Genomic DNA, 72,089 nt, shown 5'->3' on the forward strand with positions numbered 1-72,089 from the left:
TGAGTGTGTCATCACTGTTAATGAAGGAACATGCATTCCTCTGTATTTCCAATGAGATGGTTATATGATTGTTCTCATGGTGTAAGGGACTTGTAGATACTTGTAGATGCTGATGTGTTTCATCAATTACAAAGCTATTTGAATGTTTTTTTTTTTAATGGTGGTATAATGAACCAAATTAAGCTATTAAGGTGTGAAATTCCATGGTTTGGGTGTTAGAATTGTCAAGGAGTCTATGTGTTAAGAATCAAGGAATTTCCATTGTTAAAGTGTTGTACATGGGAAGCCAAAAATCAACATGGATATTTGTGGTGCATGGATGATAGGTTTCCTTATTTATTGAAGGTATAAAAATGATTTAATTCATGATACATCAAGGAATCTAATGGAAATTTTCATCTGCATTCTTTGGAAGGATTTGTCATTGTTGTAAGTCAAATTTTAGAGTGTTGTTAGACATGGATTGGTTTGTTTCAATGCCAGATTGGTAGGGATGTTTATACCCTTATGATTGTGTTTTATATATGTTTAACACTTGGTTTAGTTGTGTTAGATATAAGAATGCATTCTTGTGAATGTAGATGTTTTGGGAAAAGCCATGCTGCGAGAATTTTTCTATGTTTGAAAATGCTAGAAATTGCCCTTCATCTGAGCTCTGGAAAATAGTCACGAGACACGTATTCAAGGTGGATGTATCACATATAATATGGATATCTAAGAGTTATCATAGTGTAGCCTTGTGGAGGAGCCATATTTTTTAAAGTTACAGATATATCCGTTGGTCAAGTTGAAGTGGAGGCCATCTAGGGTGGGACCTAGTTTGGGCTAAATCCGAAATGGCCTAGAATAAAATGGCGTATTCAATAGATATTCGGGGTGATCGGGGTGATCTAGATGAATCTAGGATCCGAGAATATGAAATATTGTAAAAACTTGGGAAACATGGATTTTCCAACAAGCCGGATATAACAAAAACATCATATTTATAAGCTAAGGGCCAGACTCATGGGGCCCATGAGATAGGTGATGTGGTAGGTGCCATGTGGACTTAGACATGACCAAGTTGGTATCGGGAATGACATGGAACCACCAAGATGAGGTGGAGTTTCCACATGGATGTCACGTGGTATGTCTTTGCTTATGTAGTATGGATTAAATGACTAAAATTTAAATGGGCATTACTTTTTATCTGGGCATTCATTTTGAGATAAAAATTATATCACTAGAAATCTCTTGATGAATTCAAGGATGTATTGATGTTATCCAAGTTTAATTCTGCTAACTTTGAGAAATAAGGAATCTTTAAAATGAGACCATGGAGGTGACGTTCGTTGAACGTAAGACCTCCAATTTAGCCCATAAGACTCCAAGGGGGTGAGAGGGAGAATTACAATCACTTTGACAAATTCTATGTTTGATAGTCCAAAATATATGACTTTTTTTTTCTTTGCAATATTTGAATAAAACACTTTTCCATCTACATCATTTGGAGTGTTTCTGGAAGCTGGTAACCATTTTCAAAAGCCATGCAGACATCATAACCTAGAGACATAATATAGGTACTCATTCTTACTTTCTAAAAGACATAATTTGATCCATAAAACAATGGAGCTTTGCTTGAGGAAGATCCCTTTTGGCTAGCCATGATCCCTTGTGATCTACCTTCTAGTGGTTAATTGCTTCTTGAAGGAACTTTCTTTGATGCCGATTGTTGGAAATATGATTATATTGAGAGCGGGGTGAATCAGTATAATGGCCAATTTTAACCAATCAAAACACTTCAATGCATATACAGTATCAATGATGTCAACAACACAAGAACACACTAGATATGCATGAAAACTTGTTTTATTATAAAATTATCTTGTAGGAACCAACGTATTGTTACAATGATTTATTGGCACCAACCAGAAGGATGCACAAACTCCCTAAAATGTTTTACTGGCACCAACTAGAAGGAGACACCATTCCCTTGTGAGATGCAGATATCAATTGAAATTCTTTACAGGTACCAACCAGAGGGAGACACCAGTCCCTTGAGAAATGTAAGCACCAAACTAGGTTTCCTAATAGACCCCTCTTTCATAATATTTTCAAAATCATATCCACATGCTTTCAACTAATATTTCTTATACAAATTTCTTGATTTATGATCTTATTTTTCTTCTCCTTGAGGTTCCTCTACTGCTGCATATCACTCTCATCTCTGTTTATCCACAATCATCATATTATGTTCCTCTATTTTGCACTTACAAACTTTGGTATTTTGGAGGCCACACTATGTTCTTCGCCTTTACAACTCAACATTCAAAAAACATTCCAGACTTCACAGTATTAGCCACACCTATATTGAAGAACTTCACACACCTTCCATAGACTTCATTTCTTAGACTTATTTCACAATTTTCACAACATAACAACCACAAAAAATTATGTACAATAAAACCACTATAGTATATATTGACCAAAAATCAAACCACTTCTAAACTTCTTTAGTTTATTATATTACATTTGACATAATGGAATATTGGCAAGGGCCAACATGCCATGTAGGACGATTCGAAAAACTTGGAATATTTATTTTATTTATATTGCTAGAAATCTGGTCTTGATGACTCGAATAAAACTTATTTCAATGGCTCGTTCGCTCCTAAGGGGATTAATTTTAGTTTAATGAAACCATATGATATGACACTTTTTAAACAAATACTCCGTGAAATATGGATTTGGGTCCACTTGCATGTGATGTATTACTAGATATCCGGATTTCCAATTAACTAGACTACTTTAACTTTAGCTCGAGGGGCTTCAATGCTATCCCATATGATCAAGAGCGATGAACACACCTTTAACAACTAGTTCACTTGTTGTATAGATCTAGGACTCAAGCTTATGGGCATGCTTCCTACATCCCTGGCCCACCAGATGCTCAGATGGCCTGCTACAATCCCTACTTGGGAAAATTGAAATACAAAGAAAAATCCCACGAAACTAGTTCTTGGTGCGATACTGAGACTTCATTAGCTATCATGTATAAAAATTGAGAACCAATCTGAATTTTCCACATGGTTCTCTTTCCACATCATCTTTGCCATGTTACTTCCATGTCATCTTCCAATTCAACACACTAACATGTGTCATTATTTTCTATTGCTATGTGTTCAGGTACATGTTGTGTGTCATCTGCCATTTGTCCAATTTATCACCTAAAAGTGTAGAAGATGAGTGAAACATGTCAACATATATGGCTACCATGTTGAAGTCCTATTCCATATAGAGCCACATTCCATGCCATCTGTATTTCCAAGTTAGACGGGGTCTAATTGTAGCTATGGGAAAAGATCTAGAATTTCAGTGTTTTTGCTAAGAACTTCTCTAATGCAACACATGGATGCCTACATACGGAGAAACTTATCCATATGTATCCAATATTCGACTATTAAACCAAATATTTGTGCGGAAAGGAGACCAGATTCCCAGATGCCTCAGTGCATCCTCGAATGGCCTAGATTCAACTATAAAATGGAACTTTGACCTTCTGGAATTATGCTTTGACTTATTATCTTCAACTTTAGTTTTCTCCCGATTCAATGGAATTAGAACAAGTGCCATATACTATTGGAAATTTCTCAAAAAAGGCTATTCAACAATGAAACTTTCATTCTCATTTGGATTAGGGAGCTGAGGAAGAAATGCATTCAAATATATGCTAACCAATGTGCTATTCGTAATGCTTCTTGACTGTAATATCAATGACAACACACATTCAACAATCTCCCAAGCTGTTGGATGTTGACATCAATGGCACTGCAGTTGACATCAATGAAACCATATGTGTAATGGTAATGAGTGCAAGTATGAGAGGGTAGAAATTATGATAGCGAGGTCAAGTAGATAATAATGGAAGAAAATATATATGTGCCATTCTTCCCAAGCATATTGTTTTTAGGCCTTTTCTCTAAGTCTCCTTGTTAGTTTTCAATTTAATAGGGAACATTTGGAGTTACAACAACTGCTTCTATACCTACAAGAAACTAGTCCTTTGAATAGAGACAACTTCCAAACCCTTCCTATATCTATGAATTTGGTGATTTGAGGTGGAAAAGTTGCAATTTGGGGTGGGATATAACTTATATAAGGCTTAATATCACATTATCTAGGGTATCTAATCATACCATATATTAAATGGATGGTATCCCATGGCTCCATGAATGAGGATATATGGAGATGATAAGTCATTAATATAGAATTTACCCTTGTTAATGGTAAGCAAAATCTGTCCACTTCTTGGAAGTCGGTCACATGTTGTCTATTGTTTGGATATTGAGTCATGGGAGATAATGATTAATGATATCCCCTCCTTTTATTCTTAATGCACCAAGTTGTAGAGTACAAGTCTCATTTTCCATCTTATCCATTGAGGAATTATGCACTCAAAGAACATGGGAAAGTGCAACAATTTCAAAGCTCTCAATTATTATTTGAGCTCCCTAAAATGTCATGAACAAATTAGCTTCTTAGGAAAATGAGTGATTGACCATATGATGGATTATTTCCAATGTGACCCATATCACCATTATTTTATATTCACTTGTTTGGTTCATAACCTTCATTCATTGCATTAGAGACAAGGCTCTGACTTGATTTTTAGAGATAGCTCCTAGTGACCTAGATAATCAATCCCTCACGAATATAGTTAACATAAAAAAAATTGCAACAACCCCTCAAATTAGAAAATAACACATCCATTCCTTAATTAATGGAATTAAGAACATTGGATAGAAATAAAGATGAAGATGCTAAGAAAGAAAAAAAATCATTTAATCACTTTCATTTAATAAGTTATGGAAAATTACATGAGGCAACCTATAATTTATAGAATAATACAAGGTAGAGTTAGATTAACAACACCAAGGTCAAAAATCTAAATTGGATTTACAAAATACTTGTCTTTTTTAAACAAGTGACAAGTGGCACTTCTGTAATGTTTTATTTGACCTTTTAAAATTGGAATCTATTTTACTTTGCAAAACATAATTATGATTATGAGAATGAAAGTGCCTTTGAGAAAAGCAGTTTTGGAAAATATGCTAATGGAACCACATCATCAATTATTTCTCTGAGTGCTTGTATTTACTAGTCGCGTGTTTGATATTGCAAGTTGGGGTGAAAATCAAGTGTGAAATTGGCCATCCATAGCTTCTAGAATTGCTTGGAAGGAAGCCCTTGCTTGGATGGATTTCAATGTTCCTTTGGCAAAAAATGGGTCATGAAGATAGTGAAATGATATAAGATATATTAGTTGTTTTAACATCTTTTAGATCCAAATATAACCTCTCCTCAGTACTCATGAAGCTTCCCCCAAAATTGGCAACTTACGATCTGAATTGGAATCAATTTTAAGAAAAGAACTGTGGGACTAAAAATATATTTGGTTTCCTTGAAATGAAAAACAATGTTGGATCTAACACCAATATACTTTAGAGTCATATCACCTTTAATTTGGTGAAATTAGGTTTAGATTGAGAAATATTTAGCTTGTAAAAGGTCCTAGGAAATTACAGGGCCCAAGAAATTTTAACTTGCATCAAAAAATGTTTTTTTATAGACACATACGCATACACATAAAAAATACTTTTTGGGATTTTGGGGGAGGGTGAGACATCAATGGTGTCCATGTGGAACCACCTAGTGTACAACTTACTTCCCTAACACTTTGCAAATGTTTGGAAAGGTGGAGGCCCACACTACTCTAGGTAGTTTGAGGGTAGCTAGAGAGTAGGCTTGCTACCCATGCAACTTAGAAGGGTTAGTGGTATAGGTTGATTGGCAACGAGGATAGTTTGGAGTGGTAAGGTGAGAGATGAAATTGTGTGTGGTGACAATCTATCATGTGTGGGTACACATTGGTGAATGAGGGAGGGAAATCTACGGAGAGGATGACAAAGTAGGAAACAAGAGTATAAGATGGGAGGTAGAGGGGAGTAGGAGCTATAATTAGGGAATTGATGGTTAGAATGGAGATGAGAAGGTAGAGGAAATTGGATGGGGGGAATTACTATGGTGGGGGGCTACATTGTAGGGAGAAATGAGAATGGGGAGCATTAGGTGGGAGTGTAGAAAACATGAGTTGGTGAGAAGGGGGCCGAGGAGAGGGATATTTGATTTCAAGGATTTTATATAGGGACTCATGGAGGTGTGGATTTATGGAAGTGATTAGGGAGGGATTTGAAATATGTAATGGGATGGGGGATTTAAGGTGATGTAGACTTGGTTTGAGTATGGCCAAGGAGGATTTTGTGGGAATGGGAGAATAGGGAGAGGGGAGACAAGGCCAAAGTCAACTACATAAAAAATTCAAAGAAGAATGGGAAAAGTGGGATTTGGATTAGTTCCCAAGGGGGTTTGGATCCCTAGATTATAAAAAAATTTCCTTAATAATTAGCATCAAGACTTGGACTAGAAGCTAAATAACCAAAACTAGTTTAAGCCATGAACCAAAGCCAAATAACCTAAACTCAAGCATTTCACTTTAGCATAAACCACCGCTTGGGAAAAATTTTAGAGGTAAATGCTTATATGTGGTGGGAGACTTACTCGGATTTAAATCTTCCATGGTTTCCCTTGAACCATTGCTTCAACATAAGCCAATGAAGGAGGAAATAGAGGACTCCAACATCAACAACTACAAAACTTATGTAGAGTTTGAGAATTTTGAAAGGAGCCCAAACCAATCATGCACTTGCAAGATAATCATTACGCGATTTTTTTCTTGCCTTCAAATTTTCTACTATTTTAACATTTAATATATATTAAAACTATTTGATTGTTTGTATTGCGAAGGCACAATTACCTAAGTTTGAATTGTATAAGACTACAAAATCTAGGAGAAATATCAAGGCAAGTTGATGAAGATGGAGAATATCCTATTGGAGAAAATAATATTGATATAATTGTGAATGATAAGATAAATATATTGACCCATGACACCTTTATTCCAATGGATGAGGACACACCCATGGATGATAACTTTTATGCATTTACATTGTGCCCCTTATTTATAAGACATGGAAACTACTATAGAAAGGTTCAAAGACAAGTCTTATCTCTAGTATTTTGTTGTAACTTGATGAACTTGAAGATATTGATTTTTTTTGTCAAACTCCAATCTCCTATATAGGCTAAGCTATGGAAAATATTTCTTAATTTATGTATATATTTTTTGTGATCATTATATGGTAGTTGCACCAATATTATTTAATATTCGGTACAATAAATTATTTTTAATTTTGTAGATCCTTAGGTGATATTGTTATACTTCCATCAAATGATTTTTATTTCCAAGGAAAATGTCATAAAAAACCATTCAAGTACTTCCTCATGATCCATAGATCGTAAATCAGGTAAATTATTGGTACCCAAGTTCTAAAAAATTAACCTCAATGGGTTTTAAGAGAATCAAAACTCATGATCTCCCTAACTTGGGAGGGAGATCTCAAATTTGGATTTTAATCACTCAAGCTAACCTTAGAGGCCAGCACCATCAAATACTTTACCTTACACATATGGAGAATTGATTGTCATTATGAAGGATATATGAATAGGGTATCAAACAATTAATGTGTCCTATCATATTATATATTATGGAAAACATGCAACAAAGATGACATGTCTTGTAGGTGGTACTAGATATTTAATTAGGTGACAAAAATGTTGTCCATAATGCTATCTATAGTATCACCATAATTATACTTTTTTTACTATTGTTGAAGTGAAAAAGGATAGCACTATTTACAGATTATAATGCACAAACAATAAGTGAGGATTGTTTTATGCTAATGCATGCATATGATTATACATTTAGGAACACCAAGGAAAGATGGGCCATTTTTGAAGAATAACCTTGTAATATTAGAACTCCATTAACAATAGGTGGTTTCAATTCATTTGGATATCTCATATTCATTTACTGAGTGTGGTATGTGGTTGTTGTAAACAATAATATTCCTCCTTGGATGTAAGTAAAGAGTGAACATTTAACGAAAGAGTATGGGAAAAGACCTTGAGGCTAACAGAGAAATCACAGAGATGGGGTGGAGATAATATTAGAGAAGTGTGGCAAAAATGGTGGAATGATACTCGGGAGGAAAATTTAAAAACCTCCCATTGATAATATCATGGGGCAATTGGTTGGCTTGAAATAGGAGTATTTTCAAGGATCTGGTTCCTTCCCATGAGCACATTGCGGTTGAATGTGCTTAAATCTATGAGAGCATCCCCTTACCAAATCCAAAAAAGAAAGAGATGGGAACAAGGGAAGAATATATCAGGGGAGATATACCTTGGGCATATTTTGATGGTGCCTCTGACCATTAGAATATATGCGGGGAAGGAATAGTTATCCATACAAATGCACAGAAAAACTTAAAAGCCTCTGTGGGCCTTGGAGCAGGAACCAACAATTATGCTAAACTACAAACCTTAAAACTTTTACTATGCTGGCTTATACATCTGGGCTTAAGATCGGTTTAGATATTTGGTGACTCACATATTGTTATCAACTGGTTTAATGGATATTTCAGATGTCAAAACTACATGTTGATTCCCCTGTTAGAATATGTTTTACTTTTGAAACAACATTTTAATTCTATTACTATGTGTCATATTTATAGGGAACAAAATATTGTCGCAAACCTCCTATCTAAGGAGGGTGTACAACAAGCTGTGGACATCTGGAGCATAAAACAAACGAACACTAATATGATCCGTGTGTCAGATCAACCACCTTCTGTGCATTGAAGTTTTAAATACAACATTTTTTTCCTTTATATTGTTTTCAGTTTGTACCTATGCTCAGACTTTGATCTATAAGTAACATGGATTTTTAGGACAAACAATTAAAAATATCAGGTTTTACTTTTGTTTAATATTTTGCAACATGACACTTAACTACTTCAGTTCCTGTTTGGGTTGTTTTCCTCACATATGAGGAGGGCGAGGAACTAGTTGTTGGCATTATGTTCTCTGGTATGGCTATATGTTACAGATGTTGTACTTGATGGCAACTCCCATGACAAGGCTCTCAATTTATTGAAAAATAAGAAGGACGCAGGAAATCAGCTCAGAAGGTGCGTACCCGCAGGTACACCTTGCAGGGACCGCGTCCAGAGACGCAGGCCAGCCATTCAGGAGGTGCGTCCACCCAGTGCACACATTTCAAGGCAGAGAAAAGCTCACGTGGGGGTTTCTTGTGTTTTACTCTTGGTATCTAGCCGACGGTATTGTGTTATTATGGTGTCGGCTCGTGGTATTGTTCCATGATTTGAGGAGGAGCTTGCCTATATAAAGCAAAGGAGATCATTTGGTTTATGCATGTCTTTGGTTGAATATCTTATGAGGCTAGATCTGGTCTAGATCTAAAAAGGCGAATCTTCTGAAATACTGAGATCTCTTTGGCGCATGATCAGATCTGTAGATCGGACTGTTTGGGTTACTCTTAAAGTCTTGAAATCATTCATACCCGAAGGTACGCAGGTTCAGTGAAAGGCAAGTGCGCCGGGAGGCAGTGCAGTAAGAAGAGACCTGCGTGGGGACGCAGGGCAGAGTAAGATTCAGGTGCGTCCGGGACGCAGTACAGTAACAGGCGCACTGCTTGGGGACGCGGAGCATAATAAGGATCAGGTGCGTCTCTGAGCAAAAAGACGCGGCACGATAGTATTTCTGAGTGCGTCCCTGCAGCAACAGGACGCAGTACGGTTGAAGGAACAGTGCGTGGGCATGCAGCTCAGCAGAAGGATCTTTGCGTGTGGACGCAGGGGAGCAGAAGGTTAACTGCGTCTGGTCACAGGCCACAGAAGGGAAAACTGCGTCTCTGTCTTAAGATGTTCTGTTGATTGAATTTCTTTGTTGATAAGGTGTTCTGGGTTAGTTCTGTTATTGCTGATCTGATAACTGTAGTGGACTGTAACTGTTATATTCTTGATGATCATTTGATGCTTTATGAAAAGAAGTAGGGGGTTGTAGCTCCCTTCCAGGAGAGACTGGAAAACGAGAGAGAGTTGTAGCTCTCTGCAGGTTGCAGCCTGCGTACTGGTAAAGGACTGCACCAGTACAAAATCATTGTAAAAGGAGTTTCTAATTTGAAAGAAGATAGAGACATATTGCAGCAGGTGGTTTTCACCCACATTGGGTTTCCACCTTACATCTTGTGTTCTTTGGTGTGACTATCTGTTGTCTTTGTCCATGCTCATTATTTTATGGTACTGACATGCAAAAATAATTCAAAGATCAAATAAGGAAGATTTATTAAATTGCTAGATAATACTGATTCACCCCCCCTCTCAGTATTATTTTCAACAATTGGTATCAGAACAGGTCCTTCAGAGAAGCTTGATCGCTTGAAGGTAGATCGTTCATCATGAGCAACTACGAGAGAGAAGCATCAATCAGGCCACCGGTTTTTGATGGGAAAAACTTCAATTATTGGAAGGTAAGAGTTACTGCATATCTTCAATCTCTTGGTACTGAAGTTTGGGACATTGTAGAAACAGGCTACGCTTTTCCTTCAGCTACTCCTACAGATGCAGCTGAGAAGAAGAAGTATGAAACAAATGCGAAAGCTGTCAGTACTCTATTAGGATGTATATCCCAAACAGAATTCATGAAGGTAATGCACTACAAATCCGCAAAAGAGATATGGGACAAAATTGTCACAAGCTATGAAGGAGATGAACAGGTAAAGCGTGCTAAACTTCAAACTCTCAGGATTCAGTATGAGACTCTCAAGATGTATAATGATGAAAGTGTGGCTAACTATTTTCTTCGGGTAGATGAAATTGTTAATTGTATGAAAAATTTGGGTGAAGAAATAAGAGAGGCTATAGTGGTTGAAAAGGTTCTAAGATCATTGTCCCCCAAGTTTGAATCTAAAGTATCTGCTATAGAAGAAAAGGAAAATCTACGAATTCTCACTATGTCTCAGCTACATGGAATTCTAACGGCTTATGAAATGAGAAAGGGAGGTCCATCAGACAGAAGAGAAGCTGCTTTCAAGGCATCAGGTAAAGAAGATTATTATGAAGCAAGCTACGTCCCAGAAGAAGAAGAATCAAATTTTGTCAGAAATCTTCAAAGGGGTTCTGGAAGATTCAGAGGTAAGTTACCTTTTAAATGCTTTGCTTGTGGAAGAGTAGGTCATTATGCTGCAAAATGTCCTTATAAAGATAAAGGAAAGGAACCTGCTAGATGGAACAAGAAACAAAGTGCAAATAAGAAAAGCTACTACACCCATGAAGATAGTGATGGTCTATCGAACAGTGATGAAGATGAAAGAGGTAATGAATATAAGTTGTTAATGGCATTTGAAGATGATGATTATATGGATGCTGTAGATGTGGATAACCTTTATGAGGAAATTACTAGACTCAAGAGATGTATAGAAGAAAAGAATGTGATCATTGATACTCTACAATTTCAAATTGATGAAAAAGAAAAACATCTTGAAAAACTAGAAGGTGAAATTGTTGGTCTTAGAAAAGAGATTGAGAAAACAAAAGCTATTAATCTTAAGTTTGTCAAAGGATCTGAAACTTTGGATGAGATTATCAATGTGCAGCGGTCTCCTCTAAACAAGACAGGTCTGGGCTATAATGGAGAAACCTCTCAAGCATCCACCTCAAAGAGTTATCTTGATGCGGCAAGAAGAAATGGGCAAAAGAACAATGAAGATCATCAGGTAAAGCAGGGACGAATTACAAACAAAAACTATCAGGGGCAATCCATCTTAAGGGTGAACAAAAGCTACAACCACCCACAGGTAAAATCTTCTCAATTTGGTTCAAGAATAGATGAAAATAGAAATTACAATCAGTTGGCTGGTAGATTCAATAACCGCCGAAGTTTCTTCAATGGACAATGCTTTTCTTGCCATAACTTTGGTCACAAAGCAGCTCAATGTGTTGCATATAAAACGATCATGACTAGAGAAGCTCAAAAACAAAGAAGTGTGACAGGGATTACAAAAAGGACCTATAACAACTTTTCGGTTCTTGAAAATGAAGTTGAATGTTCTATTTGCAATAATTTTGGTCATGAAGACTCTGAATGCAGGAGCAGTTTTCAGCAGAAAAAGGAACAAGCCTCAAGCACCAAAACATGGAGAATAAAGGAACCTCAAACAGAAAGATGCGGGATAGCTTTTTATGCAAAGGGACAGGAAAATCTATGGTACATTGACAGTGGATGTTCGAAGCATATGACAGGTGATAAAGAAAAACTTGAATCTTATTCTGCTCTAGAAAAGGGAAAGAAAGTCTCTTTTGGAAATGATACTCCTGCAACTATAAAAGGAAAAGGCATTGCTCAGTTAAAAGAAAAGGTCAAGGCTAGAAATGTTTTGTATGTTGATGGATTAAAGCATAATCTTCTAAGTGTCAGCCAGATGTGTGATCAAAGAACCGAGGTTATATTCAGATCGAATGGATGTCTTGTTCGTGATCTTGATACAGGTAAAACAGTGCTCAAAGGCAAAAGAACTCCAAATAATCTGTACATATTTGAAGAAGGACAACAACAATGCTATCTGAGCAAGGATGAAGAGCATTGGTTATGGCATCGAAGGTTGGGACATCTAAGCTTCTCACAAATAAGGAAAGCATGCAAATATCAGGCAGTTCGCGATCTTCCAGATATCAAAATTCCTGACAACACCATATGCAAATCATGTCAGTTTTGAAAACAAACCAGAACTAACTTTCCAGAGAAAGAAGGATCAGCTAGCATGCCTCTTGAGCTAGTACATACAGATACATGCGGTCCCTTCAGAAAAAGAACACCTCGAGGAGAAGAATACTTGATATTATTCATTGACGATTTCTCCAGGTTTGTCTGGTTAGGACTTATGAAGCACAAAGATGAAGCATTCGAAAAATTCAAATCCTTCAAAGCCTTGGTTGAAAATGAATCAGGTCACAAAATTAAGTGCCTCAGATCCGACAGAGGTGGGGAATTTACTTCAAATGAATTTTTCGATTTCTGTGAAGAACATGGGATAAGAAGAGAATTCTCTACAGCAAGAACTCCCCAGCAAAATGGAGTTGTGGAAAGAATGAACAGAACAATCCAACAAATGGCTCGTGCTATGCTTGATGAATCAGGAACTCCCGCTACTTTCTGGGGTGAAGCTGCACATGCTGCGGTTGTTATTCTCAACAAAACGAATGTCCGGGTGAACAGCACTCAAACTCCTCATGAGCTTTGGAATGGTAGGACTCCTTCGGTAAAGCACTTCAAAATAATGCTATATCAAGAATACTGATGAGCAGCTTGGCAAACTTGAACCTAGAGCAGATGAAGGCATTCTTCTTGGTTACTCTCCATATAGCAAAGCATACAAATGCTACAATAAAAGACTTGGCAGAATTGTTGACAGCATTGATGTAGTGGTTGATGAGAAGGGATACATTCCTAGGCAAGTACATCGTGAAGACATCGAAGAAGATGAAGGCTACCCTCAAAGACAGAATGATGAAGAAGAAGAATCTCAAGAAGAACCTCAAGAAGAACCAGAGGAGCAAACAAGAATAGAAGAAAAGACTCCATCCAGATATGTTCAGAAGAACCATCCAGAATCTCAGATTATGGGACAGAAAGAAGCAGGTGTACAAACTAGAAGAACAGTTGCAGAAGCTTCAAGCTATTTGGCATTACTCTCCTCAACGGAACCACAAAATGTGAAAGAAGCATGCAAAGATGAATGTTGGGTGAAAGCAATGGATGAAGAACTTGAGCAGATCGAAAAGAACAACACTTGGGAGCTGGTTCCTAGACCAAAAGATAAGAATGTTATCGGGACAAAATGGGTCTTCAAAAGCAAATTGAATGAAAATGGAGAAGTAATTAGAAATAAAGCCAGACTTGTTTGTAAAGGGTATGCGCAGCAAGAAGGAATAGACTTTGAAGAAACCTTTGCTCCTGTTGCAAGACTTGAGGCCATCCGAATGTTTCTTGCTCTCTCAAGTTTTCAAAACTTCAAAGTATTTCAAATGGACGTGAAATCAGCCTTTCTGAATGGAGACTTGGAAGAAGAAGTATACATTGAACAGCCAGATGGGTTTATTCTTGGAAATGATCCAAACCTTGTATGCAGATTGAAAAAGGCCCTCTATGGTCTCAAACAAGCTCCAAGGGCTTGGTACTACCGCTTGGACAAATATCTTTATCAACAAGGTTTTTCAAAAGGTTCAGCAGATAGCAATCTTTATATAAAAGTTGAAAATGACAAATTGCTAATACTTGTTGTGTATGTAGATGACATTATTTTTGGCAGCAATGAAGAAGCTATGAGTCAAAGCTTTGCCTCGGTCATGCAGAAAGAATTTGAAATGTCCTTGCTAGGAGAACTGACATATTTCCTTGGTTTGCAAATCCAACAAAAGGAAAGAGGAATCTTTTTATCTCAAACCAAGTATCTCAAACAAATTTTGAAGAAATATGGCATGGAAGATGCAAAACCAGTATGTACACCCATGGTCACAGGATGTAGCCTTAGTGCAAATGATGAATCTGCAGCAGTACATCAACCAACCTACAGATCTATGATTGGAAGTTTACTTTATTTGACAGGTACCCGACCGGACATCATGCATGCAGTTGGAATAGTTGGAAGGTTTCAGGCAAATCCGAAGGAGACTCATCTTCAGGCAGTGAAGAGAATTTTCAAATATCTTCAAGGGACTCAAAAATATGGCTTATGGTATCCTAGAGATACATATCTTACTCTTCATGCTTATACAGATGCAGATTGGGCCGGAAGCGTGGATGACAGGAAAAGCACAAGTGGTGGTGCGTTCTTTATGGGTTCCAGACTGGTATCTTGGTTCAGCAAGAAACAGAGTTCAATTGCCTTGTCTACAGCTGAAGCGGAATATGTTGCTGCTGCATCTTGTTGCACCCAACTCCTTTGGATGATGCAGACTTTGCAGGATTTTCAAATCACTTGTACACCACCTATTCCCATCTTATATGATAACACAAGTGCAATCAGCATCTCAAAGAATCCAGTTATGCATTCAAAAACCAAGCACATACCAATCAAGTATCATTTTCTCCGGGAACAAGTGCTTGAACAGAAGGTCAAGTTGGAGTATGTTCCTTCTAAGGAACAAGTTGCTGATATTCTCACCAAACCATTGCCCAGGGACACTTTTGAATACCTCAGGCAAAAGCTGGGGGTTGTTGATGCATCATCTTATTGTTGAAATCTTTTCTGATTGATGGTACAGGTTCAGGGGGAGCATATAATGCATTGTTGGCATTATGGAGGATGGTCAGAAGGAGATCTTGGAAATAGCTGCAATATGTCTCTATCTCTTTCATGGTGGATTATGGTTCTTTGTTACAGATCTAGTTCTTTTTCAGGGGGAGCATGATCTTAGGGGGAGCATACCCCTTTGCCCTTGATGTCAAAGGGGGAGAATGAAGCTGAAGATTGTAAGGTTGCCATCAAGTCCAAAGGGGGGAGATTGTTGGCATTATGTTCTCTGGTATGGCTATATGTTACAGATGTTGTACTTGATGGCAACTCCCATGAAAAGGCTCTCAATTTATTGAAAAATAAGAAGGACGCAGGAAATCAGCTCAGAAGGTGCGTACCTGCAGGTACACCTTGCAGGGACCGCGTCCAGAGATGCAGGCCAGCCATTCAGGAGGTGCGTCCACCCAGTGCACACATTTCAAGGCAGAGAAAAGCTCACGTGGGGGTTTCTTGTGTTTTACTCTTGGTATCTAGCCGACGGTATTGTGTTATTATGGTGTCGGCTCGTGGTATTGTTCCATGATTTGAGGAGGAGCTTGCCTATATAAAGCAAAGGAGATCATTTGGTTTATGCATGTCTTTGGTTGAATATCTTATGAGGCTAGATCTGGTCTAGATCTAAAAAGGTGAATCTTCTGAAAGACTGAGATCTCTTTGGCGCATGATCAGATCTGTAGATCAGACTGTTTGGGTTACTCTTAAAGTCTTGAAATCATTCATACCCAAAGGTATGCAGGTTCAGTGAAAGGCAAGTGTGCCGGGAGGCAGTGCAGTAAGAAGAGACCTGCGTGGGGACGCAGGGCAGAGTAAGATTCAGGTGCATCCGAGACGCAGTACAGTAACAGGCGCACTGCGTGGGGACGCGGAGCATAATAAGGATCAGGTGCGCCTCTGAGCAAAAAGACGCGGCGCGATAGTATTTCTGAGTGCGTCCCTGCAGCAACAGGACGTAGTACGGTTGAAGGAACAGTGCGTGGGCACGCAGCTCAGCAGAAGGATCTCTGCGTGTGGACGCAGGGGAGCAGAAGGTTAACTGCGTCTGGTCACAGGCCACAGAAGGGAAAACTGCGTCTCTGTCTTAAGATGTTATGTTGATTGAATTTCTCTGTTGATAAGGTGTTCTGGGTTAGTTCTGTTATTGCTGATCTGATAACTGTAGTGGACTGTAACTGTTATATTCTTGATGATCATTTGATGCTTTATGAAAAGAAGTAGGGGTTGTAGCTCCCTTCCAGGAGAGACTGGAAAACGAGAGAGAGTTGTAGCTCTCTGCAGGTTGCAGCCTGCGTACTGGTAAAGGACTGCACCAGTACAAAATCATTGTAAAAGGAGTTTCTAATTTGAAAGAAGATAGAGACATATTGCAGCAGGTGGTTTTCACCCACATTGGGTTTCCACCTTACATCTTGTGTTCTTTGGTGTGACTATCTGTTGTCTTTGTCTATGCTCATTATTTTATGGTACTGACATGCAAAAATAATTCAAAGATCAAATAAGGAAGATTTATTAAATTGCTAGATAATACTAATTCACCCCCCCTCTCAGTATTATTTTCAACACTAGTATCAGTGATTTTTTGCATACGTTGGGGTGGGAGAAGTATTGTTTTTTGCTTACCAACCCATATTTACACTCTATGTTTGTGACGAACATACTATATATCGAATGCTTTAGTGCATATACTATGTAACTTTTTATTGCCTTAATAGAAAGTTTGACTTTTTATCTTGAAAAAAAAGTCAATAGTGAACACATAATCTTGGCATTGGTTTTTCTAGTTTTTTTTTTAAACAAACCATTTCATTTGTCTTTCTTATTACATAAATTATTATATGTGCAAGATAATAAATATGTGTATGTTTCAAATAATTAGGGAAGTACCGAGTTAAAGGCACAATCATATATTAAGCTCCTTATTGTTGAAATTTTGAACTTATCAGATTTCATCTCTATGTAACATATTCAAACCAATAAGGAAAAAATAACTTTAATTCCACCTAATACTTAAATATAATTTTTTTAGTGTCTAAGGGCTAACTCACTTTTGTGGTAACTGAAGTATTGCACTTTTACCATTACACTTTCTCTATAATTTTGTGAATTTTTAAAGGTTTTTTTGATGTATAGAATATTGACATTATTTTATATCTTAAATGTGTTCAGACAAAAGATAAATTTGCCCGCATGTCTAATATGTGGGGAATTAGTTTCTTAATGAGAATGAACTATGGGTATTGAACATAAAACCATGAAAAATGATACTTCAACTATAGAAAATGACTTATGAGAAGAACCACTTTGGAAAGCAATTGGAGTCCATGTTATATGCAAAGTGTTATAGTTTGTATTTCTATTCAATTATATTTATGATATCTAGTAACTATTGTTTCATTTATGTTTCCTAAAGGTTAGTGAAATCTACAAATAGTTCATTTGTTTTATATAATGCATATTGATAAGAATACCACTATATTCATATGGATAATCTTATATGGAATATTAACAAAGACAAATTTCTAAAAATTTTAGGTGATACTTAGGAGCCTAATAATGTAATGAGAATTTTGATTCATTCTTTTAGTGATGGACAATTGACCAATTTTCCATACTTAACAAAGAAGGAAGACAATGTCCTAAAATATGTAATTTGAAAGTGTATTTCCCTTTGTTTTTGTTCTAACATAAATTATATCGCAATGAAGAAAGTTTATTTTTGTGGGGATGAAGACTCGTGATTTGATACACTTTTAATAAGATACTTGGATATTTTTTGGTATGATTTTTTCTTTCCTTTGTTTAATTATATTTAATGGATAATCTTGCATGATCCCTCCCTCTTTCTCGAAATATCTTGATAGAGGGTACCACAATAGTGGCTAGTAATTGAGAGGGACTTGACTAGATTTGAACTTGTAACTTATGGTTTCCCTATTGGTAACATGCCTTGGGTGGATGGTTCAACAAATGGAGCTAACCTTTTGGATTATTTTTTCATATCACTATAATCATATACTATATGTACATTAATAACTTTTCTAATCTTTTTTGGTTAGAATTTTTAGATATTGAGCTCGTAAGATAAGCCATTGTGTTGTTTGTTGCCTGTTGACCTTTTGTCCTAAAGATGGATCCTCTTATGGATTTGAAATTTTGATCGACAATAACAAGAACTGTGGGTTATTTTCCAAGCTCAATATCTGAATATATGTGTATCTATATATATATATATATATATATATATATATATATATATATATATATATATATATATATATATATATATATCTATATATATATATATATATATATATATATATATATATATATATATATATATATATATATATATATATATATATATATATATATATATACACACATATACAATATTTGGATATTGTAATAGTAATTATTTAGTTCAAGTACAAAAAAAAAGGGTTTCCTTATATATTACAATATGTTCTATCTCTCTCTCCCACATACATTTTTAATAAAAACATAAGCTAGTTATATATGAGCTCAAAACGCATATGCAATAATTAAAAATTGATAGTTGGAAGGTTAGTTTTATAATTTGTAGACTTGATTTACTTATGTTTTATAATAATTACTTTGTTGACAAATGTGATTTCCTTTCGTGTATATGGTTTTCATCTAAAGAAAACCATAAAGAAGATATGAAGTATTGGTAGGGAAAATTTGCTTGGATAAAATGTAAAATGAAAAGTATCTACCTCCAATATTTTTCAATACATGTGCATTACTCGATACACAAAATTAAGGAGACCGAAATATGTGGACGTAACATACAAGGTCAATGTAAATTGAAGGAATTAAAGGCCTTTGTTAGACAAAGATCAGATCAAGGGGGTTATAAGGCTGATGGATATATGACATATCAATCCTTGATGTTTATTAGTGACTACCTACCCAAAGTATCAATGTATAACAATGTGCCTTAGATTTGGGATGTCAATTCCATGCATAAATTTAAGGGGATGGTTTGTTGGGGAAATATAGATGGATGAAAGTGAAAGATGCGACAATGCAAAGTTATAATGTTTTATGTTATATTTTGACATTGTACATATATTTACTCTTTTTGCACTTATATTATTAATTTGTATTAATACCGTAATAACTTAGTCTTTCTTCATACATGCAATGAAGAGTGGGATGCATTGCATTTATATGTTGGAAATAATAATGACAAAATGAAGATATGGACAAAATGATGTAAAATAATATAGTGATATTTAATCTTGGAATTGGGTTGTGGAGTTGATTAGAAGAGTTCATTTAGATTAATATTTGAATGTTGCACAAAGGGAAATTGATTTAACATATGGTGCAAATGATAGACATGTAATCATTACCTATTAATTTTGGGTTTTTCTTCTTCAATGTATGTTTTGTATTTTTGTCCTTCATAATATTAACTCAACCAATATATATTTATCAATTAACAATGCATTTTTAGTGCGTTGAGAATACAAATGAAAGAAAATAAATATTGTGGTACAATGGCCAAACATTTCACATCAAATAGTTGGATGATAAGAAGAAAACCTTTGGCTATGGTATAACTAAAATCTTCTTGCTTACTAATGTTTCTTATAGTAGTGTCAAAAATTCAAAAGAAAATGAAAACAAATACTATGGATTTTTTGAATATGTACTTGAGATAGACTTGAAATGCTTCAAAATAGTTTCTTCAATATTAAATGGTTTATTTATTATTAACACCTCTAGTTGATGTTTATATTGTTTCTCTACAAGGGCCTTGTATCCCAAAAACATGTCAAAATCTTCACTTTTGATTTTTAAGCGATAAATCAAACTATGTCTGGAGAAGTCATCAATGAAAGTTAAGAACTACTTACACCTAAAGACAAAAGGAGAAGGAAGAGGACCACACAAATCACTGGGAACAAGCTGCAAGGGGTCAAGGCATGCAAAGTAGCACATTTATCAAAGTTGTCTCAATGATGTTGGTCAATAACAAGTTGGCACAAATACCATATTTGCAACAAAATGAGTGAAATAATAATCACCTTATTTTGATTACATAGTTATTGCAATGGGCGGTAGTTTAGATGATGAAATAATTTGTGCCAAAGTTTGTTGAAGTAATCTCTATGAGAAATAACAATTGATGGAAAATATGATGAATCAAAGTTTTCAAATATGTACAACCTCTCAATATTATCAATGATTCCATTTGCTTAAACACACTTAAGATCTATCAAATACTTGATTACAACTTGGTGAGATGATAACTCTACTATTTTACCTTCAAAGAACAAGTGATTTGATATACTGACAAAATGATGCAAGACAGACTTGGACCAAAATTAAAATGACCATAATCTAGCTAAACTATGTGGTTGTGTTTGTACCCCAGTTCTTAACAAGGGGGGTAAAGGGGCTTTCCCCACTATTCTTGTCACCAAGGGGTCTAGGGGAGAAATGACGATCCTTTGAATCCCCCTTTGCAGGGGCTAGGGAAACACCCCCATAGACCTTTTTTTTGGTTTTAAATTTGCCTTGTAAAATATTGTAATTTCGTAGTCAATTTGGACCATTCATAATTAGGTTACAAATATGATGATAGATGTTATGTAAGGGTAACCCTCATTTTATGAGGGAATTGTATTATGCTTGTGTATTATTGAGAGCATTGTAATTGAGAGAAAGGAGATTGTGTGACAAGGAAGAGGAGGGGACAACGTATGTGTTGTAGGTTTTATCCCTTCATTTCATTTGATGGAATTAAAGGAAGGACTTGTTATTTCTCCATGGACATAACTTAAATTGGGAAAACCATGTATATTGGTGTCTCCTTTGTATTGTTTCATTCTATGTTTTATTTTTTACATTCATTTTGATTTTATTACTCTAAGATTTTATTCCTAACAACTAGTATGAGAGCCAAAGGTTTGTTTGGCTGATAAAACTCACAAGAAAGGACAATTCCTAGATTGAGTGGGAGAAACAGAAAAAGTAGGTTTTAGGGTCAAGAAGGTTAATGAAAAAACTAACAATTGTGGAAAATGAAAATGGAAGATTATTTATATCAATTTTTTTTTCTACCATTGAGTAGAATAACAAAGAAGCCAATGACTATGAAAGACGGAGAATGAAATATTTTTTTTATAGAAAGACATAAGGAACAATATGGATGTGCCTAGCAGCATCAATGCTTTTCAACATTTTGAAAGAAAAGTCAACAAAGGGTTTAATAAAGGTATTGGCTAAACTATAAAAAACCCTTGGCTTCCAATAATGTATTCTTATGAAACATTTATTTAATATGAAGAAGTTAGAAGGTGGGTCTATTGATGATCATTTAAATGAATTTAACATGGTCATTAGTTAGTTAACTTTTGTACAATTACACTTTGATGATAAGGTTAAGGCTCTTTTTATTTTGTGCTCATTTCCAAAAAGTTATATGGCTTGTTCATGGTTATAAGTAATTTTTTCTCTAGTTCAAACAATTTAAAGTTTGATGATGTTGTTGATGTTATCCTTAGCGAGGAAATGTGATGGAAAAGCATAAGTGACATGTTAGGTAATGCTTGGACTGTAGAGAATGGGGGAAACAAAAGGAGAGAGGAAAGGGCCCATAGGATCATGGAAATTATAAGAAGGGAAGATCCAAATTAATAGGGAGGCCAGGATGATGGCATTGTGGGAATAAAGGACACAAGAAGAAACATTGTTGATCTCTAAATGAAAGAAAAGGAGATCAACAACAAGAGAATAATAAGGAAGCAAGTGTAGAAAATGATGTGTTACAAGATGATTTAATCCTTTTAGTAAATAACATTTCTGATTATTGGCTAATAGACTTAAGGGCTTCATTTCATACCACGACCCATAGGAAATATTTTCAAGATTATGTTCAAGGTGATTTTGGACACTTTTATTTGGGTGATGATGAACCATGTAAAATCATTGGAAAGGATAACATCTAGATAAATTTATAGAATGGAAACCAATGATTGTTGAAAGAAGTAAGGCATGTTCCTAATTTAGGATATGGAAGTTTATAAGTGAAGATTGTATAGTTACATCTATGAAAAATTCATGGAAGGTCACTAGAGGATCTTTGATAGTAGAAATAAGAGAGAAGGTAGGTACATTGTATTTATGTACTATTAATGCTGACCTTTCTATTGCATTCACTTATACAAGAGAAGATACATCATCTTGGAATCATAGGATCAGACATATTAGTTGTTGAGAATGCAACAAGATGATGGAGCTTAGTGGAAAGAAGTCACCTTCACTAAGTGGGCCCGCAGGCTATTTTTGGCGCAAAGTCTATTTTTAGACATATGGATCATGGTCTATGAGTTGCAGGATGATATTTGTGGATGATTGGTCATGTTGTAAAAATGGATGGAATTCTATTTTTAGACATATGGGCGGAGTCTATTTTTAGACTGCAAGGCTAAAAATAGAACAATCGAATATTATTAGCTCATAATAATATTTGGACTATAAACATTATCTTATCCTCTTGGAGCACTTCAGTTTGAGCTACAGATGTGGCACATGCAGTTGTCAGAAGGAAATACGCTTTTCTTGTGGGTTAGTTGAGCTATTGCATGCAGGACTTCAGTTAGAACTCATGTGGTTGAGTTTCGGTGGAGTTGATGGAGTTGTGTTCAGTTTGACTTGGTTAAACTAGTTGTATTTAGTCTAACTGCAAATACACTAGTGATGAGTGATGTGAATTAATTGTTAAATTAATTCACTAATTATTAACTCATAAAGCAACTAAAGAATACATCAGTTAACTCAGTGCATGGACAGTTCAGTGGAGACAGGTGTTAGAGGTTGAGATTGCTACCAGTTGTGACTATAGTTGTGCATGAGATCTTGCACAATCAATGGGATTGAGTAATGCCAATGAGGATTGCATGGTTCAGCCAAGGAAATACGATTTTGCTTCAGCCATTCATAATTATTCTCTTGCAGGATTGCACAGTGGAGGCAAGCAAACAATGGAGGAGATATGAGGCTTCAGATCTGAGCTAGTTTGTGTGTAACAGGTGGAGATAGTACTGAGTACTTGTGAGGAGTATTGTACTATGTATTGTTACATGTTCTCAATCAATATAATATACAAATAGTGTGGGGTTTTCAACTGTATGCTTTCCCCGGGTTACATACTGTGTTAATGTGTGCATGCGATTGATGTTTCATTGATTTTAATGCTGCTAAATTGATGATCAACGTAGAGGAGATTATGTATTGTGCATGTATTCCGCAATAGTGTATAACCGAGATAATATCTATGAATAAGTGTCACATTATTCAAAATTTATACATGGTATCAGAGCTGTTGATCATCAAATCTATTATTCAGAAAGTGTTTACATTTTATTTCTTCAGGCAGAGTCTGTAATCAGGCCAGGTAGCCTCTGGATTCATCCTTCCTTTGGAAGGTGAGATATCAGGTAAAATCCCATACAGTCAATCTCTGTACGAGAAATACTTTGTTCTCACGAATTCTAGATCAGAGGCGGTTGAGTTGTTGAGCTGGTGGAATTCGAATTTGCAGCAGTGTTTTCTTGGTGTCAATGTTGCAATGTCTTTCAACGAATTGCGATTGGAGTATGGTTTTGAGGGAAACTCGAACTATATTTCATGGAAGGACAGGATGGAAGTGGTGTTAGATGATAATGGGCTGAAGGAGTTCATAAAGGCTGAGGTCCCAAAGCCTATTGATGCTGCCGAAACTGAGGTTTGGAAAAAGAAGACAGCAAAGTGTCGAAGGATTCTGTTGGAGGGCATGAAGGATCACATTGTGTCCAGCCTGCATGGAAAGGCTTCTCCATACTTGACGTGGGAAGCGTTGACAAATCTATTCCAAAGCAAGAGCGATCAGAGGAAGCTGGCGCTCAAGGATAAACTTAGAAACATTAAATGCGAGAAGGGAGACAGTATGCCCAAGTATCTCACGAAGTTCACTCAGTGCAGGGATGAGCTGGGAAGTGTGGGGGTGACTGTCGATGATGAGGACTTGGTGAGCTTGGCTCTCCTTGGTCTTCCGAAGAGTTGGCATTCCTATCAGGACTCTGTCAATGGTCGGGAGAAATTACCAGGATGGGAGAGACTTTGGTCAGATCTTGTGCAGGAGGAGATCAGGCGGAATACGAAGGGCAGATCTTCATCAAAGGCACCTGATGAAGAAAATTGTGCTTTGGTTGCCAAAGAAAAGAAGGGGAAGAACAAGAAAGCTTCTCATTCTGGTGCGAAAGGCAAGAAGCAGGACATGTCCAAGGTGAAGTGCTTTCACTCTCACCAGCACGGACACTATGCCACAAATTGTCCGCAGAAGAAGAAGAACAAGCAAGCTGCTGGATCTGCAGCTGGAGAGGCCTTAGCCTCACAGTTTCAGCTTGATTTTTCATTGATCACATGCTTGGTATCAAGTGTGATGGGATTGGTATGGTTCTTGAACAGTGGTGCGTCTTTTTACATGACAGGAGATCGAGATTTGTTTTTTGATTTGGAGGAGAAAGATCTTGGAGTGCACATCGAGATGGGCGATGATGGTAGATACAGTGCGACCATTATTGGTACCATTTCCTTTGAGTGGGAGTCTTGTAAACCCTTCGTATTGAAGGAAGTGATGCATGTTCCAGGATTGAAGAAGAATCTTATCTCTGTGGCGATGTTAGAAGACAAGGAATATGTTGTTGTTTTCAGCGAGGGAAAGGCTTTCCTGCACAGTAAGACAACTGGAGAAACCCGGAAGATAGGGGTTCGAGTCAGGAACCTTTATCAATTGCATGTAGTGTTGGAAATAATGCTGAGAGGGGGGGTGAATCAGTATTATCAGATCAATGAAACTTTTTCAATGCTCAGAAACATATACGCTACTTCAGTTAAGTGAACCAGCGTGTACACGCAACTGTGTCTAAAGAAACCAACGTATAACCATAAATCTTATAATTCAGTTAGTTTATCTTCAGTTAAATGCATTAGGACATTATTCACCATATTAAGAGTAAACAGATGCAATATAACAGAACAGATCATCACACAAAAGCCACACACATGAACACCATGATATAAGGTGGAAACCCAATGTGGGTGAAAACCACCTGCTGCAAGTCGTCTCTATCTTTCTTTAATAAGAACTTCAGTTTACAATCTTTTGTACTAGTGCAGCCTTATACCAGTATGCAGGCTACAACCTGTAGAAGGCTTCAACCTTCTCTCGTTCTCCAAACTTCCTTGGAAGGGAGCTCCAACCCCCTTTGCTCTTGTACTAGCTAAGATACTAGTACGTAGGTGCAGGCCTACAATCTTCTTTCCTTCAGGTACCACTTTTCATACATTTTCACACTGGATATTCCTGAAGCACAACATTACAATCTGAAGACCACGATTCATTCAACTTTCATAGCAGATTACAAAACAATCAATACTCGCATCAACAATCTTTGAATCACTGAACCACTGAAACCCTGTCAAACCCAGTCACCAGAACACAGAGCAGACTACAGAACTCTGCAATAATAGTCAGACCCAGCTGCAACCCAAAAATCAAGCTCCAAGAGATATACGCTACTTCAATGAAGGCAACCCGCGTATACACGCGGTTTTACCGAAGACAACCTGCGTACAGATCTAAAAATAACTTTTCATAACTTGCAGCTGTACCAGATATCAGTTATACCCAGAATATAACATTGCGTCAGTATGCAGATCTAGAAATACGCATAATCAACCATATAAAGATAGTTTATTTCAAACCATTTGATCCCGATCTCTCCTTAGATCTTGTTCTCCATCAACCGATGAGATCTCTCCTTAGCTCAGATCAAGCAATACATCATCAACCAATAACCTGCATACTGGATCTAATACTTCATCAGATATTCAAGACTTTTTCAGATACACTTGCCTAATGATTTCCTTCTCCTTATATAGCCTTAGGCCTTGTTCAATACCAAGAGCCAAAACCATAGAAATCCAATACCATCATCTTCAAAACTAGGGATCAACACGTCCGTCGAGACACCAAGGTCCAAAACCATAGGCACAACTTCCAAGGAATAACCGCCGTGGACCAAAGATAAGTTTTCCACATACACGCGCTTTTACTGAAGCCAACCAGCGTGTACACGCGACTTGGTATATAGCGAACCTGCGTATACGCGACTTGGCATATAGTGAACCTGCTTGTATACGCGACTTGGTTTATAGTGAACCAGCGTGTATATATTTTTCTTCATACTTGTAGACTGATCATCAATTCCTTGCTGCTATCCTTCTGCACTGTGATTTGTCATCAGTGTGATTTGCCATCAAGGACAACACTTGTCTCATAATGCCAACAATCTCCCCCTTTTGACTTGATGGCAACAACACCAAATCAAATCACTCTCCCCCTTTGTCATCAAGGGCAAAGGGCTGTGCTCCCCCTGAGTACATGCTGATATCTTTGCTTGGCTGTGCTGAAACATGCTCCCTCTGACTGTAGGCAAGATCTGCAAAAGATGTTCATCAAAAGGACCAAGACTTATACACCATAAGGGACCTTCCTATCACCAAAAGACTCAATACATACATCCATACTCCCAACCAAGAGGGGATACATCAGAACCAACCAATTATATTACATCATTCATCCCAGGCATAGTGGGGAAACCAACATAGGCCGTTACATGACCTTGACACCATAAAAGAGATATCACAGAAGAGACAACAAATCTAGACCAAGGCTTATTAAAGTCACAAGCAACATCTGATACACATCTTTTAGATCAGCAACCAAGATTTCCTTCTGAGCTCCTTCTCCTGAAACCAACAACAGTTGTGTACTAGAACCAAAAGCATCTAAATGCCAACAATGATTTATGAGACTTTAAGCTGTTCCCCCTGAAGCTGTGCCTGCTGCACCCCCTGAAACTGTGCCTGAAGAATTCTGGCATACCCATCTCAGACCTTCTCCAACCGGAGTCTGCCCTTGCTGTTCAGAACTCCATATACGCGACTTCTCCTGCATAAAACAGCGTATGCACGCGGATATGATTTCTGCAACACGCGTACACCATACACACGACTTTCCCAACATAAATCGGCGTGTATACGCGGATATCCCTTACGTAACTTGCGTATACCAACTTTTCTGTAGAACAGACAAGCTTCAACAGCAGGATGAAGCATCAACTACTCCCAGCTTTTGTCTGAGATATTCAAAAGTTTCCCTGGGCAGTGGTTTTGTGAGAATATCAGCAACTTGTTCCTTAGAAGGAACATACTCCAGCTTGACCTTCTGCTCAAGCACTTGTTCCCGAAGAAAATGGTACTTGATTGGTATGTGCTTGGTCTTTGAGTGCATGACTGGATTCTTTGAAATGATGATTGCACTTGTATTATCACATAAGATAGAGACTGGTGGAGTGCAAGTGATTTGAAAATCCTGCAAGGTCTGCATCATCCAAAGAAGTTGTGTGCAACAAGATGCCGCAGCCACATATTCTGCTTCAGCTGTAGATAAGGCAATCGAACTCTGTTTCTTGCTGAACCAAGATACTAATCTGGAACCCATGAAGAAAGCACCACCACTTGTGCTTTTCCTATCATCCACACTTCCGGCCCAATCTGCATCTGTGTAAGCATGAAGAGTGAGATCTGTATCTCTAGGATACCATAAGCCATAGTTTTGGGTCCCTTGAAGATACTTGAAGATTCTTTTGACTGCCTGAAGATGAGTTTCCTTTGGGTTGGCTTGAAATCTTCCAACAATTCCTACTGCATGCATAATATCTGGTCGGGTACCTGTCAAATAAAGCAAACTCCCAATCATGGATCTATAAGTGGGTTGGTGAACTGCTGCTGATTCGTCATTTGCACTGAGGCTGCATCCTGTAACCATGGGGGTACAAACTGGCTTTGAATCTTCCATGCCATACTTCTTCAAGATCTGCTTGAGGTACTTGGTTTGAGACAAGAAAATACCTCCTTCATTTTGTTGGATTTGCAATCCAAGAAAGTATGTCAATTCTCCAAGTAATGACATTTCAAATTCTTTCTGCATAACCAAGGCAAAGTTCTGACTCATAGCCTCTTCATTGCTACCAAAGATAATATCATCTACATACAGAACAAGTATTAGCAATTTGTTATTTTCAACTTTCATACAGAGATTGCTATCTGCTGATCCTTTTGAAAAACCTTGTTTGTGAAGATATTTGTCCAGACGATAGTACCAAGCCCTTGGAGCTTGTTTGAGACCATAGAGAGCCTTTTTCAATCTGCATACAAGGTTTGGATCATTCCCAAGAATGAAACCATCTGGCTGCTCAATATATACTTCTTCTTCTAAGTCTCCATTCAGAAAGGCTGATTTCACGTCCATTTGGAATACCTTGAAGTTTTGAAAGCTTGAGAGAGCAAGGAACATTCGGATGGCCTCAAGTCTTGCAACAGGAGCAAAGGTCTCTTCAAAATCTATTCCTTCTTGTTGCGCATACCCTTTACAAACAAGTCTGGCCTTGTTTCTAATTACTTCTCCATTTTCATTCAATTTATTTTTGAAGACCCATTTAGTCCCTATGACATTTTTATCTTTTGGTCTAGGAACCAATTCCCAAGTATTGTTCTTTTCGATCTGCTCAAGTTCTTCATCCATTGCCTTGACCCAACATTCATCTTTGCATGCCTCTTTCACATTTTGTGGTTCAGTGGAAGAGAGTAATGCCAAATAGCTTGAAGCTTCTGCAATTCTTCTTCTTGTTTGTATTCCTGCTTCTTTCTGCCCCACAATCTGAGATTCTGGATGATTCTTTTGAACATATCTGGATGGAGTCTTCTCTTGTATTCTTGTCTGCTCCTCTGGTTCTTCTTGAGGTCCTTCCTCTTCTTGAGGTTCTTCTTCTTCATCATTCTGCCTTTGAGGGTAGCCTTCATCTTCTTCAATGTCTTCATGATGAACTTGCCTAGGAATATATCCCTTCTCATCAACCACTACATCAATGCTGTCAACAATTCTGCCAAGTCTTTTGTTGTAGCACTTGTATGCTTTGCTATGTGGAGAATAACTAAGAAGAATGCCTTCATCTGCTCTTGGTTCAAGTTTTCCAAGTTGCTCATCAGTATTCTTAATATAACATTTGCTCCCAAAGATTTTGAAATGCTTCACCGAAGGTGTCTCACCACTCCAGAGCTCATGAGGTGTTTGAGTGCTGTTTACTCGGACATTTGTTTTGTTAAGAATAATAACTGCAGCATGTGCAGCCTCACCCCAGAAAGTTGCGGGAGTACCTGATTCATCGAGCATAGCACGAGCCATTTCTTGGATTGTTCTGTTCATTCTTTCCACAACCCCATTTTGCTGAGGAGTTCTAGCTGTAGAGAATTCTCTTCTTATCCCATGTTCTTCACAGAAGTCGAAAAATTCGTTTGAGGTAAACTCCCCACCTCTGTCAGATCTGAGGCACTTAATTTTGTGTCCTGATTCATTTTCAACCAAAGCTTTGAAGGATTTGAATTTTTCGAATGCTTCATCTTTGTGCTTCATAAGCCCTAACCAGACAAACCTGGAGAAATCGTCAACGAATAATATCAAATATTCTTCTCCTCGAGGTGTCCTTTTCCTAAATGGACCACATACATCTGTATGGACTAGCTCAAGAGGTATGCTGGCTGATCCTTCCTTCTCTGGAAAGTTAGTTTTTGTTTGCTTTCCAAACTGACAAGATTTGCATATAGTGTTGTCTGGAATTTTGATATCTGGAAGACCACGAACTGCCTGATATTTGCATGCTTTCCTTATTTGTGAAAAGCTTAGATGCCCCAACCTTCGATGCCATAGCCAGTGTTCATCATCCTTTCTCAAATAGCATTGTTGTGGTCCTTCTTCAAATATGTATAGATTATTTGGAGTCCTTCTTCCTTTGATCACTGTTTTACCTATATCAAGGTCACGAACACAACATCCATTTGATCTAAATATTACCTCTGTTCCTTGATCGCACATCTGACTGACACTCAGAAGATTATGCTTCAATCCATCAACATACAAAACATTTCCAGCTTTGACCTTCTCTTTCAATGGAGCAACACCTTTTCCTTTTATGGCTGCAGAGATATCGTTTCCAAAAGAAACTTTCTTCCCCTTTTCTAATGCGGTATATGACTCAAGCTTTTCTTTGTCCCCTGTCATATGCTTCGAACATCCGCTGTCAATATACCATAGACTTTCTTGACCTTCTGCATAAAAGGCTATCCCACATCTTTCTGGTTGCGGTTCCTTTATTCTCCATGTTCTGACATTTGAGGTTTGTTCCTTCTGAGTTGTCTTCCGGAACCTGCTCCTGCATTCAGAGTCTTCATGACCAAAGTTATTACAAATAGAGCATTCAAATTCATTTTCAAGAACCGAAAAGTTGTTAAAGTCCTTTTCATGGTTCCAGTCATTCTCCCTTGCTTTTGAGCTTCTCTAGTCATGATTGTCTTGTAGGCAACACATTGAGCTGCTTTGTGACCGAAGTTATGGCAAGAAAAGCATTGGCCATTAAAGAAACTTCTGCGATAATCAGATCTATCATCCAACCGATTGTAGCTTCTATTCACATTCATTCTTGGAGCAAATTGGCAAGATTTTACCTGAGGCTGATTGTAGCTTTTGTTTGTCCTTAAGGCAGTTTGTCCCCGAATTTCTTGATGGTCTTTGTTTGTTCTTGAGGTAAACTGTCCCTGATTCACCTGATGACTTTTATTTGGCCTTTGCTCGCTTCTCCTTGCTACATCAAGATAGCTTTTAGAGGTAGATGCTTGAGATGTTTCTCCATTATATCCAAGACCTGTCTTGATCAGAGGAGATCGCTGCACATTGATAATCTAATCCAAGGTTTCAGATCCTTTAACAAATTTAAGATTAATCGCTTTTGTTTTCTCGATCTCCTTTCTAAGACAAACAATCTCACATTCCAATTTTTCAAGATGTTTTTCCTTCTCAGCTAGTTGACATTGTAGAGAATCAATAATAGCACTCTTCTCTTCTAAGCAAACTTTGAGATCTTTCATTTCTTCACAAAAACCTTCTACATCTATAGCATCCATATAGTCATCATCTTCAAAAGCCATTAAAAGTTTATATCTATTATCTTGTTCATCTTCATCACTATTTGAAAGACCATCACTATCTTCATGAGTGTAATAACTTTTCTTCTTTTCATTTTGTTTCTTGTTCCATTTAACAGGTTCCTTTCCCTTGTCATTCTTATCTTTGTGAGGACATCTGGCAGCATAATGACCTACTCTTCCACAAGCAAAGCATTTAAAAGGTAACTTACCTATGAACCTTCCAGAACCCCTTTGAAGATTTCTGACAAAATTTGATTCCTCTTCTTCATCTTCTGGCACGTGACTTGCTTCATAATAATCTTCTTTGCCTGAAGCCTTGAAGGCAGCTTCTCTTCTGTCTGATGGACCTCCCTTTCTCATTTCATAAGCGGTTAGAATTCCGTGAAGCTGAGACATAGTGAGAATTTGCAGATTTTCTTTTTCTTCTATGGCAGACACTTTAGATTCAAACTTGGGGGACAAAGATCTTAGAACCTTTTCAACCACAATAGCCTCTTTTATTTCTTCACCCAAGTTTTTCATGCAATTAACATTCTCATCTACCCTAAGGAAATAGTTAGCCACACTTTCATCATTATACATTCTGAGAGTCTCATACTTAATCCTGAGAGTTTGAAGTTTAGCACGCTTTACCTGTTCGTCTCCTTCATAGCTCGTGACAATTTTGTCCCATATTTATTTTGCATATTTATAGTGCATTACCTTCATGAATTCTGATTGAGATATACATCCCAATAGAGTATTGACTGCTTTCGCATTTGTTTCATATTTCTTTTTCTCGGCTGCATCTGTAGGAGTAGCTGAAGGAAAAGTGTAGCCTGTCTCTACGATGTCCCAAACTTCTGTACCAAGAGATTGAAGATAGGCAGTAACTCTTACCTTCCAATAATTGAAGTTTGTCCCATCAAAAACCGGTGGCCTGATTGATGCTTCTCTCTCGTAGTTGCTCATGATGAATGATCTACCTTCAAGCGATCAAGCTTCTCTGAAGGACCTGCTCTGATACCAATTGTTGGAAATGATACTGAGAGGGGGGGTGAATCAGTATTATCAGATCAATGAAACTTTTTCAATGCTCAGAAACATATACGCTACTTCAGTTAAGTGAACCAGCGTGTACACGCAACTGTGTCTAAAGAAACCAGCGTATAACCATAAATCTTATAATTCAGTTAGTTTATCTTCAGTTAAATGCATTAGGACATTATTCACCATATTAAGAGTAAACAGATGCAGTATAACAGAACAGATCATCACACAAAAGCCACACACATGAACACCATGATATAAGGTGGAAACCCAATGTGGGTGAAAACCACTTGCTGCAAGTCGTCTCTATCTTTCTTTAATAAGAACTTCAGTTTACAATCTTTTGTACTAGTGCAGCCTTATACCAGTACGCAGGCTACAACCTGCAGAAGGCTTCAACCTTCTCTCGTTCTCCAAACTTCCTTGGAAGGGAGCTCCAACCCCCTTTGCTCTTGTACTAGCTAAGATACTAGTACGTAGGTGCAGGCCTACAATCTTCTTTCCTTCAGGTACCACTTTTCATACATTTTCAGACTGGATATTCCTGAAGCACAACATTACAATATGAAGACCACAATTCATTCAACTTTCATAGCAGATTACAAAACAATCAATACTCGCATCAACAATCTTTGAATCACTGAACCACTGAAACCCTGTCAAACCCAGTCACCAGAACACAGAGCAAACTACAGAACTCTGCAATAACAGTCAGACCCAGCTGCAACCCAAAAATCAAGCTCCAAGAGATATACACTACTTCAATGAAGGCAACCCGCGTATACACGCGGTTTTACCGAAGACAACCTGCGTACAGATCTAAAAATAACTTTTCATAACTTGCAGCTGTACCAGATATCAATTATACCCAGAATATAACATTGCGTCAGTATGCAGATCTAGAAATACGCATAATCAACCATATAAAGATAGTTTATTTCAAACCATTTGATCCCGATCTCTCCTTAGATCTTTTTCTCCATCAACCGATGAGATCTCTCCTTAGCTCAGATCAAGCAATACATCATCAACCAATAACCTGCATACTGGATCTAATACTTCATCAGATATTCAAGACTTTTTCAGATACACTCGCCTAATGATTTCCTTCTCCTTATATAGCCTTAGGCCTTGTTCAATACCAAGAGCCAAAACCATAGAAATCCAATACCATCATCTTCAAAACTAGGGATCAACACGTCCATCGAGACACCAAGGTCCAAAACCATAGGCACAACTTCCAAGGAATAACCGTCGTGGACCAAAGATAAGTTTTCCACATACACGCGCTTTTACTGAAGCCAACCAGCGTGTACACGTGACTTGTTATATAGCGAACCTGCGTATACGCGACTTGGTATATAGTGAACCTGCTTGTATACGTGACTTGGTATATAGTGAACCAGCATGTATATATTTTTCTTCATACTTGTAGACTGATCATCAATTCCTTGCTGCTATCCTTCTGCACTGTGATTTGTCATCAGTGTGATTTGCCATCAAGGACAACACTTGTCTCATAATGCCAACATGTAGATGGCTGCGTAGCAATGGCATGCAAGGCAGAAGGATTGGTGAGCTGGGATGATGGCGAGCTGTGGCACAGGAGATTGGGTCACCTTCACCATGGAGCCTTGAAGATACTGCAACAAATCACTACTGGGCTTCCTAAAGGCACTCTTGCGCAGTCAGATCAGTGCAAGGGGTGTACTTTGGGAAAGTTTGTAAAAGCCACCTTTCACAAGAAGGATAGTCGCGCCACGATGATCCTTGAGAGAATTCACACAGACGTGTGTGGACCTTTCTCAGTGGCTTCAACAACAAAGCACAGGTATTATGTAATCTTTGTTGATGATTTCTCTCAAAAGTGCTGGATCTTCTTCATGCAGAAGAAGAGCGAGACATACCCAAAGTTCTGTGAGTTCAAAGCACTGGTCGAGAAGGAGTCGGGGAAGAAGGTGTTGTGCTCTACAACAACCCCCCATTTCATATCATTTTTATTCACAAAACTATAATATGAAATGGGTCCCTTTTTATTTTAATTGGTATCAACTTTGTATTATTCAAAAAGGTCCGAAAACAAAATGAAAACATTACAAAACCTTTTTGACAAACCAAATATTTGGTCTTATAATATAAATGATTAATCTTTTATCATTGCGATAAAGCGATCGCAAGATCGCATATCGCAATGACAAAGGAGGCATAACTTAAAGACCCATTGGTTTTCTCCGACGCGAAAACATGCAATAGGCTATCGGATATCGACAATAATAAGTTTCTATACCAAAAGTGCCTTTCGCTCCGATACGATGCGATATCGCTATCAGCTATCGGGGATGTACCATGCATGCTTTTCAAAGTGCCCATTTAATACTCCCGATGCGATGCAATATCACTATCGGCGATCAGGGATTCCAAAAGGAACCGATATGACGATTTAAGTTTTCCCCCGACGCCCGATTGCGATAAAGCCAAAAGCACGAACTTCAAGAATTATTAAAGCGGGGATGTTACGATTAATTCGTATTAAAGGCCTTATCTTCCAGACAGTCATTCACCTGCGCTCAACTGCCAAAACATCCAAGGCTCGCTTAAACAAATCATTCGGCCAATATAACGATATGATGGGCATTTAAAGGATTGGCAGGTTTTAACAGCCATTTAATGAAATAGTAAGCTTAAAAATCTTTTCACAGATTGTATCCGTGACCACTTTAAGTTAATCCTTCATCGTGAATTGATCAATATATCTCGCTCGTATTTGATTTTCACTACCAGTTCTCTGTGTTATGCTTATTTTCACTCCTGTGCAGAACTCTTCCGAAGTAATAGATTCAAGCAGAATGGGGAAGAAGTCTAAGAAAACTGCAATCACTTCCACTTCACCAGCCCCAGGACAACCCGTCGCTGATCCAGGAACTAAAAAGAAAGGGTTGATATCTAATACTACATGTTCAGGACTCGGCAGAACTACTTGGCAAAGTACCTATAATTTGATTGAGGCCGAAGAACCAAAGGTGACAGCAGTACAAGCCACAGCGGATACCAATCGAAAATCTGATGCTACTTTAAAAGACTTATCCGACTCTTTCCTTCATCGGATAGCGGCTCGGGAACAAATTCTTCCATATACGGATGTAGTGAGGTGGGCAATTGAGGAAATCCCAATCACAGACAGAACCTTCTGCACCAGAGATGGGAGAATCTTCGGATCATTTCAGGCTAATTATTTAAGGCAAATGTATCATTTGCCTGCGCCAGAGAAGAAGTACAACAAGGCATTTCTGGAGAAATTCCGAAATGAGAACGAAATTGAATCCGAACCCATTCAGGATTGGAGACAAAATCCGGCAAAACACAAGCATGAATCTTCCGGTAAGTACTTTGTTGATTCCCTATGTTCTCCTTATTGTTATGCTGGGATAATGATGTGTAGATTGTGGGGGTTGAGTGATTCCGCTAATTTCACTATAGAAATGGTTCCCTTGATGGAAGCGGCGTGTAATAGTGAAATAATGGATTGGGCAACTATACTGTCAGATAAGCTAGCAACAACAGTTCTTCATTTTAGAACTAAAACCCGCGTCACCGAAAGGCTTATTCCCCCATTCTACTACAGTGCTTATATACTAGACACCCTGTGTTTTAATTCTGAATTTCCCGTGCTTGCTGGAGGTGGACTGCACAAGACTCCATGCCTATTCACATATACCATCAGAAATTGTGGAAAACTTCTTATAAGCACCATTTATACCAAGTCTGCAATGGCTTTATGTTACCCATTCATTACTCTATTTTTGATAAACCTGCTCCCAAGATTTCTTATCAAGCAGGAATTGATTTGACATCAATAGGAAGATGGTTTGGAGAGGAAAAATTTACTTATATAAGAATTTTCGGCAGCCAAGCCGAACCTCATGTCCTTCCTTTGTACATACTTGATAAACTGCTGGCGAGGGAGATAGCCTATCAGATTATCTCCGAAGGAGTTACACAAACTCTAAAGAAAAATAAGAAGCAGGTCTAGCCCTCTTTTCCTCTGAGATGTGGTGTCTACACTTTGCATGATTTCAAACATGCAGAGAAAGAAGCTACAAAGATGAAATCATTAACTCTAGCAACTCTCCCTAATAGGCGATTTGATCCCAACAAAGTCGCCTATAATGCACTTGAATAGGCCAAATTGACAAAGTTTGACCATAAAGAAGATAAGTTTGATGACCTGTTCTCCTCAGCTGAATCAATGTACCAAGTTAGATCGATGGCCATAATGGAATACAAAGATGAAGGATTAGTTGAATTCAACAGACTTAGAGAACAGGGGTTGCAAACTCTGCCTCTAGATCTGTTAGCAACAACCCCAGCAACAGAATCAAGCGAGTCTGAACAATGACATACTAAGGAACCTCCGGTTACATCAAAAGAACAGGAGAAAGTGCAAGAGGAAACCCAGACGAAAGAACAGGAAAAGAGCAGCATAGAGGTAAATGTAGATACTCAAATTGACCCGAAATTGCTCCAGGAATGGCAGAAATTCGATTCAATTATCAATAATCTTGAATGCTCTAAAGATACTGAGACAACAAAAGCAGTAGATACACAGGAGACCACTTCAAAACAGGTTCCAAGTGGAACCAGCGGCCTACCCAGTTCGAAAGAAGTAGAGATAATCCCAAAGGATCCCTCCGATCAAATTATTTTGCAGATAGAAGAAATTCCTCCCTTGGATGTCTTCTATAGCCCAAGACACAAAGTTGTGGTAAAACGATAGAGGAAGAGGAGAAGGACTGATCAACCTTCCCTATTCCCAGAACAAATAGTGACGGGAAATGTGGTTTGGAAGGAGGAATTTGACCCCTCTGACGACCTAACAAAACTATCACAATATGCTGGAGCCTATTCGGCAACAACAATAGACAAGGCATCAGAGGTGAGTCTTTTATTAAAAACAAAAGACGAGGAGATCTTTTTATTGCAAGCACAACTAACCGAAGCACAGCAGAAGGTGGAGCAGGCAGAACGACAATTGTTAACACAACAGAAAATAAATAATCAATTAACTCAACAATTGCTGGAAGAGAAACAGAGGATTGATCACACCGCAGTCCAAAAGCAGAAAGAGTTGTCTGAGGCATTGACACAACTGAAGGCAGCGAATGAACAAATGCTGAAGTCAAAAGATGAGCAGATTGCTCAACTATCAGCCCAGCTAGAGAAGACAAAGAATCTTCCACAGATAGCCGAATTCAAAGTAGAGGCATTACAGATAAATAAGGCATTGATAACACAGATAAAGCTTTTATGTGAACAAATCGCCCAGGCGGAACCATTATGCGATTTGACGACATCGATAAGTAAAAAATCAGAAAAAGCTAGAACAGACTTGGATCAAGCCGATGAAACATTAACTGATTTTCTTGAGTGGCAAGATACCGATCAGGGACATGCGGCTAATTTACCAAAGATTTTAGAATCACATAAGGAAATATTATTTACAGAATGGCAGTCCCAATTAATGAAAGCAGAGAGAGCAGTTTCAAGATGCAAATCAACCACAAGTAATTTGGTTGAATTGATTAATAATACTCTCTACTTGTCTAACATGATTTCCCAATGCACTCCAGGTAAATTGACAACGGCGAAAACATTGGAGCAATCATGTTATCCGGAACTAGAGAAAAATGGGAGATTAATCGCAGGAATTAACAGTTTAACATGGGATGCCTATTGGTTCTTCTTAGTCAAACCACACAGCCAGAGAGCCGCCCTCAAATGCCTTACAGATGCAATCGGGTATATTATTACCGATATTCAGGATGCCACCTATGCCACCCAACTCAACTCTCGCCTCAACAGACCGCTCGAAGTGGAGCCAATGCTTGCGATATTTCAGCTCAGGTTTAAAGGCAAACAACCTACATGATGATTCATGCCACCGACTGCCAGATTGCTGAGAAGGAGATATTCAAGATCGTTTGATACCAATTAAGTAGGATTTCAGTTTCATAGATAGTTAGCTTAATTTAGTATTTATAGACCCTTTCATGTATTTGGAAAGGGTCGTAAGTTTTGTACATGAATTAAAGCCTGAAGTTGCACTACTGTACTTCAGGCATATTCTTTTATAAAATTGGACCAATTATTCTGATTTTGGCAAGGAAGCTTTTATGCGAATGTGCACTACTGTCTTTGTTTGAAAGTATTTCTTAGTCGGAAGAAGAATCTCAAATAGCAATTGATATTTGGAGTGACTCGCAGCTCATATGGTACTATTATCTATGTCTAAATTCATTCTTTTTATATGAATTGTCATTTGATCGCCTTTGCTATTATCGAGTATATGTATGTGTTTTAACAGCATTCTTTATTCCCTCCACTATTGGATGTTTATAGTATGATTTTCTTTTGATCATATATGTATCGATGATATAAGTGATAAATGTAGCAATATTGCGTTAATCACTTTGTTTAACTATTTAAGCAAAGTAATCCTTGAATGAATAAATGTCCATGTCTAATATATAGAGTCATATATATGCCTGTCGATAGACATAGATCATCAAGCACTACATTTCAAAGTATAATAGTTCCCGGGATTAGTAGTAGTTCTTCTATTTTGCTGATAGATTAAGTTATTCGCCTATCATTAGATTAGACAATCAATCATTTATCAACCCTTTTTATTCATTACTGGGAAACTGGTCCCATTATCCCCAGTCGGAGCCACCATTCCAAACGGAAAAGGAGCTGTATTAAGGTCCGGACCGGGTGGTTATCCCCCAATGTTGATACAATGATTTTCGGGGCATCAACATTTTTGGCGCTAGAAGGAGGGCCATCAACTGTGAATGGCAAGCAAACCCAAATCTACAGACCATTTTAAGAGTAATTCTCCCTCCACATCACCTCGTACTTCCCAATTGCATGCTAGTTCTCCAGTATCCAAACAAGAAGAAGAGGAATCAACTACCACTGCTCAAACCCATCATACTCCAGAACAACTAAGTTTTGAATCTCCTGAGGTCCAGTCTCTTATCCACAAACTTCAGAGTTTCTCGATATCACCACAGAAATCGGAGGTATCTCAAAGCAGTGCGACTTCGCAGTTCAATTTACCTCACCCTCTTACCAGACTTCAGAGTGGAAAGCTCGGTATGAAACCTACTGATTTCCCTTTACCCAAAAGGAAAAAGGCGAAGAAAAACACTGAAGGATCTGACAGTGAAGAACTTTCATCCACATCCTCCATCTCACCTTCCCCAGTGCGAAGTCAACCACCCACTCCCTCATCACACATTTTTGTTCATCAGGGATTAGCAACTTCAACATCCCAAACTGCGCAATCCTTAATATCAACTCCTTCCCAGACTTCTGGAAGTTCAACAGTAATATCATCCACTACTGTGGTTACAATGGCAGATCCATGGACTAGGCCTGGTGCAGTCAATATGCCTGCTCCATTGCATGCATTACCTGATGCACCTGAGAAATGGTTACCTAAGTTTAATCCAGATGATGGAGCACAAGCTAAGGAACATATTAATAACTTCATGTTGGCAGTTAATTTGAAGGGGGTAACGGAGCAAGATGTTGTCGTTAGACTTTTCCCTTATACTTTGCAAGGATCAGCAGGATCCTGGTATTTTTCCTTACCTTCTGGTTCTATCACCAGTTGGACAACTTGCCAAGAACAATTTCTTACTAAATATGGTGATGATAGGTCTTTGGCCACACTAATAAATGATCTCTCCAATCTTAGGATAGAGCATAGGGAACCAATTAAAGAATTTAATGCGCGATTCAATAAACTCTTGAATAAAATCCCAACGGCCTCCAAACCAAGTGAGCAAATCCGAGGCGAGTGGTATATAACTGCCCTACCTGCCAATATAGCTATTTTGTAGATAGGACTGGAAAACCAACTTTAACTGAAAACATGAAAGAAGCACTTGCTGTGGAGAAATGTATTAATGCTCTAGAGAAGAAAGCTGCTCTTGAAGATAGAAAAACCAAAAAAGTTTCTTTTAAAGATGATTCAAAGAAGAAAATCCCTAAAGATCCATATGACATGGAAGGTCTACAAAAGGTCCTTAAGACCATGTCAAATGAAATGGTTGAAATCAAAAAACAGGTAGTTGAAACCTCGACCAAAAGACCCTTTAGGAATTACAAGAAAACTGAATCAAAACCACCAAATGTTATATCTAATGCAGATTCAGATCTTGAAGAAGGAGAAGAAGAAACAACTTCACCAACTGATGAAGAAGAGGAAGTTGTTGAATGTCATGGAATGTGGGATTTTATATTGCCTAACTCCGATATAGAAAATGAAGAAGAAGCGTTTCCTGTCACTACTAGGAGCAAAGGTACCTCTGAACCTGTTCAGACAACTTTGAAGAAAAGGAGTGCAGGTGCTACTACAACAAAGGAAAAGGTACCCCCGAAGAAGCCACCTGTAACAATTCCACAAAACCAACCTTCAACCTCAACTATCCCATCAACATCTAAGACATTGGTAGTGTCCGATTCAATGGATTATAATATTGTTGACGACATGAAAAAGACTAAGGCAAACATTACCATGTTTGAACTTAGTAAGTTGAAACATCAACAAAAATTGCTTCTCAAAGAATTAAATGTTGTTCCTACTTCACCCCTTCCCACTGCTAAAGCTGCAAATGATACAGGTCAACCACCTTCTGTTATGGTCGAAGCTACTAATGCAGTTCTGATAGGAGATAAGTCAAATTCTCATACCCCACCTTTCCTTCTAACCTACGAGATCTACAATAGAAACCTACACAACTGCTTAATTGACTCAGGGGCATCCTATAATATAATGCCAGCTTCAGTTTGTTCCAAACTGAACATTGAACCCCAAAAGTCTGCTATTCATATTGTACAGTTGGACAGGACTAAAGTACAGGTTTTAGGAGAAATCAATTCAGTAACTATCAGGCTATCAGCTGATCCTAGAGTAGTACAAAGAATTGATATCTTGATCGCCGATATACCTGAATTTTATGGTTTGATTTTGAGTAGGGATTGGTTTGAAAAACTACATGGGTATATTTCTATCGATTGGTGCCATATGTGGCTTCCTTATAAGGGAAAGCCAAATCAAATAAAAATCGATCGGGAGAAACACATGACCCATACAGTTACGGAATTTGAACAGGAAAACCAACCAATAGCCTTTAATAAAAACATTTTGGGGAATTATTCATCAGAGTCATTCTTTGGCAACTTTGCTGCCCAACCATCTCCTTTCTCAGTAAACCATTCTACATCTCAGATCGAAAATTATTCACAAACAGATAGGTCAATATGTTTTAATGATACTGAGGAAACTGTAAATAAAATTGTTAATACTTCTTTATTTTGGTCATTATATTTCGATGGGTCCAAATCTAGTGAGGGCTCAGGAGCAAGATGTATTTTGATTAGCCCGCAAGGAGAAAAAACAATGCTGTCCTGTAGGTTAGAGTTTGAATGCACGAATAATACAACAGAGTACGAAGCCTTAGTCCAAGGACTATATAAAGCTATTGGCCTTAAGGTCCAATATTTGAAAGTGTTTGGAGATTCTGAAATTATTATCAAACAGGTAAGGAATATAATTCATTGTCTTTCTAGCCATCTCAAACATTATCAGTCGCTGGTACAGGAACTCACCTCCCACTTTTCGGCATTCAATATTTCTTCCATTCTCGGGTCTCAAAATTCGGCAGCCGACCTGCTAGCCAATGTTGCTTCCAAGCTCCTACCTTCCGAAGACTATAGCCCAGATAGATTTTTAGTAGAATTACTTTTTAGGCCATCAATTCCTGACAATATCACTAATTGGAGAGTATTCAACCACGATGAAGACATTTTACAATTTTTAACTTCTGAAAAATCCTATGATGATCAAATCATTGAGGAAAGCGAGCATGACCTTCAAATGAGAGGTAACCACGAAGGGAATTCAATCCCAAAGCCTGTGGTGAAGCTTGAGGATATTTATGATATTAAAGACAGGTTTAAACCTGTGACCAATGCAAAGCTCCAAAGTTCTACCTTAAGGTTTGAATTGATAAACCTTGGCACTGAGCAAACTCCTCAAAACATTAATTTAGGATTAGGACTTTCCATGGAAGAGAAGGAAGCATTCATTAGACTGTTACGGAAAAATAAACATGTTTTTGCTTGGAAATATGACGATTTAAAGACATATGATACATCCATTATCCAGCATACCATTCCAATGCTTCCCGAACAGAAACCAATTCAGCAGAAGTTGAGGAAAATACATCCTAACTTAGAGAGTCAAATAAAATCTGAACTCAATAAACTCTTGAAAGCTAAGATTATTTTTCCCATTCGGCACTCAAATTGGGTCTCCAATATGGTGCCAGTCAGAAAGAAAAATGGCGACATCAGGATTTGTATAGATTTCAGAAATTTGAATAAGGCAAGCTTAAAAGATAATTTCCCATTACCTACTATGGAGCAGATACTCCAATCAGTGGCAGGCTCTGAGTTAATGTCCTTTTTAGACGGTTTTTCAGGATATAACCAAGTTTTGGTCCATCCTGATGACCGACTCAAAACCACATTCAGAACAAAATGGGGAACATATGCGTATCATAAAATGCCTTTCGGACTTATTAATGCAGGAGCTACATTCCAAAGAGCGATGGATATAGCTTTTAAAGGGTTGATTAACAAAACAGTAGTCGTCTACTTAGACGATATTATTGTATTTTCTAAAGAGATATCCAATCATTTGCATGATTTCAATCAAATCTTTCAACGCTGCAAAAGGTATGGTATTTCACTTAACCCTAAAAAATCTTTCTTCGCTCTTGACCAAGGAAAGCTCTTAGGCTTTATTGTTTCTAAAGATGGCATTTATATTGATCCTGACAGGATCAAAGAAATCTCTGAAATCCCTTTCCCTCATAATAAAAAAATCCATGCAGTCATTTTTAGGCCAAATCAATTTTGTCAAAAGATTCATTCCAGACTTTTCTCAAATCATTTTGCCACTTCAAACTATGATTAAGAAAAATTTAGTCTTTAGATGGGGATCGGCAGAAAAGGAAGCGTTTGATTTAATCAAACAATCAATAATCAATGCCCCCACTTTAAATACTCCTAATTTTTCTAATCATTTCACATTGTATACTATCGCATCCGATTTGTCTTATGTAGCAGTACTCACACAGATTAACGATCACAATTTGGAAGCACCCATTTCATTCTATAGTTCAAATCTTCAGGGTGCTGAATTGAATTACTCTGATGTAGAGAAACAAGCCTATGCTGTATATAAAGCTGTCAAACACTACAGACCCTTCCTTTTAAAAACCCATATGAAAGTTATAGTTCCTTTTCCTGCAGTAAGGCAACTATTAATCCAAAGGGAACTAGGTGAAAAAAGGGCAAATTGGGTTACAACACTTCAAGAATATGACTTAGAAATTAAACCAGCAAAGATTGTTAGAGGCCAAGGTTTTTGCAGGTTGTTGGCAGGAGCATCCAACATTCCAGAATCAGGTGATACAGATCAAATCGAAGAAATCAACCAGATAAGTACCACTGATTCTGAATCACAATATGCTGACTTAATCTTTTATTTGAAAAATGGATATGCACCTCCTAACCTGTATTACAAAAACAAAAGGGCCATTAGATTAAAAGCAAAAAATTTCACAATTATTGATGATGTGCTTTTTAGACAAAATTATGATTCAATCTTATTAAGATGCCTAGAAAAACCTGAAGCACAAAAGGTTTTGCAGGAATTACATGATGGACCAGCAGGAGGACATTTTGGAGCTGATACAACAGCCCACAAAATCATTCATGTTGGATATTATTGGCCCACTATGTTTAGAGATGCTTATGAATATGTAAGGAAATGCCGAAATTGTCAAACTTCTAGTGGAAGACAAAAAAAACTAGCTTTCCTTTTGCAACCAGTCAACATTGAACAACCATTCGAGCAATGGGGTTTGGACATCATTGGAGAAATTACTCCACATTCTTCCAAATAGCATAAGTATATCCTTACCGCTACCGATTATTTTACTAAGTGGGTTGAAGCAATTCCTTTAAAGACAACAAATTCTGAGACAATTATTGAATTCATAGATCAATTCATCATTACCAGGTTTGGTGTCCCAAATGCTCTTGTTTTCGATAATGCATCTTACTTCTCAGGCAATGCTATGTTTGATTTCGCTATTAAAAGAGGATTTAAATTGAAATATTCTGCTAATTACTATCCCCGGGGTAATGGTTTAGCAGAGTCTACAAATAAAAATATGATTAAAATTATTAAGCGAACTATCAAACAGAATCATAAAAAATGGCACAAATCCTTAATATTCGCACTATGGGCTGATAGGATAACACAAAAGGCTTCCATAGGTTATTCTCCATTCAACCTCGTATATGGAAAAGAAGCAGTGCTACCAACAAATCTTGTCCTTCCTTCTCTAGCCCTAGTTCAGTTTATTGAGGAAAGCCCTTCTTCTTCTATTCAACTTAGACATGACCAAATTTTAAAATTAGAAGAGGAAAGAGAAAAAGCCAAGGTTATTCATGCAAGACATCAGCAAATCATCAAGTCATTCTTTGATTCAGTCTCATCCGGTTCAAAACAATTTCAAGTCGGTGATTTAGTTCTAAAATGGGACAAAGCCCATGAGGACAAGGGAAAACACACCAAGTTCCAGAAGATGTGGCTTGGGCCATTTCAGATCTGTGAGAAGATAGGCCATTCGACCTTCATATTACAAGATTTATCAGGTTTGAGAGATTCTCTCCCTGTTAATGGCCTTATCTTAAAGAAATTCTTCAATTGAGGAGGTAACCCCTTCTCCTTTTTTTTATATAGAATTTTGTAGTTTGTAGGATCATTAGAAAATAAAGTTGTGAGGTATCTTCCATTGACCTTTGCTGTGCTTGAAAGTTGCTCAAAACAAGTAGGGTTGATATTTACTTTTTAAATAATAGAAGTCTTAAACAAAAGGGATAATTTCTAGGAAACTAGGTGTAATTGCATTCTGAAACCACACTTCAATTTTTGTGAACGCTTCTCAAAGTTTAGAAATATTGTAAATCATTTTATGTTTTCAAATTGGTCACAAAAAGGTTATCAATATCAAAATAGGAACTAATCCAACTTCAGCATCTTTAACTCTTACCTTGTCATTCATTTACTCTTAAGGAGAAAATTGTCCATCCCACTCACCAAGGCTTATGATTACTCAGAGTGTAATTCTAAAATATTTGATATAAAAGATAAGAGGTCTTATTACAAGCCTGCTTGCCATGATCATAGGGAAATAGTTTAACCGACATTACCAATACTACATACCAAAACAGGGTAATGGCTTAGAACTATAAGACAAGGGGTCTCATCACGAGCCAGCTTGTTCAGTTAAATTACTACCAGTGAATGGCATTATCACTCAGCTGGTCACCAAACCAGGACAATGGCTTTTTATCTTACAAAATAACAGAAAAGTAGAAAAGAAACGCAAAACATGAAAAGCATGTTTTGAATTCATTCTGTTGATCATACTCTGAAATGAACGGGATAATGGACAATAACGTGGTTAAAAGGTATCGCTGTCGAAACTATGAATGTTTGCTGGCAGCAGAGGCTCTACCTATGACAAAGGAGTCAATTATAAAAGCTGATTTGGAAAGGTTTTCTTTTTTTATCATTATCAACCAATAGAGGCCAATTTAAAACTTAGAATGTATCTAATTTTAAACAAGAGAGGGAATTAGCAAAGACAGTTTCATTTTACTCGGAATGCATATATACCTAGTTATATTAGAATTTTCCCCTTTGATGAGAACTCTATTTTGAAAAAGTTTAAGTATTTCCGTACTTTTTAGAGATAACTGTTTCTTCCAGCGAATCGCCAATTGTTGTGCTCTACAACAACCCCCATTTCATATCATTTTTATTCACAAAACTATAATATGAAATGGGTCCCTTTTTTAAGCCCCAAGAGTTAGCTCAATCGGTCAAATCAAGTGCCTCGCCAATGGGAGGTCACAGGGTCGAATCTGAAAGCTCCTGGAGATAGGTCAGTAAATAGGCCGAGGGGTGTTGATGCCTTCGGGTGCGTCCGCTCAGTGTTGAACAACCCTGGATGTAGCGGTTACCCATTGACCCGGGTATCCGTGAACCAGAAGTGAAAAAAAAAGAAATGGGTCCCTTTTTATTTTAATTGGTATCAACTTTGTATTATTCAAAAAGGTCTGAAAACAAAATGAAAACATTACAAAACCTTTTTGACAAACCAATTATTTGGTCTTATAATATAAATGATTAATCTTTTATCATTGCGATAAAGCGATCACAAGATCGCATATCGCAATGACAAAGGAGGCATAACTTAAAGACCCATTGGTTTTCTCCGACGCGACAACATGCAATAGGCTATCGGATATCGGCAATAATAAGTTTCTATAACAAAAGTGCCTTTCGCTCCGATGCGATGCGATATCGCTATCGGCGATCGGGGATGTACCATGCATGCTTTTCAAAGTGCCCATTTAATACTCCCGATGCGATGCGATATCGCTATCGGCGATCGGGGATTCCAAAAGGAACCGATATGACGATTTAAGTTTTCCCCCGACGCCCGATTGCGATAAAGCCAAAAGCATGAACTTCAAGAATTATTAAAGTGGGGATGTTACGATTAATTCGTATTAAAGGCCTTATCTTCCAGACAGTCATTCACCTGCGCTCAACCGCCAAAACATCCAAGGCATGCTTAAACAAATCATTCGGCCAATATAACGATATGATGGGCATTTAAAGGATTGGCAGGTTTTAACGGCCATTTAATGAAATAGTAAGCTTAAAAATCTTTTCACAGATTGTATCCGCGGCCACTTTAAGTTAATCCTTCATCGTGCATTGATCAATATATCTTGCTCGTATTTGATTTTCGCTACCAGTTCTCTGTGTTACGCTTATTTTCACTCCTGTGCAGAACTCTTCCGAAGTAATAGATTCAAGCAGAATGGGGAAGAAGTCTAAGAAAACTGCAATCGCTTCCACTTCACCAGCCCCAGGACAACCCGTCGCTGATCCAAGAACTAAAAAGAAAGGGTTGATATCTGATACTACATGTTCAGGACTCGGCATAACTACTTGGAAAAGTACCTATAATTTGATTGAGGCCGAAGAACCAAAGGTGATAGCAGTACAAGCCAAAACAGATACCAATCGAAAATCTGATGCTACTTTAAAAGACTTAGCCGACTCTTTCCTTCATCGGATAGCGGCTCGGGAACAAATTCTCCCATATACGGATGTAGTGAGGTGGGTAATTGAGGAAATCCCAATCACAGACAGAACCTTCTGCACCAGAGATGGGAGAATATTCGGTTCATTTCAGGCTAATGATTTAAGGCAAATGTATCATTTGCCTGTGCCAGAGAAGAAGTACAACAAGGCATTTCTGGAGAAATTCCGAAATGAGAGCGAAACTGAATCTGAACCCATTTGGGATTGGAGACAAAATCCGGAAAAATACAAGCATGAATCTTCCGGTAAGTACTCTGTTGATTCCCTATGTTCTCCTTATTGTTATGCTGGGATAATGATGTGTAGATTGTGGGGGTTGCACGATTCCGCTAATTTCACTATAGAAATGGTTCCCTTGATGGAAGCGGCGTGTAATAGTGAAATAATGGATTGGGCAACTATACTGTCAGATAAGCTAGCAACAACAGTTCTTGATTTTAGAACTAAAACCCGCGTCACCGAAAGGCTTATTCCCCCATTCTACTACAGTGCTTATATACTAGACACCCTGTGTTTTAATTCTGAATTTCCCGTGCTCGGCTGGAGGTGGACTGCACAAGACTCCATGCCTATTCACATATACCATCAGAAATTGTGGAAAACTTCTTATAAGCACCATTTATACCAAGTCTGTAATGGCTTTATGTTACCCATTCATTACTCTATTTTTGATAAACCTTCTCCCAAGATTTCTTATCAAGTAGGAATTGATTTGACATCAATAGGAAGAAGGTTTGGAGAGGAAAAATTTACTTATATAAGAATTTTCGGCAGCCAAGCCGAACCTCATGTCCTTCCTTTGTACATACCTGATAAACTGCTGGCGAGGGAGATAACCTATCGGATTATCTCCGAAGGAGTTACACAAACTCTAAAGAAAAATAAGAAGCAGGTCTGGCCCTCTTTTCCTTTGAGATGTGGTGTCTACACTTTGCATGATTTCAAACATGCAGAGAAAGAAGCTACAAAGATGAAATCATTAACTCTAGCAACTCTCCCTAATAGGCGATTTGATCCCAACAAAGTCGCCTATAATGCACTTGAACAGGCCAAATTGACAAAGTTTGACCATAAAGAAGATAAGTTTGATGAATTGTTCTCCTCAGCTGAATCAATGTACCAAGTTAGATCGCTGGCCATAATGGAATACAAAGATGAAGGATTAGTTGAATTCAACAGACTTAGAGAACAGGGGTTGCAAACTCTGCCTCTAGATCTGTTAGCAACAACCCCAGCAACAGAATCAAGCGAGTCTGAACAGTGACATACTAAGGAACCTCCGGTTACATCAAAAGAACAGGAGAAAGTGCAAGAGGAAACCCAGACGAAAGAACAGGAAAAGAGCAGCATAGAGGTAAATGTAGATACTCAAATTGACCCGAAATTTCTCCAGGAATGGCAGCAATTCGATTCAATTATCAGTAATCTTGAATGCTCTAAAGATACCGAGACATCAAAAGCAGTAGATACACAGGAGACCACTTCAAAATAGGTTCCAAGTGGAACCAGCGGCCTACCCAGTTCGAAAGAAGTAGAGATAATCCCAAAGGATCCCTCCAATCAAATTATTTTGCAGATAGAAGAAATTCCTCCCTTGGATGTCTTCTATAGCCCAAGACACAAAGCCGTGGTAAAACGACAGAGGAAGAGGAGAAGGACTGATCAACCTTCCCTATTCCTAGAACAAACGGTGATGGGAAATGTGGTTTGGAAGGAGGAATTTGACCCCTCTGACGACCTAACAAAACTATCACAATATGCTGGAGCCTATTTGGCAGCAACAATAGACAAGGCATCAGAGGTGAGTCTTTTATTAAAAACAAAAGACCAGGAGATCTTTTTATTGCAAGAACAACTAACCGAAGCACAGCAGAAGGCGGAGCAGGCAGAACGACAATTGTTAACACAACAGAAAATAAATAATCAATTAACTCAACAATTGCTGGAAGAGAAACAAAGGATTGATCACAGCGCAGTCCAAAAGCAGAAAGAGTTGTCTGAGGCATTGGCACAACTGAAGGCAGCGAATGAACAAATGCTGAAGTCAAAAGATGAGCAAATTTCTCAACTATCAGCCCAGCTAGAGGAGACAAAGAATCTTCCACAGATAGCCAAATTCAAAGTAGAGGCATTACAGATAAATAAGGCATTGATAACACAGATAAAGCTTTTATGTGAACAAATCACCCAGGCGGAACCATTATGCGATTTGACGACATCGATAAGTAAAAAATCAGAAAAAGCTAGAACAGACTTGGATCAAGCCGATGAAACATTAACTGATTTTCTTGAGTGGCAAGATACCGATCAGGGACAGGCGGCTAATTTACCAAAGATTTTAGAATCACATAAGGAAATATTATTTACAGAATGGCAGTCCCAATTAATGAAAGCAGAGAGAGCAGTTTCAAGATGCAAATCAACCACAAGTAATTTGGTTGAATTGATTAATAATACTCTCTACTTGTCTAACATGATTTCCCAATGCACTCCAGGTAAATTGACAGCGGCGAAAACATTGGAGCAATCATGTTATCTGGAACTAGAGAAAAATGGGAGATTAATCGCAGGAATTAACAGTTTAACATGGGATGCCTATTGGTTCTTCTTAGTCAAACCACATAGCCAGAGAGCCACCCTCAAATGCCTTACAGATGCAATCGGGTATATTATTCCCGATATTCAGGATGCCACCTATGCCGCCCAACTCAACTCTCGCCTCAACAGACCACCCGAAGTGGAGCCAATGCTTGCGATATGTCAGCTCAGGTTTAAAGGCAAACAACCTACATGATGATTCATGCCGCCGACTGCTAGATTGCTGAGAAGGAGATATTCAAGATTGTTTGATACCAATTAAGTAGGATTTCAGTTTCATAGATAGTTAGCTTAATTTAGTATTTATAGACCCTTTCATGTATTTGGAAAGGGTCGTAAGTTTTGTACATGACTTAAAGCCTGAAGTTGCACTACTGTACTTCAGGCATATTCTTTTATAAAACTGGACCAATTATTCTGATTTTGGAAATGAAGCTTTTATGCGAATGTGCACTACTGTCTTTGTTTGAAAGTATTTCTGAGTCGGAAGAAGAATCTCAAATAGCGATTGATATTTGGAGTGACTCGCAGCTCATATGGTACTATTATCTATGTCTGAATTCATTCTTTTTATATGAATTGTCATTTGATCGCCTTTGCTATTATCGAATATATGTTTGTGTTTTAACAGCATTCTTTATTCCCTCCACTATTGGATGTTTATAGTATGCTTTTCTTTTGATCATATATGTATAGATGATATAAATGATAAATGTAGCAATATTGCATTAATCACTTTGTTTAACTATTTAAGCAAAGTAATCCTTGAATGAATAAATGTCCATGTCTAATAGATAGAGTCATATATATGCCTGTCAATAGACATAGATCATCAAGTGCTACATTTCAAAGTATAATAGTTCCCGGGATTAGTAGTAGTTCTTCTATTTTGCTGATAGATTAAGTTATTCGCCTATCATTAGATTAGACAATCAATCATTTATCCACCCTTTTTATTCATTACTGGGAAACTGGTCCCATTATCCCCAGTCAGAGCCACCATTCCAAACGGAAAAGGAGTTGTATTAAGGTCCGGACCGGGTGGTTATCCCCCAATGTTGATACAACGATTTTCGGGGCATCAACAGAAGGTGAAGGTTCTTAGGAGTGACAATGGTGGTGAATACATCTCTGGTGAGTTCAAAGATTTCTGCAGCGCAGAAGGGATTCGAAGAGAGCTCATAGCTCCCCATAACCCACAGTAGAACGGGGTTGCTGAGCGGAAGAACAGAACGATCGTGGGTGCTGCACGGGCGATGTTGCATGATCAGGGCCTACCCCTTCACTTGTGGGCGGAAGCATGCAATACTGCAGTATATGTGCAGAACCGTTGTCCTCACAGGATACTTGGCATGAGTACACCCGAGGAGGCTTATTCTAGTAAGAGACCTGATATTTCTCATTTGAGGATTTTTGGTTCTAACGTTTACATGCATGTGACGAAGGATGCCAGGAAGAAGCTGGAGCCGACCGCAGAGGTTGGGATATTTGTGGGGTACACTGATATGCCCCACAACTATTGTGTGTATTTGCCAGACAGTGGCAAGACTGTTGTGCGACGGGATATAAAATTTCAGGAGGAGAAAGCCATGAAGTGTTCGCTTGAGAGGGCCACACTTGCATGCAGATGAGGAGATATTAGTTCCTAAGGATGAGCTTTAGGACGTGGATCAGCCACAGGACGAAGTTCATGGAGTGGAAGAGACCACTCATGCAGCGCCAACAGTCAGAGGGCGAAAGCGCTTGACAGAAGCTGAGTGACTGGCTCAAGATGCAGAGAAGGTTGTAGAACCACCTACATCTCAATGTAGACAGAGACAGTCACCCGATCGGTACACTGGATACATGGCTCTTGTGAGCAAATGTGATGTGACTGAGCCATCCTCTTTCGAGGAAGCTATGGAGGATCCCGCATGGGTAGATCCATGGTGGAAGAGTATGATTCGATTGTCAGAAATAGTGTATGGGAGATTGTCCCAAGACCGGAAGGGAAATCAGTGGCGGGTTCGAGATGGATCTACAAAGTTAAGCAGGCAGCTGACGGGAGTGTGGAGAAGTACAAGGCAATATTTGTTGCCTGAGGCTTTTCACAGATAGAGGGGATCGATTATGAGGAGACCTTTGCACCTGTCGCAAGGTATTCTTCCATACGGACGATTCTTTCTCTCTCAATGCAGATGGGGTGGCACATTCATCAAATGGATGTGAAGACTGCGTTCCTCAATGGAGTCATTGAGGAGGAGGTGTACATAGAACAACCTGAAGGTTTCGAGATCTTCAGTAGCGAGTCGCATGTGTGCAGGCTCAAGAGAGCATTGTATGGGTTGAAACAAGCACCACGTGCTTGGTACACACGGATAGACAGTTATTTAACGGGACTTGGATTCTCCAAGAGTGAGGCGGATCCTAACCTATACCAGATTGTGGTGGAGGGTAAGTTGCTTATCATTGTACTTTATGTAGATGATTTGATTCTAACGGGTGATGAGCTATTGATACTTTCATGCAAGGATGATATTGCTAAGGAGTTTGAGATGAAGGACTTGGGCCTCCTTCATTATTTCCTGGGATTGGAAATCTGGCAGTGCGGTGATGGACTATTTGTTTCTCAGGGTAAGTATGCTCGGGAGACACTGGAGAAGTTCAACATGCATGGCTACAAGCCTGTTGATACTCCTCTTCCTGGAGGTTGGAGGAAGGAGGATGCTACTTCGGCGGAAGTAGTGGATGCCACTGTTTATCGACAGTTGGTGGGGTCGCTAATGTATCTGGTCAATACACGACCCGATATATGCTATGCTGTTAACCGGCTTTCACAAGCTATGGTTAAGCCAACCAAGCTCTTCTGGAAGGCAAGCAAGCATGTATTACGTTATCTCAGAGGCACATCGGGATATGGATTGTGGTACAGATAGGAGGATGAGGTGAAGATATGTGGCTTCATGGATGCAGATTGGGCAAGGAGCCCAACGGACAAAAAGAGCACATCTGGAGGGGTCTTCAGTATCGGGTTGACAACAGTTTCTTGGTACAGCAGGAAGCAGAGATCTGTGGCACTCAGTTTAGCAGAGGTCGAGTATATGGCAGCAAGTTTGGCTGCATGCGAGGCTATATGGATGAGGAAGATCCTGGTCGGGTTGTTCGGTTCTTACTTGGAGCCTACTGTGATTTACTGTGATAACCAGAGTTGCATTAAACTCTCGGCTAATTCAGTATTTCATGATAGATCTAAGCACATTGACATCAGGTACCATCATATCAGAGATTGTGTGCAGCGGAGAATCATGTTACTTTCATACATTCCAACGGAGGATCAGGATGCTGATATCTTGACCAAGGCACTCACCAGGAGCAAATTCGAATACCACCGAGGCAGGATAGGGGTTGCTGATAATCCATATCTTGTTGAGAGGGAGTGTTGAGAATGCAATAAGATGATGGAGCTTAGTGGAAATAAGTCGCCTTCACTAAGTGGGCCCGCAGGCTTTTTTTGGCGCAAAGTCTATTTTTAGACATATGGATCATGGTCTATGAGTTGCAGGATGTTATTTGTGGATGATTGGTCATGTTGGTAAAAATAGATGGACTTCTAATTTTAGACATATGGGCGGAGTCTATTTTTAGACTGTCAGGCTAAAAATAGAACAGTCGAATATTATTAGCCCATAATAATATTTGGACTATAAACATTATCTTATCCTCTTGGAGCACTTCAGTTTGAGCTACAGATGTGGAAAATGCAGCTGTCATAAGGAAATACGCTTTTCTTGTGGGTAAGTTGAGCTATTGCATGCAAGACTTCAGTTAGAACTCATGTGATTGAGTTTCGGTGGAGTTGATGGAGTTGTGTTCAGTTTGACTTGGTTAAACTAGTTGTATTTAGTCTAACTGCAAATACACTAGTGATGAGTGATGTGAATTAATTGTTAAATTAATTCACTAATTATTAACTCATAAAGCAACTAAAGCATACATCAGTTAACTCAGTGCATGGACAGTTCAGTGGAGACAGGCGTTAGAGGTTGAGATTGCTGTCAGTTGTGACTATAGTTGTGCACGAGATCTTGCACAATCAGTGGGATTGAGTAATGCCAATAAGGATTGTGTGGTTCAGCCAAGGAAATACGAGTTTTCTTCAGCCATTCATCATTATTCTCTTGCAAGATTGCACAGTGGAGGTAAGCAAACAGTGGAGGATATTTGAGGCTTCAGATCTGAGCTAGTTTGTGTGTAACAGGTGGAGATAGTACTGAGTACTTGTGAGGAGTATTGTACTATGTATTGTTACATGTTCTTAATCAATATAATATACAGATAGTGTGGGGTTTTCAGCTGTATGCTTTCCCCGGGTTACATACTATGTTAATGTGTGCATGCTATTGATGTTTCATTGATTTTAATGCTGCTAAATTGATGATCAACATAGAGGAGATTATGTATTGTGCATGTATTCTGCAATAGTGTATAATCGTGATAATCTCTATGAATAAGTGTCACATTATTCAAAATTTCTACATTAGTGAGAAGGCGATGCAAATTATCCACTCAAGGAGATTATTGATAGATTTGAATAAGGTTGATTTAGATTTTTGTGAGCATTGTGTTTACAGAAAACAAAAAAGGGTTATATTTATCGAAGTTGGGAAGGAAAAAAAGAGTGAAAAGTTAGAGATTGTGCATAGACATGTATGGGGAATAGCTCAAGTATAATTTCTTAGTGGCTCTTATTATTATGTTACTTTTATTGATGATGCAACTAGGAAAATTTGGGTTTATTGAATCAGAAAAACAAAAATATAATGTCTTTGATACAAGAAATGGAAAGCTTTGGTCAAGAATGAGACTGGAAATAAGTTGAAGTGTCTTAGGTTAGATAAGGAATATTGCAACAAGTATTTTGAGATGTATTGTTCACACCATGGGATTCATTCAGAGAAGACAATTCTAGGAATACCAAAAGAAAAATGGTGTGTCAAAAATCATGAACATGACAATCATGGAGCATGCAAGGAGTATGAGATTTCATGCAAGATTTCACTTACAATTTTGGGTAGATGTTGTGTATACTATTGTTTACCTAATAAATATAGGGCCTTTAAGTTCCTTGGATGGTGGCATTCCAAAGGAGGCGTGGACAGGTAAAAAGGTAAACTACTCATTTTTGAAGACTTTTGGTTGTGGAACATTTTCCATATTGATAAAGAAAATAGAAAAATGGAAAAATGCAAGTATACTTTTATTGGATATGGAGTTAGTGTTTTTGTATATCACTTATGAGATTCTAAAAATAAAAAAAAATTCATTAGGACTAGAGATTTCGTGTTCATTAAGAAGGTCATGTCCAAAGATCATTTACAAAGAAAGAAACAAGAAAAGGGAAACACAAAATACATAATTCTTAATGAAATCATCGAAAAAGAAATTCCAAAGGTGTTAAAAAATAAAAATGTTTAACATCAATAGTAGTAGTAAGTGCCTCAGACTCCTACAAGTGTTGTTAGAATATTAACTAGGTTAAGTAGACCCTCTGAATGATACTCTCCTTCATTGTATTATGTATTTGAACTGGTTTGGTGAACTAGAAAGATATGAATAAGCAATGCAGGTAGAAACCAAAAAGAAATGGGAGAAATGCATGAAAAAAGAGATGAAATCTTTGGTACATAACCATACTTGAAGCTTGATCCCATTGCCTGCAAGTAAATGATCATTATAGAATAAATGAGTTTATAGGTTGAAGGAATAAAATGGATATAGAGAGAGGTACAAGGCCAAACTTATTTTAAAGGGGCTTGCATTGAAGAAAGGAATAGTTTTTGATGAAATATTTTTTCATGTTGTCGAAATGATTTCAATTAAAATTATTTAAAGTTTAGTCGTAGTAGAATATTTGCATCTTGAGTAGTTACATGTAAAGATATATTTTCTCCATGGCAACTTGGAGGAAGAGATTTATATGCAACAACCATAAGGGTATGAGGTCAAAGGGAAGGAAAATTTAGTATGAAGATTGAAAAAGAGATTCTATGGTCTAAATCAAGATCCAAGGCATTGGTATTTGAAGTTTGATAGGTTTGTGACAGAACAAGGTTACAGTAGATTTTAGAGTCACCATTGTGTTTATTTTGACAACCATATTATCTTGTTATTGTATGTAGATGACATGCTTATTGCAGGGTCTAACATGTAGGATAAAATGTGTTCAAAATAAAAGTAGCTAATTCATTTTCTATGAAGGATTTGTGTGTTGCAAAACAAATCTTTGGAATGAGAATAAAAAAAGACAACAAAAATAATAAATCAGCATTGTCTCTAAGTGAGTACATAGAAATGGTGTTGGAAATATTTACAAAGAAAGATGCAAAACCAGTTAGCACACCTTTAACTAGCCATTTCAAATTAACTAAGGAGATGTGTCCCAAGGCACAAAAGGAGATATACTACATGTCCAAGGTTCCATATTCATCAATATTTTATAGATTGATGTATGTAATGGTGTGCACAATGCCAAATATTTCATATGCTATGGAATTGTGAGCAAGTACATGAACAATCTCGAAAAAGAGAATTGGAAGGCAATAAAGTCAGTTGTAAGGTATTTTAGAGGTGTTATTACTCATGAATTATGCTTTGGAGGTTAAAACATTATTCTATAGGGATACGTTGGCTCAGATATGATAGGCGATATAAATAGAAAGACGAGCACCACATGATATGTTTTTATTATAGCTAGAACAACAGTAAGTTGGATTTCAAAATTGAAAAAGGTTGTTGCACTTAAAAAAAAAAACAAAGTATGTTTCTACTGCAAAGGCTAGTAAAGAGATAATATTGTTACAAATGTTCATAGAGAAATTGGGAAAGAAGTAGGAGAATAACAAGTTGTATAGTGATAGCAAGTGTCATTGTAAGAAACTCAACATTCCATTCTAATACTATGCATATACAACTCAAGTATCATTTCATATGATTAATTTTGGAAGATGGAAAATTGAAGTTGGAAAAGATACATACTAGCCAAAATCCTGTAGACATGTGTTGAGAGGCAGAAAAATTCCACGTGCAACAAGGAGATATCACTCAACTAGGGTCCCAATTAGACCCATATTTGTTTGGTTTGGTGGTTATTACTAGAATATAAGTCTGATTTCTTGTATTAATCTAACACACACACACACGCACACACACATACATATATAGATTTAAAAAAAAAGAAAATATATCACCTAACACTAATATAATCTAATTATACTAAACATTTACAAGTAACTATTACTTAATCTTATCCAAATTGCTGGTGTTTGATAGACTTGCTATAATCAACATAAGGAATGGAAAGATCACCCAAATGAAAACCTTTGAAAGTTCTATAGTTGTTTGGGATAGTAATATTTGTGACTAATATGTGGGCTCAATTAGCCACATGAAAAATGTGGGCTCTTGAAAGAGCTTAACAAAATATAATTTTATGTTTTTTAGATTTATTTGGATCTAATCTAATCTAATTTACAGAAATTAAACTATCTCGAAAATGAGAGCAAGTGTCAATACTAATAAAGTGATTATAAATTTCAAAATAACAATATGTTAAATCTTTAGAACTAATATCATTTTAAAGAATAGACACATGGATTCTAATATTCAATTATAAAAATTAATTTGACAAATGTCAATATGTAGAAATGGAAAACACAGTACAAATAAAAATATATTGCATATGCGTCTCCATACACATAAAAGAGATTTCTCAAACTATTTATAGGACTTTAAAAACTGTTCACAACTTTGATTTAAAAAATCAATCTCATTGTGTACAATAATTTCCAATCCTCTTGGGGCTATGACTTGAGAAGAAAAATCCTACATTAGTGTGAGCTCCTTCTTGCTTTGGTTCAACCTCTCCTTCAAGTTTGTATTCATGCTCCTTTTATAAACATATGAGTTTGTTTTGATTCTCCTTGAGCTTAGGTTTCAAATCCTCCATATCACCTACAAACCAAAACATAAGATCTTTCAAAACAAACATAATCTTTAAAAATTTAATTAAACCAATTTTTAATTTGATTTTAGATCTCAAAGAAATCCAAAATTAAACTAAAGCTATAAAAATTTAATTAAAACTTTAAATAAAATATAAAATAAAAAACAATTCATAATAAAAATTAAATTACATATGTGTAATAAATCAAATTATGTTAAAAATAAAATTAAAAAATCTAAAAATGAAAACTCAATAAAAATAAAAATACATTATTTAAAACTAAGTATGCCAAACTAAAATAAAAATAAAAAAAATAAAACTTGAAATAATAAAATAAAGCTACACAAGAGTAACTAAAAAAAATAAAATCTTACTTAAATTAAAAAAACAATAAAACAAGAATTATTTGGAATTAAAACAAAGTACAATCTAAACTTGTCTAAAATATGATCAATATAAAACTAAAATAAACTAAATATAAAATTACATAAAGTAAACTAAAGTAATTTTCTATTTAAATAATTAAAATATAATATAATTAAAATAATTAAAATTGGACTAAAAGAGAACCCAAAAAAATAAAAAATAAAAACTGAACATTGAAATAAGCTAAAGTAAAATAATTAAAAACTCAATAAATTTCAACTCTCCATATGACTTGGTTTTATTTCATTACATCATTATTGTCTTTGCAAATTTGCACCATTACAAAAGCAAATGTTAGTAAATATAAGATTGAAATAAGCTCAAGTAAAATAATTAAAAACTCAATAAATTTCAACTCTCCCTGCGACTTTATTTTATTTCATCATATCATTACTGTCTTTGCAAACCCACACCATTACAAAAGAAAACATTAGTAAATATATAAAAAATTGTATGCACGATCTTAATGCAAATCTACTCAACGATCTAGTCCGTGCAATCTACTTGTTGATGACTACTTGTGAGTCCATAAGATTTCATGGCTCAATTTTAAATGCGGCTTTGTCTGGACCCTTTGGTACACAGCCATACTTGAGACTCGGTCCCAACATTTGCAAGTAAAGAAGCATTATAGAATAAATGGGTTTATAGGTTGAAATAATAAGATGGAGACAAAAAGAGGTATAAGGCCAAACTTATTGTAAAGGGGTTTGTAAAGGGGTTTGTATAGAAGAAATGTATAGGTTAGAAAATGTTGTTAAAATGACTTCGATTATAATTATTTCAAGTTTAATCATAGTAGAAGATTCGTATTTTGAATAGTTATGTAAAGATAAATATCTCCATGGCGACTTGGAGGAAGAGATTTATATGCAACAATCACAGGGTATGAGGTCAAAGGGGAGGAGAATTTAGTATGCATATTGAAAAAGAGCTTGTATGGTTTAAAACAAGATCCAAGGAAGTGGTATTTGAAGTTTGATAGGTTTGTGACAGAACAATGTTACAATAAATTTCACACTCACCATTATGTTTATTTTAAAAGACTAGACAATGACATGTATATTATCTTGTTATTGTATATAGATGACATGCTTATTGCAGGGTCTAACATGTAGGATAAAATTTGCTCAAAATAAAAATAGCTAATTCATTTGCTATAAAGGATTTGTGTGTTGCAAATTAAACCTTTGGTATAACAATAAAAACAGACAAGAAAAATCATAAATAAACACTGTCTCTAAGTGGGTACATAGAAAATGTGTTGGATATATTTACAATGAAAGATGAAAAACTAGTTAGCACACATTTGGCTAGCCATATCAAATTAATTAAGGAGATGTGTCCCAAGACACAATAGGAGATATACTACATCTCCAAGGTTCCATATTCATCAACAATTTGTAGATTGATGTATGTGATGGTGTACATAGTGCCAAATATTTCACATGCAATGGGGATTGTGAGCAAGTATATGAACAATCTAGGCAAATAGCATTGGAAGGAAATAAAATCAATTGTCAGCTATTTTAGAGGTACTACTACTCAAGAATTACGATTTGGAGGTTCAAACATTATTCTATATGGATATGTTGACTCAGATATGGTAGGTGATATAAATAGCAACGGGGGAACCACAAGGTATGTTTTTATTATAGCTGGAACAACAATAGGTTGGATTTCAAAATTCCAAAGGGTTGTTTCACTTAAAAAAAAAACCAGAGTATGTTCCTACTACAAAGACTAGTAAAGAGATAATATTGTTACAAAGTTCGTAGAGGAATTGGGAAAGTAGGAGAATAACACATTCTATAGTGATAACAAGTGTCATTGTAAAGAACTCAACATTCCATAGGCTAATACTATGCATAAACAACTTAAGTACTATTTCATATGATCAATTTTGGAAGATGGACAATTGAAGTTGGAAAAGATATGTACTAGTAATAATCATGTAGACATGTGTTGATAGACAGGAAATTCCACTTGCAATAGGGAGATACCACTAAATCAGGGTCCCAATTAGACCCATATTTGTTTGGGTTGGTGGTACTCATTATAATATAAGCATGGTTGCATGTATTAAATTAACTTAAAAATTTATACATAGAAACTAATTAAAAAGGAAAATATAATCTAATCTAGTTATCTTGAATATTTACAAGTAATTTTTTATTTTTTATTTCTCTGAGGAAAAATCAAACTTTTTAAGTCAATAAAAAGTTACATCTGTAGATGCAATTAAGCATTCCTGTAATACTGAGTAGAAACAAGTAAACATAATTACTACTTAGATCCAACGCAAGATAATCATAAGTCCATATCTGGGCCTCCCCATTATTGGATAAAACGACCCTTACAAAAAAAATATTGTTTAAAAACAATTGTATCCAGTAAATCCATACATAAGAAAAATATTTGTGGTGTCAAAACTATAAAAAAACCAGCTGATCTGATAAAAACATAAAAAAAAAGATAGTGTAAAAGTAAATGTCGGACAAAAGAGATATGGATAGATCATATGTTGTAGGGCTGGTGATCCAACACAGATATCCTCCCTTCCTTTATTTCTATTATGTGGTAGTCAAACCTGTTGCAAACCCTCCTTAGAAAGGAGGTCTACCTCTGTGTTTCGCTCCCTATATATGTGGCAAACATATATAGAATCAAAACCCATTTTCAGTTGAAAAATTCTTCTATGAGTGGAATCAAAATGTGATTTTGACATCTCTACACTTAATTAAACCAGTTTATAACATTTAAAGAGTCACAACAAAATTTAACTAATTCAATCCCCAATTGTTGAAGCCAACACAATAAATATTTCAAAGATTGGAGTTTTGCAAAATTGTTTGTTCCCAAGCCAAGGCCAACTGAAGCTTCAAAAATTTTGTGTTCATTAATGTGTATAACCAACCTTGCCCCACATATGTTCTCTGCATCAGAGGCGCCATAGAAATATGGCCATAGGATATGTGGTCTAATTTTTTCTTCTCTAATGATCTTAGGAGTATGATTTGGAGAAGACATGGGTATTAAAGCAAAAATAGAGGCACACTCTGCCACAATAGGAGAGGGTGGTGATGAGATATCCTGAAAAATGCCTTTGTTCCTTAATAACCATATATCGCAAGTGATGATCATAGGAATTTTTCTCAAGTTTTCATCTTTTGTTGAGTTCCACCAATTTTTGCCAGGCTTCCAAAATACTTGCCCCATTCCACATTAATCTAACCCCTAGTAAAATGAGCATGGTCTCCTAGATTTTGATGATGAAAGGACAACTTAAGAACAAATGGCTAACTGATTCTTCTGAATTTTTTCATAATATGCACCAACCAGGGCCATGTTTGTTTCGTTTCTGTAGGTTGTCCCATGTGGGAACTTTGTTTTTAAGGATTCACTAGGAGAACATTCTTGACTTCGGTGGGAATTTCAATTTCCACAGTAATTTGCACCACCAAGACTCCACCCCCCAAGCTCTCCTAACCATTTGATAACTATATCCATACTTTGGGGAGTATTGACTTGTAGGAGAATGTAGCCAACGAAGTTGATCTATAAGATCCCTTATCCTGACATTTGTGTGCTACAATTCTCTGATATAGTTCTGCCAATCATCTCCCCTTTGAGGCTCTAAATGGAGATCCTCAACAGTTTTCCATTCCTGATGCCAATTCGTTGATAGTTCAACTTTCACAATTTGATTAAGGAAAATGATACCTTGGTTGTTGAGAAAATCCATTATCTCCCTAGGAAGGACATATCCATCACTGCATCCCACCCATGGATCAATTCCTACTCTAAGCTTTTCTCCATTCCCAACATGCCAAGCAAGTCCATCTTCAATAATATCGAAAGAGTCTGCAGTATCCTTCCAGATTACTAATGTGTTTAAGGTTTTCTTATATATCCTACGCATTCATTCATTGTTAGGGACCAGGTCAATATATTTCCCTTTCACCAATGCAATCCACAAATTATCCACTGATAATAATCGCCACCCATATTTTGTTGCCAAAGACGTTGCAAAAGATGGAAGATCCTTTATTCCCCAACCTCCCCAAACATTTCGGTGAGCCATTTAGTCCCAGGCTACCCATGGAAGTATTGCATCCTCCTTTGAGCCAACCCATAAAAAGTGACCACACAATTTCCTAATCTGGGAAAGAATGCATTTTGGAACCCAGGTGAGAGCTATCCAATAGACTGGAATAGACATTATAACTGATTTGATTAATACCAGTCTACCAGCTCTCGAAAGCCACTTGAAATTCCAATATTTAATACGTTTTTAAATTTTTGCCAACAACCATTTCCATTCATGTTTCTTGTAGGTATCTAGCTTGAGATGGAACCCCAGATATTTAAAGCTATCCATCATGGGTTTTTCTTCAAAGGGGGGGTTCGAGAATATCCTGTTGACCTTAGCCACTGAAAAACCTTCATGAACTATTGAGGATTTCTGAGCATTAATACACATCCTGGTAGCTTTGAAACAAATCAAGAGAAAGTTTCAACTATTATATATCGCCCCTAGTTCCGTCACTGAACATAAGGATGTCATCAACAAATAGGAGGTGGGTGATATACAAATTTATAGCTACTTCAATTCCTTTTAACTCTCCTCTTTGTTTAGCAGCAATATGGATCACAGAAGCTTGAATATATAAAATAATCAATTGGTTAAACCCTTATGCCACAAGTAAAAAGAGTAGTGGGGATAGAGGGAACCCTTGTCGAAGCCCTCTCTGACTATGGAAAAAATGGGATTTTGCACCATTGATAAGAACAACAAAGATCACATTAGATATGCATCCCATGACCCAGTTTATGAAGCCAATACCAAAGCCCAAATGTGTCAGCAAAAGGCACAAATATAACCAGCTAATTCTATCATAGGCCTTTGAGAGATCAATTTTAACTATCAGGCCTTTTCTTTTCTCCTCTTGATACTATGCATAGATTCTTGAGCTAACCCTATGGATTCATGGATCTAACTGCCATCAAGAAAACCAAATTGTTCCTTAAAAATATTTCTAGAGAGAATTGGTTTTAGGTGGATAATAATGGTTTTGGAAATAATTTTATAGATACAGTTACAAAGAGAGATAGGTCTGAAACCTTTTAAATTTGAAGGGTCATCAGTTCTAGGGATTAAAGCCAGGAAGGTAGAGTTGAAGGATTCATAGGCATATCCTCTAAGCCTAGATTCCTCCACCACCCCAGTAAGCTCTTCCCTAATTAGCTTGAACAAGTGTTGGAAGAATTTAACTGTCCAATAATATGGCCCTGGGCTCTTGTCTTTCTACATATATTTAATTACCCCTTCAACTTCACCTTTTAAGACAAAAGCCATAAGAAAATCATTCTCTTCCTCCTGCGTGTATCTAGGGAAAAGTTGAGCTACCCCGATGACTTCTACAATTGAAGATTCTTCCGAAACTCTAAACAAGTCCTTGAAGTGAGTTCTTCCCAAAGTTGCCAGCTCATCAAAATATTTTTCTACTCCCCCATCTACCTATTTCATTTCCCAGATAATGTAGAAATTTTGAATAATTTAACACATATTCACAGAGATTATCCTGATCATACAATTATAAGCGGAACATGTATAATACATAATCTCCTCTACGTTGATCATCAATTTACAGAAGTAGAAACATTCACAGGCACACATAGAAGCATCAATCAAACTCATAAACACAGTATGTATCCTGGGGAAAGCATCTCGCTAAAAACCCCACACTATCTGTATATTATGTTGATTGAATCATGTAACAATACAAAGCATAATACTTCTCACAAGTATCTCCACCTGTTACACACAATACAGCTCAGATTTGATCTCCAAATCTCCCCCGCTGCTTGCCTGCCTCCACTGCTCAATACCTGCTCAAGAACTGATGAGAATTGCTTCCCAAACTCGATTTTCACCTGCAAAATAGTCACTCACTCTTTGTGGACGTGAGCAAAGGCTAAAATGCGGGCCAAATACGTGAGCAAACTCATTGGCATACTCAATCCTTTGATTGTGCAAGATCTGGTGCACAACTATAGTCACAACTGATAGCAATCTGATTCTCTACCACCTGTCCCTGTTGAACTGAACATGCACTGACATGCAACTGAGTTAACTGATGTATTCTTTAGTTGTATTATGAGTTAATAATTAGTTTAACAACTCATCATTAGTCTATCTGCAGTTAGACTAACTACAACCAGTTTAACTAAGTTAAACTGAACACAACTCCATCAACTGTACCTCCAGTCCACTAAACTCAACTCACTTGAGTTCTAACTGAAGTCATGCATGCAACAACTCAACTGACTCATAAGAAAAACGAATTTCCTTCTGACAGCTACATGTGCCACTTCCGTAGCTCAAACTGAAGTGCTCCAAGAGAATAAGATTAAGTTTATAGTCCAAATATTATTGTGAGATAATAATATTTGACTTTTCTATTTTTGACAGCCAGTCTAAAAATAGACTTGATCACTCACACTGTGATCACTCACACTTTCATCAAAAATAGAAGTCCATCTATTTTCCCAACTTGATCAATCATCCATAAACATAGACATGATCCATATGTCTAAAAATAGACATAGTCTAAAAATAGACTTGCGCCAAAAATAGCCTGCGGGCCCACTTAGTGAAGGCGACTCTTTTCACTAAGCTCCATCATCTTGTTGCAATCTCAACACTCCCTCTCGACAAGATATGGATTATCAGCAACCCCTATCCTGCCTCGGTGGTACTCGAATTTTCTCCTGGTGAGAGCCTTCGTCAGAATATCAGCATCCTGATCCTCCGTTGGAATGTACGAAAGTAACATGATCCTCCGCTGCACACAATCTCTGATATGATGGTACCTGATGTCAATATGTTTAGATCTATCATGAAATACAGGATTAGCCGAGAGTTTAATGCAACTTTGGTTATCACAGTAAATCACAGTAGGATCCAAATGAGAACCGAACAAACCAACCAAGATCTTCCTCATCCATATAGCCTCGCATGCAGCCAAACTTGCTGCCATATACTTGGCCTCCGCTGAACTGAGTGCCACAGATCTCTGCTTCCTGCTGTACCAAGAAACTGCTGTCGATCCGATACTGAAGACCCCTCCTGATTTGCTCTTTCTGTCTGTTGGGCTCCCTGCCCAATCTGCATCCGTGAAGCCACATAGCTTCACCTCATCCTCTTGTCTGTACCACAAACCATATCCCGATGTGCCTCTCAAGTAGCGCAATACATGCTTGCCCGCCTTCCAGAAGAGCTTGGTAGGCTTAACCATAGCTTGTGAAAGCTGGTTAACTGCATAGCATATATCAGGTCGTGTATTGACCAAATACATCAGCGACCCCACCAACTGTCGATAAACAGTGGCATCCACTTCTTCTCCCGAAGTGGCATCCTCCTTCCTCCAACCTCCAGGAAGAGGAGTATCAACAGGCTTGCAGCCATGCATGTTGAACTTCTCCAGTATCTCCCGAGCATACTTTCCCTGAGAAACAAACAGTCCACCACTGCGCTGCCATATTTCCAATCCTAGGAAATAGTGAAGGAGGCCCAAGTCCTTCATCTCAAACTCTGTAGCAAGATCCTTCTTGCATGACAGTATCAACAGCTCATCACCCGTTAGAATCAAATCATCAACATACAGTACAATGATAAGCAACTTACCCTCCACCACAATTTGGTATAGGTTCGGATCCGCCTCGCTCTTGGAGAATCCAAGTCCTGTGAAATAGCTGTCTATCTGTGTGTACCAAGCACGTGGTGCTTGCTTCAACCCATACAGCGCTCTCTTGAGCCTGCACACATGCGACTCGCTGCTGAAGACTTCAAAGCCTTCGGGTTGCTCAATGTACACCTCCTCCTCAATGACTCCGTTGAGGAACGCAGTCTTCACATCCATCTGATGAATGTGCCATCCCATCTGCGCTGAGAGAGCAAGAATCGTCCGTATGGAAGAATACCTTGCGACAGGTGCAAAGGTCTCCTCATAATCGATCCCCTCAATCTGTGAAAAGCCTCGGGCAACAAATCTTGCCTTGTACTTCTCCACACTCCCGTCAGCTGCCTGCTTAACTTTGTAGATCCATCTCGAACCTACCACTGATTTCCCTTCCGGTCTAGGAACAATCTCCCATGCACTGTTTCTGACAATAGAATCATACTCTTCCACCATGGCGTCTACCCATGCGGGATCCTCCACAGCTTCCTCGAAAGAGGATGGCTCAGTCACAACACACTTGCTCATAAGAGCCATGTATCCAGTGTACCGATCAGGTGACTGTCTCTGCCTGCGTTGGGCTGTAGGTGGTCCTACAACTTTCTCTGCATCTTGAGCCAGTCGCTCAGCTTCTGTCAAGCGCTTTCGCCCTCTGATGGTTGGCGCTGCATGAGTGGTCTCTTCCACTCCATGAACCTCGTCCTGTGGCTGATCCACGTCCTGAAGCTCATCCTTAGGAACTAATAGCTCCTCATCTGCATGCAAGTGTAGCTCCCTCTCAAGCGAACACTTCATGGCTTTCTCCTCCTGAAATTTTATATCCCGTCGCACAACAGTTTTACCACTATCTGGCAAATACACACGATAGTTGTGGGGCGTATCAGTGTACCCCACAAATATCCCAACCTCTGCAGTCGGTTCCAACTTCTTTCTGGCATCCTTCGTCACATGCATGTAAACGTTAGCACCAAAAATCCTCAAATGAGAAAGATCAGGCTTCTTACCAGTATAAGCCTCCTCGGGTGTACTCATGCCAAGTATCCTATGAGGACAACGGTTCTGCACATAAACTGCTGTATTGCATGCTTCCGCCCACAAGTGAAGGGGTAGGCCCTGATCATGCAACATTGCCCGTGCAGCACCCACAATTGTTCTGTTCTTCCGCTCAGCTACCCCGTTCTGCTGTGGGTTATGGGGAGCTATGATCTCTCTACGAATCCCTTCTGCCTTGCAGAAATCCTTGAACTCGTCCGAGATGTATTCACCACCATTATCGCTCCTAAGAGCCTTCACCTTCTTCCCCGACTCCTTCTCGACCAGTGCTTTGAATTCACAGAACTTTGAATATGTCTCGCTCTTCTTCTGCATGAAGAAGATCCAGCACTTACGAGAGAAATCATCAACAAAAATCACATAATACCTGTGTTTTGCTGTCGAAGCAACTGAGAAAGGTCCACACACGTCTGTGTGAATTCTCTCAAGGATCGTCGTGGCGCGACTATCCTTCTCGTGAAAGGTGGCTTTCACAAACTTCCCCAAAGTACACCCCTTGCATTGATCTGACTGCGCAAGTGTGCCTTTAGGAAGCCCTGTAGTGATCTGCTGCAGTATCTTCAAGGCTCCATGGTGAAGGTGACCCAATCTCCTGTGCCACAACTCGCCATCATCCCGGCTCACCAATCCTTCTGCCTTGCCTGCCATTGCTGCGCATCCATCTACATGCAACTGATAAAGGTTCCTCACTCGAACCCCTATCTTCCGGGTCTCACCAGTTGTCTTGCTGCGCAGGAAGGCCTTTCCCTCGCTGAAGACAACATCATACCCCTTGTCTTCTAACATCACCACTGAGATGAGATTCTTCTTCAATCCTGGAACATGCATGACTTCCTTCAATACAAAGGGTTTACCAGACTCCCTCTCAAAGGAAATGGTACCGATACCGGTCGCACTGTATCTACCATCATCGCCCATCTCGATGTGCACTCCAAGATCTTTGTCCTCCAGATCAGAGAACAAATCTCTATCTCCCGTCATGTGAAAAGACGCACCACTGTCCAGAAACCACACTGATCCCATCACACTTGAAACCAAGCATGCGATCAATGAAAAATCAAGCTCAAACTGAGAAGCTAAAGCCTCTCCCCCTGCAGATCCAGCAGCTTGCTTGTTCTTCTTCTTCTGCGGACAATTTGTGGCATAGTGTCCATGCTGGTGACAGTGAAAACACTTCACTTTGGACATATCCTGCTTCTTGCCTTTCGCACCAGACTGAGAAGCTTTCTTGCTCTTCCCTTTCTTTGCTTTGGCAGCCAAAGCACAATTCTCTTCATCAGCTCCCTTTGACGAAGATTCGTCCCTGGTACTCCGCCTGATCTCCTCCTGCACAAGATCTAACCATAGTCTTTCCCATCCTGGCAACTTCTCCCGACCATTGACAGAGTCCTGATAGGAATGCCAACTCTTCGGAAGACCAAGGAGAGCCAAGCTCACCAAGTCCTCATCATCGACAATAACCCCCACACTTCCCAGCTCATCTCGACACTGAGTGAACTTCGTGAGATACTTGGGAATACTGTCTCCCTTCTTGCATTTGATGTTTCTGAGTTTATCTTTGAGCGCCAGCTTCCTCTGATCGCTCTTGCTTTGGAATAATTCTGTTAATGATTTCCACATCAAATATGGAGTAGCCTTTCCATGGAGGCTGGACACAATGTGATCCTTCACGCCCTCCAACAGAATTCTTCGACATTTTGCGATCTTCTTTTGCCAAGCATCAGCTTGAGTAGCATCAGTAGGCTTTGGGATATCCGTATCTATGAATTCCTTCAGCCCGTTATCATCCAATACTGCCTCCATCCTGGCCTTCCATGCAATATAGTTTGAGCTGCCCTCAAGAGCATACTCCAATCGCAATCCGTTGAAAGACATTGCTGCGTTGTCACCAAGAAAACACTGCTGCAAATTCGAATTCCACCAGCAACCAACTCAACTGCTTCCGATCAACCCTCGCTTGATATCCTGTAAAAATCTCTTCTACAAATCAAGCTGCTCTGATACCATGTAGAAATTTTGAATAATTTAACACATATTCACAGAGATTATCCTGATCATACAATTATAAGCGGAACATGTATAATACATAATCTCCTCTACGTTGATCATCAATTTACAGAAGCAGAAACATTCACAGGCACACATAGAAGCATCAATCAAACTCATAAACACAGTATGTATCCCGGGGAAAGCATCTCGCTAAAAACCCCACACTATCTGTATATTATGTTGATTGAATCATGTAACAATACAAAGCATAATACTTCTCACAAGTATCTCCACCTGTTACACACAATACAGCTCAGATTTGATCTCCAAATCTCCCCCGCTGCTTGCCTGCCTCCACTGCTCAATACCTGCTCAAGAACTGATGAGAATTGCTTCCCAAACTCGATTTTCACCTGCAAAATAGTCACTCACTCTTTGTGAACGTGAGCAAAGGCTAAAATGCGGGCCAAATACGTGAGCAAACTCATTGGCATACTCAATCCTTTGATTGTGCAAGATCTGGTGCACAACTATAGTCACAACTGATAGCAATCTGATTCTCTACCACCTGTCCCTGTTGAACTGAACATGCACTGACATGCAACTGAGTTAACTGATGTATTCTTTAGTTGTATTATGAGTTAATAATTAGTTTAACAACTCATCATTAGTCTATCTGCAGTTAGACTAACTACAACCAGTTTAACTAAGTTAAACTGAACACAACTCCATCAACTGTACCTCCAGTCCACTAAACTCAACTCACTTGAGTTCTAACTGAAGTCATGCATGCAACAACTCAACTGACTCATAAGAAAAACGAATTTCCTTCTGACAGCTGCATGTGCCACTTCCGTAGCTCAAACTGAAGTGCTCCAAGAGAATAAGATTAAGTTTATAGTCCAAATATTATTGTGAGATAATAATATTTGACTTTTCTATTTTTGACAGCCAGTCTAAAAATAGACTTGATCACTCACACTTTGATCACTCACACTTTCATCAAAAATAGAAGTCCATCTATTTTCCCAACTTGATCAATCATCCATAAACATAGACATGATCCATATGTCTAAAAATAGACATAGTCTAAAAATAGACTTGCGCCAAAAATAGCCTGCGGGCCCACTTAGTGAAGGCGACTCTTTTCACTAAGCTCCATCATCTTGTTGCAATCTCAACAGATAATGATTATATTTTTCCTGCCCTTTGCATAATTTTGAAAAAAAAATTGAGTTCTCATACCCAACAGCTAGCCAAATTTCTTAGATTTTGAGCCTCCATTGTTCTTCGATGTCATTAATTATCTTTCTTCTTATAGATTCCAACTGTTTAATCCTCTCCTTTTTCTCCTCTGTCTCATATCCACCCCCCTCTGAACTTTCCATGGATTCAAGTGCTTCATCAATACGTTTTAACTCAACTTCATCCCTAATATTTTTTTCTTTAGCCTAGTTAATCATTTCATGTTTCATTCTTTTAAGGTTTTCCATAAAAATATGAGCTAAAGAGGAATCCTGATTATGGTCCAGAGGCCTCCAGGTGACTTTGACTAAATTGTTGTAACTAAGATCTTTGAGCCAAGCTGGGTTAAATTTAAAGGGTGAGTCAGGCTTCCTACTAGTCCCTTTTAGCTCCAGGATGATGGGGAAGTGGTCTAAATTCCCTCTTGATCTAACCCACTGCCTAAAAATGGGATTTGATTAATAATGTCCTCCTTCAATAGGAAACGATCCAATCTCTTGGCCACCCTAGCTTCACCCGCATGCATGTTTCTCCAGGTAGGTCTAGATTTTATCAGGTTTACATTAATGAGCTTTCCCTTCCAGAGTCTGTTCAAAAATAAATCAGCTAGGGGATCGGCTTGGACCAAAGGACCCCAAGTCTTAGACATTCCCAACAAAAAGTTGAAATCTCTCCCCACCACCAAATTGGGGGTTTTCATGAAATATTTAGAGAACGAGTTATTCCAAAAAGAGGCACTGTCTTGACACGACTCGTAAATGTTGATGAGGGAGAAATCTGAGAATAATTGTGAAGAGTGAAATTTAGCCCCCAAAACCAGGTTCGATCCCAAAGAATTTAACAACTTAATACTATTGTCTATGAAACCCAGGGCCAAGCCGCTAGATCTTCCTATTGCGTCAGCAGTCACAAAAGACCAGCCCAACAACAATTTACAAAGAGATTTCAACACGATATTGCCATTCCCAAGGGTTTCTTGAAGCATAATAATGTCAAGACAATAATTTTTGAATAAAACTTTTAAAGCTAGCTTCTTTCGGGTGCTAGAAAACCCTCTGCAATTGAATGATGGAATAATCATTTGGTAACCACCACGGGGGGTTGCATTCCTCTAAGCACCCTTTTGATGGATAATTGTTTTCCATCGGCAATATCTAGTTTTTATTTTAAATGAGCCTTAGATAATTTTGACTTCCTACGTCGAGTCTTACGAGACATTGAGGACTCCTAGAAACCCCCAACCCTCTTACAAACTCTAATGGA

Source organism: Pinus tabuliformis, chromosome 1_2 (genome assembly GCF_031772625.1).
Source record: "Pinus tabuliformis cultivar Carrire ecotype Pingquan chromosome 1_2, CPIR1, whole genome shotgun sequence".
Taxonomy (NCBI): Eukaryota; Viridiplantae; Streptophyta; class Pinopsida; order Pinales; family Pinaceae; genus Pinus; species Pinus tabuliformis.